Source organism: Ictidomys tridecemlineatus, chromosome 6, assembly GCF_052094955.1.
Source record: "Ictidomys tridecemlineatus isolate mIctTri1 chromosome 6, mIctTri1.hap1, whole genome shotgun sequence".
NCBI lineage: Eukaryota > Metazoa > Chordata > Mammalia > Rodentia > Sciuridae > Ictidomys > Ictidomys tridecemlineatus.
The window spans coordinates 152592110-152664198 of record NC_135482.1 but is presented as its reverse complement, the minus strand read 5'-3'; positions in this window follow the sequence as shown (position 1 = coordinate 152664198).

Genomic DNA, 72089 nt, shown 5'->3' with positions numbered 1-72089 from the left:
TTTGATGTTTACCAAAATGGATCATAGGTTAAAATAAAGTTGAGATGTGCTCATTTGAACATACATTGGAACTTTAATTATAGCATGATTATAAAAACTTCAATGCACTAATATCTTTCTCAGCTACTTTATTCAGATGCACATTTAACTAAGCAATTGATCTGATTAGTTGATGACCTTGAATGGACATCAATGAGAAAAAGGTGAGGGAAACTGAGATCCTATCTTAAAACTCATCCTCTCTTTGTTTTATCTCATCTACTTCTCTTTCCAGAAAGAGAAATTGAGTTTTATATCTTTTTTCAAATGAATGATGAAAACACAAAATTAATATTGTAGGTCATTTTTCAAAGTTACTGAATTTTATGAGAATTCTGAAATAGTGCTTGACTGATAAAGTAAGATTTCATCACATTTGTGGAAGTTTGCATTATAAACTAAATAGAACACATGTATTTATATTTTTAAATCTAAGAATCATGCCTCAAAAATCAAAACAATGAGCTGTGTTCATGTTGGAAAGAATGAGCCAAAATGAGACACAAACATGACTCAGTTTGAACAGCTTTCGTTTATTTATTCTTCTCAACAAGGCAAGTGGCAACTGTGAGTAATCAACAGGGAAAGCAGGGTAGTAATTTCTCTCTTCCTTCACTCCAGCAGATGCATGGAGCACTTATGTGTTCCATCATTTTCCCAAAGTCTCCCAACTTACATAAAGTTGGAGCTGCCTATGTTTTATGTGTGACACTTTCAAAAATAACTTAATGCATAAGAGGAGATTCAGAGGATTGATCAATCGCTGGGAGCATCACATTTTCTCACAAGCATGTCAATCACAGGGGGAATAGCATATGCTTATCATTACAAGGTAAATATGCCAATAACTTTAAACAACTTTGGAAAGACATGCTTTTTAACCATTTCAAAATGTGCTTTTTAAATATTTTTAAAAACAAGTTCATGAACAAACTAATGTGTGGTTGACAGTTTGTTTGCCATTATCACACACAGTGAACCACCATTAGTCTCTTGCAGGATGGAGAACACAGAGTTATAGCATAGGAAACAATAAGGAAACATTTTTTTTTCAACGATTCCTTTTCTTAATCTCTCAATAACCTTTATAAAAATGAATGTCATTTGTAAATTAGAGATGACTGGAGTGTGGTCTTCAAAAGATAGCAAGTTGAGAAAGTACAAGGTAACATGGGAACACAAAATCCTCCAAATTGTTTAGGGTTTTATGGTACTTAACATAATGAGAACTTTTGGTTTTCTGCCTTTTTTCTTACATGTTAACACCACTGCAGGGCTGACTGATTCTCGGAAAGCCTCCTGTCTTCCACATAGCAATTCATTTGTCTAGGCTGCAATTGATCTTCTTGGAAATACCATCTTCTAACCAAGGTCTTCTCTAGTTACACTGTGCAGGGAGAAAGAGGAGACTGGAAGGTCTTTCACACAAAGTTAATTGATGTGGCCCTGAACTGACACACATAACTTCTACTGATGCCCTTGGGCAGAAATAATCACAGATTCTTGCCTGAAGGTAAAGGGACTGAGAAATTCAGTGTGCCATAAGACTGGAAGGGGAGAAATAGTGGGTATTGATGAATTACTAGTGTCTATCACATCAGAATGATGTTGGTAATCGTGGATTCCTGGTAGTAATTCCAAGGCTTTAGAACAAAAATATATTCCCATAAAATTATTATATATTATTTTATTATAGTACAAGAGAAAGTCTTTTAAAATTTTCCTTGGGCATGGTAAGAAAAAAAATTCAATATTGGTATTTATATACTGATCTCATCCAAATTGGATATTTTAAAGCATATTGAATATATTAGAGCATATCGATGAGCATATCAAATAATTTACCCACACTATGGTTAAGTATGCACACTTCAGTGTATTTTAAATAATTCTTTAAAAATGCATGATTAGAACCATGATTACTAGAATCTGTATTTAAAAAGTCACGATTATGTAGACTTCTCTAGTTATAATCCAAAGTAATATGACACCTATGATTAATGATGACTATTTTTGGTTGATTTTCATGAAAATTGAGAAATATTAGCAACAGATAAAATATATTATACTATACATTAAAGTTATACTTTGTACCTGATTATACATCAGGGATACTTCCACAGATGTTTTAATATTTGGTTGACTTTTCCAAATGATATCAGTTGTGTGTAACTTTCTGTATATCATGCCAGAATTTAAATTTAATTAATTATTTTGATGGAATTGAAATTTTTAGAAAATACAGTAATAAATCAATCTTTTCATGTTCCTTGTCTTATTTTCCTTTGAGGTGTATTTTTGTTACTGAAATAACATCAATAGCATAAATGTGTTCTATATATTTGTGTAAATATATAATGAAATTAATTTCAGCCTAAACATCACAAATTTTACAATGAGAATAAACTGCAGATAATAAAATGACCTCTATCAAAATTCTAGAAACTTTCTTAAATAGTCACAACCAAAATGGTTTTATTTGTTCTGGCTCATCATATACTCAGATGACCTTTGTGAAAGGTTAAAGTTTATTGTTTAGATCTCTTTAATGAACAGTTAATTATTTGACTGTTTATGTATGTCAAGTATATGCTATGTATAATAATACAGTGGGTGATTTGTATCTATTTTTATCCCACAATGCTTTTATCCTATCAGTCATATTTAGTTTATTCTAATTAGTTTTTCAATTAGCAACCTTTAATATGAACTAAGATCAAGATAGGTAGAGGTTACAAGATATGAATAAATATGAGTTTGAGTATTGATATTACCTGGTTAACAAAAGTGTTCTAAAACTAAGCTTAATAAGAAAGAGGAATGACATGATTTCTACTGTTCATTCAGATAACACTGAAGCTAATATTTAATTCTTTTCTTTATAAATTGAACTAAGTGTAAAAAATCTCTGAAATTTCACATCTAAAATATTATGGCAAAATAAATCATGGGACAGTTTTTCAAGTTTTGCTAATACTTTCAATTGAGAATACACTATTTACCTGTATATTTAATTCATTACTTACCATCATTTTGTCAAAAAACTCTTTATTTATTTAGTTTGAAATGGTACACCTTACATAAGGAAACAAAAAAAATCTGTTCTGGAGAAATTTCAATTTAAAATGAAGTTATTTTTTCTTAACTCCACTTAACAACACCATCATAAAATATCATCATGTGATTGCCTTTCTTGTCTTCTTTAATATACAGGTTTGAATCGTATATTTTGGCAAGATACAATCACAGCAAAACTTACAGAATATAGTAGAGCATTCAAAGAAAAATTTATTTGTGCTTTTTCAATAAGGAAAGGCCAGAACTAAGTTCAAAAGTTCTACTGAAAGTTAGGGTAGCAAAGTTTTTAAAAATTGGAATGGCAGTATGACAGACTATCTCTGACTACTAATTTGGAGTTCAATTAAAGATTGCAGTTACTGTCTCTTGATAACATGTGCTAACATTAATGATAAAAGAACTGTATATTAAGTTTTATTTCCAGAAATATTTCGGTTATTTTGTTATGTTATCTTTTTCATCATGTGACCCAAATACCTGAGAAGAACAATGTGGAGAAGGGAAGGTTTATTTTGGCTCACAGTTTCAGAGTTTTCAATTTATGGTTATCCAACTCTATGACCCTAGGCCTGAAGTGAATCAGCAAGCACATCATAGAGGAAGGATGTGATGAAGGAAAGGTACTCAGCTTATGACAATGGAGAAGTCAAGAATCAGAAGAGAGAGAAAGAAAGAGAAAGAGAGAAATGACCAGGGACAGGTAGAATTCCCAAGGCTAGGTCCCAGTTATGTGTTTTCTTCAGTCATGCCCTACCTGCTTACAGTTACCATCAAGTAGTTCATTCAAATTTTTAATCTATTAAATGAATTAATCCACTGAAGAGGTTGGCAGGTCTCATGAAGCATTAATTTCACTTTGGAACATGGCTGAATTGTCTAATACTGTGAGCTTTTGTGGGGACTTTACAGATCCAAATTATAATATCCATATAGCTTTAATTTATATTTTTTAATGAATCCCAAACATAAAATCAATAATAACTTGAAATTGCTGGTGAACTTAAGTTCAGTAATGCAGGTATTAAAAAAAAAGCATGATTCATATGCTGAGTCACATAACTCTTGAGTGTTGACCTTTCTTAATGGAAAACTTTCAAAAATGTTTGTGCTTGGCGTTATCTTTAGTACATGGTCAAACTGTGCTTTGTATATGTTCAAAGAGATCTCCTCAGTGTGTATCAGACATTTCACGTACATACAAATATACTTGTTTTCTCCTAAGCACAAGTGCAATGCAAGAGGCAAAAGTATATGTAATTTACATTTGGATTTAATCTACAAAAAAATGTCTATTTTTCTTGTTTATTCTTAACCAGAAATGAATCATATCAAAGTTTATAATTGCTGATTGTTCGTAGCCTTATTCAGCCAATGTGGAGTGGAGATGAGATATTGATAAAAAGACAACTTAGAAAAGAATTCTCAAAATTAATTGTAAAGGAGGTAAACATAAAAGTAAAGACAAACACTTTAATAAAGACAAAAAGTGCATGAGAATTGTTTTAAACATATGGGCAAATATAAAACATGTAAGGAAAACAATCTAAATATAACAATAGAATAGCAAAATATAAATCAAATAAATTAATAAGTAAAATAGCTGGTAGTTAAATTTCATTTCTTAAATTTTAGTAATAAGATAAATAAAAGATAATAACAAAATCATAAAAAGTATAAAAAATGAAAATAACTAATGGAAGAAATATGTCAGATATGTTTTAACTGGAAAAGCCAAGCCACAAACAAAACTAATCCAGATAGACTGCAAAGAAAAATAAATTTGAGATAAATAGCAGTATTATGTAGAGTATATATTGATTACTACATGGTAATTATTTTAAAAGAGATGTGTAGCACCGATTTCAATCACTCTCTCTCTTCCTTTCCCTATAGCTATTCATAAATAATAAATAATTAATACATCAAATAAAAAATAATAAGAATTGATGGTTTGAATCACACAATGTGATTCAAACAAAATGTGATTTAGTAGTCATTCATACAATGGTCATTCATAGAATACTATATGCAATTTTAAAAAATGTAACTCTTTAGATCACATCTAGAATACTTGTGAATTAAATAAATATTCTTAAAAAGGATATGTTATCTTTAATTATATCTGAAATACTTATGAAAAAATAAATCATCTTAGCTCAAACACTAAGGCCTTTCAAAATTTCAAAAACCAATTTATACAGCCGAACTGTTCTGAGCACAAAAACATAAAACATAATTCCTAGAAAATAATTCAAACTCTCCTAAAATGTAGAAATTTTAATAAATAATGATCTTGACAAAAAGAGGCTATAATGAAAATTAAAACTCATTGGCATTAACAATAATAAAACCCTATATAAATTTTAGAAACAGTTTATGTACTGTAGAAATGTGGATGTAAATACAAAAAAGAGAAAAACCTAACTTTTAAACATACTACAGAGTCCAGCTAGAAGAGTAAAGAAAGATTAAATAAACAGTAAAATAATAATAATAATAATTGGGAGAAATTGTCGAAAGAAATCATAAACCCATGATAAAAAGATAAAAGAATTACTTATTCTTTAAAAAAATAAATATTTTGGAATTTTAATGGAGAAAGAAAAGGAATGAAATGACAACAAGTGACAGTAGTATAGTAGTATTCACTTATTGGATAAAATAAAAGTAATAGTTATACTAAGAAAGTCATATATTCAATTATGTTGAAAATTTCAATATTTAAACAAAATATTTTATAAAATATAAAACTTAAAAAACTCAAAAAGAAGTAAAATTCATATTTTCCTTGAATATTAATGAAACTAAAACAGTAAAAACTATGCACATTAACCCATGTCTTATAAAATCAAATCAAATATATCATCAGATCTAAATAAATTTTAAGAAAAAAAAGTAATTGAGATGTATACATTGTTAAAACTTGATGAAATTTCCCTTTTATCATAATGAAATATCCATTTTTACTTATGATATACTTTGACTGGAAGCCAGTTTTATGTGATATTAATAAAATTTTTTGCTTAAATTTTTAACTATGCATTTTCCTCATATTTACTTTCAACCCTTCAAATCATTATATTTAAAGGATACTTCTCTCAGGCAGCAAACTCTGATATAAAAATGGATTTTTAAAATAGGATGATTATGCACATAAATCTGAAGCTGAGAGGAGAATTTCAAACTAAAAAAAATCAATCTGGGACTCATATTTTTACAAATGATAAGTAAAAGTAAAATAGAATAACTGAAAGAGAAGAAATAAAATAAAATAAAAGGTCAGGAACTGAGGGTTCGGGGAAATTAAAGTGGGAGTGTTTTTGTGTAACTCAGAGAATAAAGAGAGAAAATGACTGGCAATGTGGAGTGGTACTCCTTTGTTGCATAGGTCAGAAACATTACTTCCCATTTAAACAATATGAAATTAACTAATGACCATGTGATCAGCAGGTGCAGTGAAATGAACAGCGGAAATAGTGATTAGAAAGAAATAAAGTATGGCCAATATGTGTAAAAGTCACAAAATAAGTTGGCACATTAAAACAAAATGGAGGAAAAGACAAGTAGGATCTAAAAAACATTAAACATCTCCAGGTTATGGCTTCAATTTCCTTGCCCATTTCTTATTTCTTAGTACTCTCTTGGCGACACTAAACTTCTCTACTTGCTTTGTGGCTTTCCTCGATCTGAATATTTCTAGATAAACATATACAGCTATATTGACTTGGCTAACTTTTAATTCTTAATCACTAGGCCCAAATGGACACTTAATGTCACTGGAAATTGCTGATAGTCTCCTATTCCATTTACTCACCCATGTTTCAAATAGAAATATATATATTATCTTTGCCAACTGATTTTTTGTGGTGCTATTCATTCTCCCATGCTGCCTCTCATTCTGTGTGTGAGAGCTCTAGCTGCTTTGGGCTCTCCTGAAAAACAGCTCTATTCATCACCTCACCGCTCTCTGACTCTGCACTGCAGCCTGGAAATTCAAGGCTTATCTCATTTGTTCCCCTTCTTTAAGGAAGTATTGTCTTCCATTCCCTCTTGTCCAATGTCTTGCACTTCATTGTTTTATGTATTTTCTCTGTTTTCCAGTTACTTCAAGTGGGAAATAAATCTAGTTTCTGTTTTTCCATCTTGTTCCAAAATGAAAGTGAAGGGAGCATGAATTTCTTGGCAAAGAATATTAATGCCTCTAAAACCCATGTGGCTATGATGACTAATCTATTATTTAGAATTAGAGAATAACCCCCTGTACTACATGGTACCCTGTACTACCTAATGAAGTTTAAAAAAAAAAAAAAAGAATGCCTGTTACCTAGTCCTATTTCAAACACTCTGGAATCCCAGGAAGATTTTTGGTTAATAGAGATCAATGAAAGTGGACAGGATCATTACCAGCACCACACAGCAATGCAGAAATTGACTTTCTCTTATGAAAATGCTCTACTGTATTTTTAAAGAGTTTCCCAAATCAAAGAAAAAAATTGCTCTGCACCGTTGTTTATAAATTATTATTTCTCGTCATTATATTTAGTATAAGGTTTTGTTTATTAATTTAATTTTATATTTTTTGCTGGAGATTGAATATAAGGTAGCTTTACCATTGAGCTACATCCCAGACCTTCTGATTTATTTTGTATTTTATTTTAATTTTGAGATGGGGTATTGTTTAGTGGGATTACTGGGCTGAGCCACCATGCCCAGCCTAAAGTTTTCAAATGGATAAAATGTTGAAGCTGTATCAGAAAACTGAATGCATGAAGTTGAATTCAGCCATTAGTCAACTTCAGCATTCCCTTCTACTTTTTTTTTTTACTTTCTTTCCCACTTATTTTTATTTCTTTCCTGAATTTCTTCACTAATACTACTAGAAAAAAGTTTTACCTAGTAAAACAGAGCATGGTCAATTAGAATTTAATTTCAACAGTTGTGGAAAGAAAAGAAGCCTGCATTGTAGAATATTAAATTGACAAAATCTCCAGAAAACTCTGTTCTGGCCTCACCTAGGTTATATAGTAATTACTATTCTAGAATGACCATATGTGTAGAATTAATTTGTTTCAGTGTATGATCACAATGGAATGGTCAAGATAAATACCATTTACTAACTAATATCTATTAAATTCTATTAAACATACATATTACTTAGAATATATTAATGTTATTATATACTATCATGTTGTTTTGTTGTTATTTTTTTTACTACAATGGAATATGAAAAATGTTCATCGCAAAGAGTTTTCTTTTATATAGCAATTTTCAAAGGTTTGGGAACTATTCAAAATTTTCCCTTTTTTAAAAAAAAAAATTTGTATTGGGATTCAAACACAGGATCTCATCCCTGGTAGCTAAAATGTTCCTTTTAAAATATATATACTATATAGCAAAACTATACCCCATATGAATATCTTTGAGGCTTAAAAAATGAATGCTACAATGTATGTAAGATCCCACAGAAATTTTCTTCTCTTGGACACACTATGTATGAACTTTTTCCATAGTTACTCCAAACTAAATTTTTATTGACATCTCACCACTAACTATTGTATTTAGCTAATTTTAATATATTTTAAAATTAAATAATTTGTATGAAAATGTTTTTAAAAAAGAAAAAGTAACCAGAATGTTTAAGTACCCACACCAAAAATAAATTTTAAATAGTATCTCAAATGTGCTCATGGATATTTGAATGCATATATATGAACCATAAATAAATGATAAGAATATCAGTTGTATAAGAATCATAAATCTAGTTTCTTGGTTGTATTATAATAGAAAAATACCGTATATAAAATAATTTCAATGTAATGTACTTTAAAATGACAATTCTTTGTGTGTATGTATATCAACAGATTTAAAATTTTATCATTTTTAATTTTTAAAATGGTAAAATTATATATATATATCATTGCATATTAGTAAAATATGAACAAAGTGAATATGTTTTTTTTAATATAACAGTCAATTCACAAGCATATATTTTAGCAACCACTATTTTTTCATATAAAATAGGATTCAAGTCCATTGAGCCAAGGTGTGTTGAGATATGGATGAATGTGTGATTGAATGTTGAGAAAGAGCCACATCCTGTAATGTAGCTCTGTCAGGCTGTGATAGGCTGATGGCAGGACAGGAGAAGTGAGGCAAAGGTGCTGTTTCTCTCATTAACTATAAATGTTCACCTCATCCTCTATGTCAAGCAATAGTATCATCAAAAATAAGTATGACATAATGACATTTCAGACAGATTAAAGAATTCATTGTTGATAAATTTGAATGCCTTCAAGAGGTGTTCAAAAATAATTCTTGGAATGAAGCAAAACTATCCAGAGAGAAAACCATGGGAATCAGAAAAATCAGAAAGGGTGTTATATGAGTAAATATAAAGGTCTTTATAAGATTGAGATGTCACAGCTCTATAAAGGAGTATTGATTTATAAGATAAAAATAATAATGCATTGTAGTTTCTATTTCAATCAATATATGAAAGTAAAATAGTGGAAAACAGAGGCTAATGAACGTTAGAGATAACTGAAAGTGTATCTATAAAGTTCTTATATTATGTGTAAGGTGGTAGAACGTTTCTGAAGGTAGCACCACATATTGTGGTGCTGGGGATTTAACTCATGGGCAGCATTTGCCAATCACTCACTAAGCCCTGGGTTCAATCTTTGGTCCTGGGTGAGGGGAGCGAATGGGGAAGATGCATACTGTGATATTGAGAAATAATAAACAAAAATACAGATTTAGGCATAACTAAGTGAAAAGAGAAAAATGGATAAATTAAACAAATGATTATTTCATCAAAAAGAAGAAAGGGCATGAAAAGAAAGAAAGAAAGAGCATATGAGAATATTAAACTAAAAGTAACGTAAAGTTAAGCCCATGTGCTTCTATGCAGACATTAAATGCAATTCTATTCTACACACCAACTGAAAAGCATATAAGTTAAAACTAGCTATATGATCTTGAATAGAAACCACTTTTGTACCTACAGGCAAACACAATGAGTGCAAATATGACAACAAAATGTATACAATGTAAAAGTGAATGATCTGAGATAAAGAGATAAAGATAAAGATAAAGAGATAAAGGCCATATTATGACATGAAAATGCTCCATATATTATAATCTTAAATGTGCAACCAATAACAAGACTTTCAAAGTTTAGACTCAGTATATTTCAGTTGTCTATATTACCAGTAAGAAAAGTACATAAAGATGAAAAAATCTCATATTTTTCTCATTCACTAAAATTAAAATTTATTATCCACTCTGTTCTGGACTTAATGCCACCTAATCTTTTAGAGAAATAGACACTCAACTCTATAAAAATACATTATTCCCAATAGTGTACATGTAACATTTTCATTCCAGTTAATGGTATTTTTACAATTTTTCCAAGAAAACTTAATTTGAGGTATGTTTGGGAATCTATTAAATCTATTTTGAACATTTTACTATAAGAAAAAAATTTAAAATAATATCTATTAATGAAGTCTTCATCATTAGACTCAGAAAACGTAATTAATTTATACCAAAGTCATCAGCCTCTTCTAGCTTTTACTTTATTCATTTTCATAATCTTTAAGATCTAATCAAAGGAAAAAAGTGTATTGTTATATATTTTCTTCTTACTTATCAATTTTTATATGTAATCTCTACCATATTTCCCATACTTGAGTATCATAATCTGATAATTTTGTTAATAGTCTGAGCTTCACCCCCCATATTCAGATTTATCTGATTTCTGATGGAATTTAAAACTGGTGTTCTTAAGAGTTTCCCTTGGAATTTGGTGCAAGTTAGCAAAAGCCATATTTTGAGAAATACTCTTCTAGTCTGTCTTTTCTAGACTAGAAATACTATATTACTCTACTGTTTCCCATATTCTCCAGAATTAAATATCACTCTTCACCTTTCATTATCACCTCAGCGGCTAGAGGCTCTGTATCTTTAAATAATAATTGCCTTTATTTTTCACTGGAAGAAGTTTTTATCCTATGTCTCAAGTGTGACCCTTGTAGTAGTTCAGAAGAGAATTCTAGAAAGTTCTAGAAAGGAAAAATATGATCAGATAACCATATCAATATACAGATTGTGTAAAGATAATCATTACAGTTAGGCCATGCTTAAGAGTATTTGAATGCTATGTTAGAAGTAGCGAGAGATACTGAATTATGTGGAAGGAATCTATGAGAGATGTGTATATAGAGCATGAAAAGGAGAAGATGAGACTTGTAGATGAGACTTCTTGAGGAAACACTGGGGTTAAAAATAGTATAGTTTATTTTCGTGATAATTTTATAAATGTTTATCCTAACTAAAAACTGATGTGACTTGCTATTCTCATTAGTTATCTTGCTTTTGTGAACATCAGGGTCAAATTTTTCTAAATGAGTAAAAGAGTCAGGACGGGGCACAAAATATTCAATCATTCAGTGTTTAATGGGCTATGAATCTTAACTCTACTGTAGACTGGCTCAGAGGATCTGAATTTTAAAGTTGTATACTGTTCCTTAAACAAACTTCTAAATATTCATTTATTCTAGCTGATTTATAACCAATTAAGAAAACTTAGTTATATTAGACAGATTATTACCTTGAGTTTGTAACAGTACCATCAATATTTACTCTACACTCTATTTTCACATTTACAAGAATGGAACTCTATAAAAAATTGAATACCAGGCCAGGAAAGCAATGTGGTATTATTTATTATCCACTCTGCTCTGGACTTAATGCCACCTAATCTTAAAGTGTTTTAAAACAGTTTTGCTAACGGTGGAAACATCAACTACACTCAAGGAAACACCCAGGATTGCAGCAGATGCAGTCCTTTTAATTCAAGGAGAATGGTCTCTATACCTTAATTATTTTGTAAGAAAAATTCATTAATTTTGATTAACTAATTCCATTTTGTCTTATATTATTTTTTCTTTCAATGTGTTTCTGTTAGTGTCCACATTCTTCTATCCTATAGGAAGCTAGCCAGACACTTGCCTTTGCTTGAGCACTATTCATGAAATTTTGAAGTTTTTCCAAGAAGTCATATCATAAAATAGATATATGCAAAAAGGGAAATGCTATTTTAAATTGACTGATAAAATAATTATTGAAGTACATTCTCTCAAAATGAAACTTTAAAGAGTATATTTGAATGCATTAAGAAACAAATGAGTAGGTAAGTTCAAGAAGGTAAAACAAAATTTTAGAAGGGATAATCTCAGAAGACCTACTATATACCACATGGTGACTATAGCATATATTAATGTATTGCATGCTTGAAAATTGTGTATAAAGTAGTTTTTAAATATCCTCATCTCTCATCTCTCTCTCTCTCTCTCTCTCTCTCTCTCTCTCTCTTCTCTCACACACACACACACACACACACACATACACACACACAAACACACGACAATTATGCGCTATGTTCCCACCAAAACTTAAATGTGAAACTTGGTGTTGAAAGGTACAGCTGCCTTTAAGAAGATAAACTGTGTAAGAAAGATTAATGCTTTTCTAGTGGTGGTGAGGTTTCTTCTGTTGGGAATGGCTTGGTTACCATAAAAATTGATTGTTATAAATAAGCCAGGCTCCCTTAATGAATGATTACTTTCTCTATATGCTTCACTGATGATATGTCCCAGCACCAGGCAATTAACAGAAGCTGAGCAGATGTTGGGCAATGCTCTTGGACAGCCCTGCCTCTAGAAATGTAAGCCAAAATAAACCTCTTTCCTTTTAAATTACTCAGCCTCGGGTATTCAGATACAGCAACATAAAATGGACAAAGACAGTATGTGATGTATTATATCTATTAATTTACTTAATTTAGCCATTACAATATATATATATATAAACATATTATACAGAATAAATACATACAATTTTTATTTGTTAACAAAAATAATTTAAATAAATAAAAAAGTAACAAATGAGCAGTTAGTGAAGAAAAAATAAAATCATCATGAGGCAATAACAAAGTCTAACATTCAGCAGATGCATTTTATTGTTTTATAGATGCACCACTGGTTAGTAAAGAAAGAAAATGAATACTGGTATTAAAATGTAGGTTAACAACTGACATAAAAATATTGATATTTCTTTCAATGTTCCTCAAGGTGATTTTTTGCTCATTCTGAGACTTACAATTATTTTACAAAGCTTTCAGAATTATTTATTAAAAGTATTTTTAATGCTGAAAAGTAATTTTCCCAGCAAAACAAATATTAAAATGATCAAATGCAGTGATGACTTTTCCATTTTACCATTTTATTATTTGAGAAGTAAAACTATATTTACCTATTATGTGCTGTTTACAGAGAAATGGTAATAAATGGAAGCCTGAATCATTTCAGTTATCACAAACTTTTAAACATAAAACATAGAAATTATGAAGTGACACGGGGGACTTGTTAAAAATGCAGCATTCAGGTATTATATATAGTAGGCCCTGTATGCAGTTCATTTGTATTTCTGATGCTAAGATTTTATAAGTAAATAGTAGCTCCCAAATGAAATATGACATATTATGTCTACTTTCATACAAATCATATATTTTCACACATAAAATCATGAAATGGATTAAAACAAAATGGGTCTTTGCATGCAATTACTATAACCAAGTACAATATTTAAAGGAATTGTATAATGATGTATTTAATAATATGCTGCTAAAATTATTTTCATATTTATAGTGGCCTTTTATTGGTACTGTTCCATACAAACATGATTAAATAGCCTTTAAGTGGTTCAGGAAATTATACATTTCTGTGAAAAGGGTCAGAAATGGTCAAGAAAGCTATAGATATGACAATTATATTATGGTAACAAAACATTACCTGGGTATTTTGTGTGTAAATAGTTACGTTTTCCATTGTTGAGGATTTACTGTCAATTCATACAATGTTTTTCCTACCATTAGAAAGACAGAGATTATTAGAAATAGAACCACTGCACTTACTAGCATGTTCACTGATGAGACTGGAAACAGACTTCTCTTTGGAAGTACAGATGCAGAAGAGATGAACAAAATTGTTACATGGACTCTGTAATAAAAAATCATTTGTACCAGTTCTCATATTAATTATTCTATCTAACACATAAGGGCATATTTTTTTCAGTAACATGTCTCTGTAAATGTTCACATCACAAAAATACAACTTTGAACAATATTTTGTGTTTTTATACTTCATATTAACACAGAGTACCATTGTTCTGCTGTTTTGACCCTTCCAAGATTCCTCAGAAATAATGGAGAGGTTTGAGAACCAGTTAGGTTTTCAGTAAAAGGGTTTAATGAATGTTGCAAGAGGGTAATTTGCATGGAAATGCCTTTTTTTTTTTTTTTGAAGTCTGGAAAATGTAACACAAAGAGAAAAGCAGGCAGCTTGTCTTAGTCCTGCGGACAATGTTTATAATGAGCTGAAAAATAGAAATTTTACTCTGGAATGGAATATCATAATCTTTTTCAATTTCTATGGGAGATTTTCAAGCAGATACATGTATAACAAAAGATACTTGAGATTCTTCTATTAAACTGAGAATTGGTGGGAAATATTTCATATGTTAATGGTATATGTAAGCATTACTAATGACACAAATCTTTTGGTATCATCATATTAAAAAACAATACATTTACTATTAATTGAGACTATTTTCCTCTCATATTCTTACTCTCCATCTATATGTAAATGCACACATGCATGTAAGTATGTATTTTTGCACTGACAGATATGTAGGTAGATGACACAATGCTTCAGTTTAGGAAGAACATGTTTTGGGAAGTATTAGGAAGGCTAATTCATACAAATGAGATGTCTGGGAGAAATGTGAAATATTTCAAGTATTTCCAAAAATTGAAATATTATACAAGCACCTATTTCAAAAATATTATTAAATATTTGCTAGAAACAATAAACTTGTGATGTTCCTTGAATTTTCCAAAATTTAAACTTGTGCTTTATAATTTATCAATTTTTTTAGCCATGATGTATTTTTTTGTATATTTTTAGGTTTGTATATTTTTTATTTATAAATGACAGCAGAATGCATTACAATTCTTATTTCATATATAGAGCACATTTTTTCATATATCTGGTTGTTTACATAGTATATTCACACCAATTCATGTCTTCATACCTGTACTTTGGATAATAATGATCATCACATTCCACCATCATTAATTACCTCATGCCCCCTCCCTTCCCCTCCAACCCCTCTGCCCTAACTAGAATTCATCTATTCCTCCCATGCTCCCTATCCCAGTATGAATCAGCCTCCTTATATCAAAGAAAACATTCAGCTTTTGGTTTTTTTTTTTTGGGGGGGGGGAATTTAGCCATGATGTATTTAATAGGTAAAACAAAGTATATTAATCTGTGCTATATATTAAAAGGTATCAATTGACATGATGGTGTTCTTTCAATAAACTTTAGCTACTGCACACAAAACATACACACACAAAAACATGTTTTGTATACAAACATGAAAAATCATGAATCTTTTTAGCTAACGATTAAACGTAAAAATAGAAGAATTTGTCCAAAACCCTTTGTTTTTAAGGTACTTGCCTGTTTATAACATCTGTTCTGAAATTTTATTATTGAAAATCTTCACATGATTTTACAGGCTAAAAAAAAAAGAAAAGAAAATCAGACTATTTGATATTTTTGTCATCTAGTTAGCAGAGGAACATTTTCAAGGATTAGTCCCTTAGTATGTTGACACTCAGCCTACACTGCTTTTGATGTGACCTGGATGATGTTTTGCCAGCTGTTTGTTTTGTCTGTTAGGGACATGAATTGAAACAAACTGACCAAGTTGTAGTCCAAACAAAGGACCAAAAAAAAAAAAAAAAAGAACTCAGACTGGCAGGAGGGATCATCTGGAGCATGTATAAAGAGCAGTCTTTCTCAGTTATTTTCAGACTCTGTTACTGAAGCCTATAGTCTAAGAATTCTTTGATCCACAGTACTTATCAGTTAACACCAGTGGTTAAAATACAGTTTTACATGACTTATCGTTTTCATGTATATTTTAAAGAAATCCAGAGAGAAAACTCCATGGATATTTTGCTCTGCCAAAAGAAAAGCAACCAGTAATAAGACAGTTAATGACTTAAGAATTTTATACCCTACTATGTTCTGCTATAAGAGTAAATTAAAAACAATGAAATGGTGAGCCCTTTGAATCACATGGTGCAAAGGATTAATTATTGTCTTCATTTCTTGGGCTTCTTTACCTCTCTCCCATAACCATGACCATGTGAAACTGCAAATACAAAGTCATCCCTGTTAGATCCTTTCTCTTATGAACTCCAGGAGCCTTACATTCTCATCTGAATTTAGCTGTAATTATAATTGTGACTTGCCATCAATATCTTAAGCTTAAAACTTAGTTTGGACATGTGAAGGAAAAAAAATAGACAAGCTGATGCTCAAGGATCCTTTGTGGAACATTTTAGGGCAATATTTTATTCATTTCTATTTGCTTTCAAAGAATGTGTCTCTGCATAACTTTTTACAAGTAAACTTCTAAGATTTTAAAATTGAAATGAAGTTGTCTGCAGTTCTCCATATCCCACACTCATGAAAAAGATACAGATTAAATTCCAAATTGTTAGCTTTTTAGGATGGCAAAAGACTAAACTTCAGGCAGACCTTTTTCTGACTTATGGACCCTTAAACTCTTTCTTAGAGCATTTACTTTAGAAAAGTTACATCATATTTATATCTGTCTCTTTGAAATGTACGTAAATCTTTTCTCATCAGCTTTCTAGAGTTTTAATCCAAGAAATGTGTTTCTCACCTACCTGGAAACCATGACTTTGAAGGGTAGCAATCTGGAGATAACACCAATATCTCTCAGTTAATATGGGGACCCCTTGGCAAATACAGATGGATGAATCACAGAGAACATTTACAAAATAAGCAATTACTCAATGCATTTGACACATCTCCTTGATTAACCAATTTCCTCCCTAAATCCTCCACTATTTTTCACTAGCTCACCCTAATGCTTACCCTCCCACCCTTCACTTTTGTTCAACTGAATTGAATTTAATTTCACCTACTGCACTAGCTTCCATGTGAGATGGAAAGTATAAGTTTCTGTATTTAATATTTTGAGTTAAATTTTGTTAGCAGATCTAACTTTCTTCTGACATTAGGAATGTCTGAGGATTTAGCTCTTAGTTGAACTTTCCTGCAACATTCACTCAGGATTCTTTAATTGTATTACATCTAAAATAAATGAGGATTCTGCTGTAGTTAAGCACCAATCCAATGAATTTTGCTTGGTTAGAGATAATGCTTATTAAGGAACAGTAATAATAAATAATCTGTAAGTGATGAGTTTCATATGTAGCTCTGTCTGAGAATGGGAGTTTTATTGCATACCATTTAGGGAGCACATGACTAGCAGGCTAAAAAACTGAAGGAATCCTAGTGCTATGTGTTGCCACCCAAAGTACACTCTTGTGCCTAGTCTCTCATGTGGTTTCCAGTACAGTGTGATGCAGATTTTGGGAGACAGATCTGGGTGGCACAAGGGTTCTACCATGCCTTGCATGCATGTGGTATGACTGTGTGTCCTGTATCCTTGCTCATTAGTAAAACACTGTTTTGGCAGGACCTTTTAATCTCAGGAGTTTGTGAATTCAAATCCAGAGACCCTGCTGTTAAGGCAGTGTGAACATTGCTGGATAGGAACTTTCATCTAGTCCTCTCATTTATGGTATGATAATGCACTGTCACCCTCCATCTTGAACTCTGTGACATTATTCCAATGTTCCTTTCTTTTTCCTTCTTAAGAAAACAAAGCCATAGCTTCATTCAGGGTTGCTGTGAAATAGTCACAGGTTCCATGGAGCAGCAGAAGAGAGAAGCTGGCTCAACCTCTTCTTAAATGCTAACATTTTTTTTTTCTGTTTAATTGCATATTCACTCCACTTTTAGGAGCCAGCAACATGATCAATTCCTGAAACTGTGCGGAGAATTTGCTACACAAATTTAGGTTTTTTTCTTTGCTTTTTATTCTGCTGGTTCAGCATTTGGCTTGCTAAAGTCTTCTGTATTTGTCCACTGGCTTTCTAGTTTCCAAGATTCTGTTCTGGATATATTTTTACTATTCTCACTTTTTTTGTGAGTTTCAAATTATGTTGGAAGAAAACCTTTACTATTTTGAGTCATTAATCCTCATGCATTTATTTGTTCTGTAAGACTCAATGATAGGCTAGTTAAACCTAGGGACTTTTTTTTTTTTTTTTTTTTTTTGGTAGGGCTACAGATTGAATCAAGGGCATTGTGCATGCAAAGCAGGCACTCTATGAACTGAGCCATATCCACAGCTCAAACTATGGACTTTTTAAAATAATGTTTTAACTTATGAACTAAAACAGAGGATTAAGACAGAAAGCCACTGCATTAAACAGTTATAAAAATACTTAAAATAGTATTTTATATAAGAATAAATGTGTGTCTCCACTCATGCATTGAATAAAAACATTGACTGGAAGATCTAATATCATAATTTCAATGTTGTGATCAATATAACATGAATTTATGTATATATATATGTGTGTGTGTATATATATCCACATATAGAATAAAATGTTATATGAAGCTACGTATGAATTTTCATACAATATAAGCCAATATTTCTAATATGAGTAGAGTTTCTTTCCTGTGTATATAATTGAAGGAAAGATAATTTTGATTTAGAGCTTCTAGGAAAACATATACATAAATGTGAGTTAAAATCTCTTTGAGGTCAGGTTCCCTGGTTATAAACTTCCAATTTAGAGGGTCACAGGTATAGGAATGAAATTGTGTTTCAGTGTTCCACCTTAAACTGGAAATATCCTAATTCTTCTTAAATCCGTGAAAATAAAGAAAACATTTTCCCACAATATTTGTTGAATATACTCTCAAAACACTGAAAATAATTTGTAGTCACTGCATGAAATGTTTCCCCAGTATTATAAAGAAAAAAAGCTGCAGAATATAAATATATTTAATGGGTAATATGAATTATTTTGAATGTGTTCATGTAGGCAGAAGGCTACCAGAATAAAGATGCAGTGCTGATATTTAAACTGAATTGAAATATATTCTTGTTATTAAAAAAGGTCATGCTCCAGTTATTGAGGTAAGTGGGATGAGAAAAGATAACATGTTTTGAGGTTGTCATTACTCACATTGTGGAACTTCTAATGTAATACATTAGAAGACATGGAGCATGATTTGCTGGTGGATGGGATTTTCCAAATGTGTGGGAAGAGAGGCTTCTCTGAAAATTCTCTTACATTTATTTATTTTTTCTTTCAAACAGAATCATCCTGAACAGATATGCTGCAGTACTGTATTTATCATTGTCTGTCCCACATTTATATTATTCAAAAGAATATGCATATGTGTTTTAACAAAATATATTTTATTTATACATTTTAATTAAACATATATAGCTAAATATATTTGATTAAAATAAATGTTTCAAATAATTTATTAAAACCTATAGGAATTTATTAAGAAGAATAAAAATGCATAAGGACTTTGATACAGTCAAAATTATTTTCCCTTTCTTCCTCTATGCCACGTTAATCTAAACCTAGAAAATAATAGAAGAAATGAATGGATAAATTTCAGGCTAGGGTGAGGAAGTCAACTTGGTTTAGCAACATAAAACAGGAAAATGCTCAGTAGGGCCACTTACACCTCTAAGTACTTGGTCAGTGTTCTTGCAGACAACAGCCCAGAAAGCAAAGGCCATCTGGATAAGGTCATTTATCTTCTGGACCAAATGGGAGTTTTCCTAGCAATAGGTTAAGTGTGACACAACTGGCCTTACGAAATATATAAAGCTAGGTAAAATGCTTTTCTTGTCTTCTAGTTCTCAAACCACCTTACCTGACTAAAAAAGAAGGCAGTAGCCAGCTGACAGTGGCAAGACTGCTACTCCATAATAATTGGTCCTTGCTTCCATGGATCTGAAGATCCATACACAATCCAGGGCATCCAGGATGGGCAAGAAGCATTGCTGGAGAGGATAACAACACAACCAGCTCCCACCAAGAAAGTGCTTCTCATCCCTTTATAATGACAGGGACTGGATGTGAAAATAAGTGTGGGAGATTGTACCACAGCAAATACCTAGCATGGGAGGTCACTTTAATACTGAAATTTCTCTCCTCCATCTAGTTTTATATTGCTGCTATAACACAGAGCTATGCATTTTGTTGCTTAATACATGCAAAATTTTTCTGGAAGTCAGATTTTTTAAGGTGTTGCCTGAACTTCTGTGTTAGTTGACTTTTTTTTTTTTAATGGCTATGACCAAATATCTGACAAGAACAATTTAGAAGAAGGAAAATATATTTTAACTTAACATTTAAGTTTTTCAGTTCCTGGTTGGTTGACTACATTGTTCGGGGCCCAAGTGAGGCAGAACAACATGGCAGAAGGGTGTGATTCAAGAACAGTGTTCCACATGTGGTGGAAAAGAAGCAGGGAGTTAGTTAGAGTGAGAGAGAAAGAGGAAAGGACCACAGAATAGAGGAACACTTCCAGAATATACTCCCAATGACCTACCTCCTGTAGCCATGACCCACCTGCCTACAGTCACCACCCATTTAACACATTCAAAATAGGATGGACTAATTAGGTTATATGTCTTGTAATCTAATAAATCTCACTCTGAATAGTCCTGTATTGACATGGGATATTTTAGGGGACATCTCATCTCCAAATCATAACAATTACTTTCCTTTGGAAGGTTGTAGAAGAGAAACCTTCACTTAACTTTTCAAGCTTCTTTAGGCTTCCTGAATTTTGTTTACTGTGTTCTCTTCCTTCAACTTCAAATTTCAAACTCTTTCAGTTAGCACATATCCTTTCCTGACATTTCATTGTCTTATAAAGTACCTATATTTATGGTAAATCCACCCAAATAATCCAGGATAATTCATTCATCTCATAATCCTTAATTTATCACATCAACTAAGTCCCTTTTGCTGAGTAATGTATTCACAGATTCCTGGGATTAATACTTGGACACTTTTGGGAGTTTATTGTGCATACCCAGTTTTACTCTCAATTCTGAACCACATATAAACATTTATGTCCATTTCACACGTAGGAAAACATTAACCACATATAAACATCACCAAAAGTCTTGACTCCAATCCCCAAATCTTAACAGAAAGTTCATCATCCAGAAAATCCTAAATATCATCATCTAATTCAGGTGTAGTGGAAAGTCTGACTGCAGCCCTTTCTCAGGCATGATTTTTCCATATCTATGAACCCACAGAATAGAAGAAACAAGTGAAATGTTCTTAAGATATAACAAAAACTACAATGGTAACCCAAGAACAAAATAACAGTTGAAGGCATTTTCATTCACAAAATATAAAATGTCCATGTCTTTCAAAATATAGGTCTCATTTTGCATTCCTATCAGTAATAAAAAACAGTTGCTCTTGCTCTAATTTCTTGCAAGATTTTGCCATTTACAGGTCTTTTAATAGGTATATAGTCACATCTTGTGGTTATAATGTACAGTTCCATAACAACACATGATATAGAGCATCTTTTTATATACTTCTTGACCATCTCCAGGTCTTTTTCTGAGAAGTACCTGGTCAGATGTTTTACATATTTTTAAATTGATTTGATTATTTTTAATTTATTTCTGAGTTAGAACAATATATTGTATTAATTTGTATTATTATTTATATATACAAGATAACTTATTTTCAGAAATCTGGTAATATGTATTTGCAATTCTATAGATGAAATACTTCTGTGTATGGCAGGCTTCAAGATCAAACACACACACACACACACACACACACACACACAAATTAAGAAAACAAATTTTTCCTTCAAGGCTGTGACCATTCAGATTTTAAAAAATTCTTACATAATTATTTTTCACACATTATGACTTTGATTTTCTATCTAAAATCATATCACCAAACAAATACTATAAATCTTCTAGAAGAAGACATAACTAGAAGTAGATACAACATTTTGTTATTGAAATACTTGCTATATTTTTCATCTTTAATGTCTCCCAAAGAAGCTCATGCATCACACAATGTAGCTAAATGTTGTGGATTCTGAGAATCGTGGATTAATCCATTTGACAGATTAATGATTGGAATGGACTACAAGATGGTAACTATAGACAGATGGGGCATGACTGGTGGAAGGAGGTCACCTGGGACCTGCGCTTGGGAACTATAATTTGTCTCTGAATTTCTGAATTCTCTCTCTCTCTCTCTCTCTCTCTCTCTCTCTCTCTCTCTCTCTCTCTCTCTCTCTGTGTGTGTGTGTATGTGTGTGCTTCTTGCTTCCAATAAGCTATGCCCTTCCACCATGATGTTCTACCTCATCTAAGGCCTATATCATTAGAAGCAGCCAGCCATGGAATAAGACTTCCAAAATTGTGGACCCAAAATAAACTCTTCATGCTATGAAGTTTTCCTGTCAGGTATTTTGATCACATTGATGGAAAGCTGACTAACACAATGATAAATTTGCAATTAATTCTCATGAAAGGTATAAGCTATATCATTTCTCTCTGGGTTGATTTTTTTTGACATATGATGTCTAATTTTCTGTCTGATTTGTTGGAAAAACTGTCATTTTTGCATCCAAGTATCTGCCTATTTTTTTGGCCAAAGATCAGTTTACTATATTTGTGTAATTCTACTTATGAACTTGGTATTTTGCTCCATTAAGCTGTGTTTCTATTCTTTCATTAATACCATGAAAGCTTAGTAATAGTAAATTTATATAGTTAACCTAGTATTCAGGTAATTTCAGTCCTTCAGTGTTACCTTCTTCTTGCTTTTCCATACAAACCTTTGAATCAGTGTGTTAGTATCCATAAAACAGTTTGTTTAGATTTTCATAGGAATTATCTTAAATCTATAAAGTAATTTTGGAATAACATTCATCCTATGAATATTGAATTCTTATTCTTCTATCTATAAACACAGAATAAATGACAAGTTTTATTTATTTAGATTTTCTTTGCTTTATTTCATCAGAATTAATACTGTATTCACATATAGATCTTGCAAATATTCTGTTAGAGATATACTTATGTAGTTTTTGATACCATTATAATTTACTGTGCTAATACTAATTAAAATGTTCTGGAGTAACTATTGATTTCAGACAAAAGACTTCAGAACAAAGAAAATTAGTAGGGATGTAGAGATACATTACAGATGTAGCAGAGTTAAGTCTCCAAAAAGATGCAATTACTTACCTTGAATTTTTTTTGTAGTCTGGCTTTCCAATTATAAACTATCATAGATTTTATTCTAGAGTAATAATATGGTATATGAAGGATTACCAAATGATTGCTGTATTGAGAATTTAATCTAATTTAAATTATTATTTTTATCATGTTATTAATTAAATCACCAGTATGTGTTAGTAAACGATATTGTGTGGTTCAAAGCTAATTTTAATAGATCTTCAGAACAATAAATAGAAGATCTTGGATAGAATTTTTAAATTGGCTTGTAACTTAACACGTTGTCCATTGAATAAGTAAAATTTATATAAAATGAGTTGATTTTAAATGTTGTACATATAAGTTAGACATGGTAATTTTAAAGTAATATGTTGTACAGTAACTAAGTCAATTATGTTTAAACAAGCTTTAAGGAGTTTAAACAAGATTTTAGTCATGGCTTTTATTACAGTAGATATTACAAATAAAATGTAATGCTTAAAGATGGCAATTAGAGATACAAGATGACTTTTTTCAGAAATATGGTAATATATATTTGCAATTCTATATTTGCAATACTTTTGTGTGTGGCAGGCTTCAAGATCAAACACACACACACACACACACACACACACACATACACAAATTAAGAAAACAAGATCCATGAGAATGACAAGCATACTATCATCATTTATATCAAGCCAAACATATTATTTCCCCAAAATTCCAACTGAAACTTTTCACAACTTAATTTGAAACATGGAAACTCAGAACTTTGAGTTAAATTTTTACTCTCATCTAGATTTGCAAATACATATATAATTCAAATTTCAGACTTTAAGAATTCAAAATTAACCAGGCCCGGTGGCATGCTCCTGTAATTCCATTGGGTCTGGAGGCAGAGCTAGGAGAATGGAGAATTCAAAGCCAGCCTCAGCAATTTAGTGAGGCACTAAGTAACTCAGCAAGACCCTGTCTCTAAGAAAATACAAAATAGGGCTTGGGATGTAGCTCAGTGATTCAGTGCCCCTGAGTTCAATCCCTGGTACATTCCGCCCTCCAAAAAAATAAGTCAAAATAGACAATGATGCTTCCATAATAAATTTAAAAATTCATGTGCAATCCTCTGTAATTTACAGTTAAAGTTCACATCTGTTATTGGAGGAATCCTTCAGATATGTGGACAAATGTTTTATTTAACATTATTGTTTCTCTAATCAAAGTGAGGATAATCCTCAAAAATATTTTGAAGATTCAATTGCATGATATGTGTCAAATTTGTTATTTTAAATAGACCCAACTTAAAATAGATAGCAACTTTAAACAAAATTGAAAAGGAAGATAAAGAGAATTTAATAGTAATTTCAAAGATAGAAATTAGTGAAAAAAAGACTAAAAAGAGAGCTGCAGGTTAGCAGAAATGTGACAGTAATAAACAATCTTCTTTCAGAACTAAAAAAAAATCACTCTGGAAAATGCTGCATACTTTGAAGATTCTGTGGCCATTTGGTTGTAGGTAGGAGCAAGTGGGCGGCTCTCCAGGTTTCTCTACACTGAAGTTGTAAAGGTGGTATATTTTTGGAATATGCAAGAAAATTCTCTTCTTAGCTGTACTGTTCATACTGTTAATCTTCTAAAGAAATCCAACTGTTACTTTTCTTACTGCCAACATACTTGATTATTATTGCATAGAGCAAAACAATGATAAGATCTTAACAAAACAGATGGCTCAGTATTGCCAGAAGAACTTATGTTTTTACCATGAAATTTTATGGTACAGAAAACAATTTTGTTGAAAATGTCCAAAATAAACCAGCAAACTATTATAATGCCTATATGCATTGTTGTGGCTAAAGTACTTTAACATCTTTTAGTACATTAATATCTTTTCATATTTCATATCTTTTCATATTTCATAAATATCTTATTTTTATGTTTAGGCAACTATAACAGATTAAATGGACCTTGTAGTTAGCTCTTAATAAAAATCATTTAAAGGATATACAAATCATTTCTAAACGATGACATAATTAAGAATACTTGCTTAGTAATGGGTGTAGGCAACTTAATTGCATATATTTTCTTTACATGATTGCATGCTGTATTTGAAAGTCAACCTGTAAGCTGGAATTTCTATTCAATTAGTTTGGACTAGTTTGCAGGATTATTTGGGTTTATTGTCTCTATTTGTCATGCCAATTTCTGACATTTGATTAACAATTCAAAGAGAAATGATAATGTTACTCAAGATCATCTTTAGGCATGATGTTAGCATTAGCAATATTCAGATTGATAAGGCCTTGTTTTTTCAGATTATTACCACCTAATGGGGGAGATTGATGTATTAGTTGAAAATGGAAATTTAATAACATGAGAATGAAGTCAAACATAAAATTTAAGAAGCTCAAAAATAGGGACTTGAAAGTCTAAATAATGGGAATAGAAAGATTTTCACCTATGTACAGTGACAAGTTAATATTTTAGAGAGAAAACTAAGTGTTATCAAAGCAGAGATAAGTGGAAAAGGAATTCCAGTCTGTGAGTCTTGCATAAGCAAAAGCAAGAATACATTACAATGTGTGGCGAAGCCAGTCAGACACAAACATGCAGTACTTAAGGAGCAGAATGTTGGGAGATAAAACAGAAGAAGTATGTTGTATTGAGTCACATTAGAACCTTGTTTGACATATAAACTGTTAAATGTTATTATCAGTGAGAGAGGTTAATGGTTGTTTATGGAAGAGTGAAATAAATTCCTTTTCTATAACATAAAACAAGATTTTAAGGGAGATATCATTGGAATCATAATGAGTCCATGTTTGTCCATAGTGATATATGCCTGCTTCCACGATCAGTTAATGAAAGAATAATACCATATTAGGCATATGTATGATAAAGAGTTGTTGATAATCTTCATCTTAATTCTTCAAATTATAAATTATTGTCATTATCTTTTTTAAATGTAATTGAAAATGAAGCAAACATATTCAGACTTAAAATAAGAAATCTAAAATAAAAGTGTGGGTTATATATTCATGTTTTAATTCTTATTCATGTTATCATATTAGAAATTGCATTCAATTTGTGCTTTATTTTACTCCACACAGTTTTCTAAGATCAATCATATTGCCAAGAGTCTTATTCAGGACCTATGTGTATGTCACATTTTGCCATCACAGGTGCCCAACTCATTGCTATGAATTTGCTTCAGAGTGAATGGCGGAGGTGTCATGATTTCCCTGGTCATAATTAAGGTCATAATGAAGACCAAGTATATATCCATATGGGAACTTGTGTAAAGTTTTGCTAAAGTAGATACTAAATGGAAGAACTGATTTTTTTATAGGTAAGAAACATTGTAAAATTGTCTAAGTATTGCCAGTTTGATCTCCAGATTGGCTGTACAAGCTTGATGAGGCCATAGCCAACTGTTTATTTACAAACTTTGATATTATTTTACTTTTATGTTTAGGCAACTATAACAGATTAAATTGATCTTTTAGTTAGTTAGAATTATATTTCCCTTAATGCTACTGAGGCTAAGTGACAAAATTAATATTTGTGTTTGTGTGTGTGTTGTATGTATTTAATGTGTGTAGGCTTAGACACATATGTGCATTAGTCAATGTAAATTTTTCTTATTAGTTGCTCAAAACATTAAAATGATCTTGACATATCATATAATTGATTCAAATGGGGTTTAAATTCTTATTTTTCCATGTGTACCAATTGCAGGATCACATTGGTTATACAGCCACGTTTATACATAGGGCCATAATCGTGTCTGTTGTATTCTGCTGCCCTTCCTATCCCCCCTCCCCTCCCCTCCCCTCCCATCACATCTCTCTACCCCATCTATTGTAACACATTTCTCTCTCTCTTTTCCCCCTTCACACCATCTTATATGTAATTTTGTATAACAATGAGGGTCTCCTACATATTCCATGCAATTCCCCTTCTCTCTCCCATTCCCTCTCACCTCTGGTCCCTGTTTAATGGTAATCTTCTTCTCATGCTCTTCCTCCCAGCTCTGTTTTGAGTCACCCCCCTTATATGAAAGAAGACATTCAGCATTTGTTTTTAGGGATTGGCTAACTTCACTTAGCATAATCTGCTCTAATGAAATCCATTTCCCTGTAAATGCCATGATTTTGTAATTTTTTAGTGCTGAGTAATATTCCATTGTGTATAAATGCCACATGTTTTTTATCCATTCATCTATTTTTAAAAAGTCAACCAGATTTTGTTTTTGGCATTATTTTTCTGTACTTCTCTTAGTAATGTGTAAAATTACATATGATGTTATGTGGATTTCAGGTTACATGTATATCTTTTCTATAATCTATGTTGTTTGTTTGTTAACTCCATCTATATTATTTTATGTTGAGCAGTTATGGTAGCTTTGAATGAGTTCAAACCCATAGAATTTTAATTTATGGTTTGGGCTTTAAGTTCTTTTCTAATATGATTCTCCTTAAGATGACAGAAAGAGTTTTCTATTACATTTTAACTTTGTCTTTCCTATTTAGATATCATATTCACCTGAAGGACATGTTTTTAGATGACATAAAAACATTTATTTAATTCTATATAGTAGACCAGTTTTAAAGCAATAAAGTGACCTCTGACTTGTAATGTTTCATTGATCTCGTATTTGGTTGTCGTAAGTGACTATATTGTTTGCTGAACACTTAACTGTATTCTTTTTTAAAATTTTTTTTTTCAGATTTATTTTCATTTATTTAAAGCAAATTGTTTGTTCTTTTAGTTATACATGACAATAGAATGTATTTTGACATCTTATACTTACATGGAGTATAACATCCCATTCTTTTTTATTAGTTGCTCAAGACAATACATTGATCTTGACATATCATACTTTTGATTCAAATGGGGTATGAATTCTCATTTTTCCACATGTACAGATTGCAGGATCACATTGGTTATACAGCCACAGCCACTAGTGTCTGTATATTTTGCTGTCCTCCTCATCCCCTCTCCCCTGTATTCTAATATTCATTTATCTCTTCATTTCCTAGTATCACCTGTTTGTCAATGTGCTTATTCATGTATATCTATTATGTATGCATCTGTCTATATGTGTGTGTTCATTTATTTTCATTACTATTGTTTTTTATCTATTTTATCCTATATATGGCAAACTTTCTTTCCTCATTTTTAAAAAGTATAAATTGACACAAACTGAAAACTTTTTTCTTGAATTCTAAGTGTGAATTTATTTAACTAAAATTAATGGACTGAAAATTGTAATCGCATTTCTAGATTACTGAGAAGAGTTGCAGCTTTAATATGTTTATTCATTATAAAAAATGAGAATATTAGATGTATATATGTATACTACATTTACTTTTTAACCACATTTTAAATGTATCTTCAAAAAGATAAATTTACCTTTAAAAAGACACTCATATTTGAACAATTACATATTCAGAAGATTACCTTTAAGTGAAAAGGATAACACATTGAAATTCTCTATTTCTGTCTCCCCATATCAATAAAAGTAAGTTCAAGTCATAAATTATGTTATTGAAATACTCTATATCATGACATAATTTGTGTATGTTGTGGTGTGGAAATAAAGTATCTCCTGAACAGTTCATGTATTGATAAAATGAACCCTAATGTAGCAATGTTTAGAGGTGAAAATATTAGATTATGAGAGTTATATACTCACCAACAGAGGAATTCATTAGATGGATTAGTAATGTGAATGAAGTACTGATGATAACCGTAGCAGGTAGAGCATAAATGGAGAAGGTGGGTCACTGAAGACATGGAATTGCACTATATCTTGTTCCTTGCTCCTTCTTGTCTCTCTAATTCCTGACATCCATGAGCTGAAGAGGTTTCCTCTATCACACCCTTCTGTTACAATGTTTCTGCCTTGGAGCCAGCCAATCATGCACTGAACCTCTCTGGAAACTTAGCCCCCAAATAGAAATTTCCTTTTCTAAACTGTTCTTTACAACTATTTTTGGCATACTGATGAAAAACTAACTAAAACATAATTTGACATCCAGAGGTGGAATTGTTGCTGTAATATATCTGACCATGGGATTCAGAAGTCTTTGGAACTGGTCTGAAGGAGCAGTTTGGGAATTTTAGAGATGAAAGCTGGGGAATCCTTGTATACTGTAAGCAGGGTTAATATTTGATTCTGGTGGGAACTCAGAACACCAGAATGAGGACAATTATGTAGGCAGTAAAGACTGTGCTCCTGAGATTTCAGAGCATGAATGACAACTCCATTAGGAATTGGATTTGAGGCCATTCATGTTATATTGAAGCAAAGAACATGTTAATGTTTATTTTTTCATTTTCCTGAGAATTTGTGTAAGGCTGAAATTAAAATTTAAAATTCTGAATTTAAAATTCTTCATCAATTGATCTGGTGAAGAAAAGGTAAAGGTGGTGTGGAATTCAGGAGATTTCATGGTAGCTTTTTTTTTTTTTCTTTTTTTTAATTGGTTGTTCAAAACATTACAAAGCTCTTGACATATCATATTTCATACATTTGATAGCTTTTAATTAGGCCTATTGTGAGAACTGAGAGTAGAAGACACAGAGGAAAACTTTGAAATACTTGCAGTTTCACCAAAAAAAAAAAAAAGTATAAAATCTAGGCCCAAGAAATTCTGATTGTTAAAGATATTAGAGTCGCCAAGAAGAAACTAAGTACTTTGCAAAGGTACAATAGGAAAGACCCATGAAGCTATCTCAGGAATCATCAATAAATCACCCATCCCCATGGCAAGCTCAAGGGTATAAAAGTGAGAGCTAGGGTAGTGGCTGAGAGTAGAGTGTTCACCTACTATGCACAAGGCACTGGGTTAAATCCTCAGCACCACATAAAAATAAATAACTAAATAAATAAAATTAAGGTATTGTATCCAACTACAACTAGGGGTAGGGGGAGAAATTAAAAGTAAAAAACAAAGGTGAAAGTTCCTTCTTGGGCTCATGGGGGACATTCTGCTCACACAGAGATGCCTAGGAAGCTGTTTCTATACGGTGTATTTTACTGTATTCAGCTACATTGATGCTCAGGTGACACTGCAGCAGTGGTTTAAGGGAATCCAACTACTGGTAGAGCTGACAACAGACATTAGCCTGAGGTGCTAGTTCTGCAGCAATACAGAATTTTGGAGTTAGAAGATAACTGAGAATTCCAATAAGATTTTAAAGGGAGGCCTGGGAGGACAGACAATGTGAAGCAGTGTGTGAATTCCTGTGGGCAGCTGTTCAGAGGGAAATGCATAAATTTGTGAAAATGAAGCCTGAGTAGCAATGGAAATCCCAGGAACTAGTAGCTTCCAGGAATGTGGAACATCTTCCAAGAAAAGCTGTAAGCAGTGAGCAGAGTCAGGCTGAGAGAGAGAGGCTGTATGGGCTGAAGCCAGTGAGGTCAAAGAAACTGAGCTGCCCAATTCCTTTGGAGCTCTCATCTCAACACCATGTGCCACAGATGCTGGACAAGAAGTTATAGGACTTAATATTTGCTTGGCTGGATTTCAGACATGCTTTGGTCCTATTTATTCTTTCTATGTTCCTATTCCTCCCTTTTGGAATGCAAAATTTACTTTGTGCCATTGTATATTGGACGTGTAAAATTGCTTTTGATTTTTAAAGTCAAGAGTATGGCTTAAGTCTCCTAGGAGACTTTGGACTTGGAATTTAGGGCAATGCTGAACTCTTGAAAATGGACTGAACACATTTTGAATTATTATATGGGCATAAACTTTTGGGTGCCTGGGGCAAAATCTTATGGTTTGGATATAAAAAGCTCATATGTTGGATAAATAATCCCCAATGTAGCAATGTTAGGAAGTAAAAAGTTTGGATTATGACAGTTAAAACCTCTTTGGTGGATTAATCCATTTGATGAATGGACTACTAAATGGGAATTGTAAGTGGATGGGTCATGGATGGAGGAAGTATGTCTTTACAACCATGGCCTTTTGTTTAGTCAGCTATTTCATCACTATGACCAAAAGACACAGCAAACCATAGAGGACAAAAAGTTTATTTGGGGCTAACGGTTTCAGAGGGCTTAATCCATAGAAGATAAACTGCATAGCTGGGGGTTCAAGATGAGGCAGAAAATCATGGTGTCAGGGCAGGCAGAGGAAAGCAACTCATGACATAGCAACAGAAAAAAGAAGAGAGTCCTCTGTTCACCAGGACCAAAATGTAACCACAAAGTTGTACCCCAAGTGATTTACTTCTTCCAGCCACACACTACCTGCCTCCAGTTACCACCCAATTAACCCATATCAGTGAATTAATCCAGTGATTAGGTTCAGGCTAATAAGGGTTAATAACTCAATCACATCACCTTTGAAAATTCTTACATTGTCTCACATTTAAGTTTTTAGGGGCCGCCTGTAGTCTTTCATTTCTCTTCCATTTTAATATTCTTGTACAGGAATATTAAACTGAAATTTCAACACTGAAATGATTTTATTTTTTAATATAAAAAGAAGTTAGTTTTCCTCTTTAAATACCCCTAGGTCTGTTTAAGTTCTGTTTCAATACTTAATGCCCAATCAAAAATATCTATGAGGCAGTCTAAGAAGATTCATTAAAAATTGGAAAATATGTACAAATGTGGCTGGAGTACTGGTAAAGAAAAATGTAATAACTATCTAAAGTAATTATAGGAATCATCGGTTATCCCCAGAAAATAACAATATGGACTTTCTTAAATACCTATGCTTTCGAAGCTGCTGAAACACTCAAGGTTATCAATGTATTTATAATTAAGCTTCCTGAGTCAACAATAAACCAGAAGCCTGACAAAGGAGACTGGAAAATGTAGTTTGCTAACTTCTAACCCCAGAAATATACTAAAGGATATAAAAGGACAAGTGTGACAATAAGATAAAATAATTCACTATTTTTTTCAGGTATAGTATTCAAGAATATTTTCTTTCAAAAGATGATCTTTGTATGGTATTTACATTATGAAGATTTGAATGCTTAAGAATTATTTTTTTTTATTTTGTTGGGCATAAAATCATGGTATACAGGTCTTTTATCAATGTTTTGGAAATATTAATTAGTTTTTTCAGATTTTTAATATTGCTTAATAAATTTGAGATCATTAATTTTTTTTTACTGCTTTGTAGATAGAGACTAAGGAAACTATACAAATTATTTTTAATTATAATGTAATTTAAGTTCTCTATGTGCTTAAATCCCCTGTCCCCAGTACGTTTTGGTTGCTTGATGTTTGCTTTTAACTAGAGATCTTACATTTTTATTTTTGAAAATTTAAAGCTTTACACCTGCAAGTTCTTCTGTAATTCTACTTTATTGTCTCCCCTGACTCTATTAATTTATTTGATTTGAGCATGTTTACACTACATTGCCAACCTGCTAACTTATTTCCTTGTTATTTTATTTTTATTTTACTTTGTGGGGCAGAGTCTCACTGCATTGCCCAGGGTGATCTTGATCTTCTGGGATCAAGGTATTCCCTCTTCTTAGTCTCTCAATTAGCAGGGACTATAGCTCTGTGCTGCCGTGCTCCGTGCACCAGCTTATTTTAAAAAATTAAATCCTTCTTTAGCTCAGCAATTTATTCTTTAGGAGAATTCACTTCCCTACTGAACACAGATCGGTGATTTGTTGTTCCTGTTATAGATACTGTTACTAAACTATTTAAGTATTATATTTTGTATTTTCTTTTTTCCTTTAATTTGTATATTCCATCTTTACATTCCCTTTTTCCCCTGTAATATTATTGATTGTGTGTATTGAAATTATTGTTCTATACCATTTACTTCTCTCTCTATTTTTATCATGCTGGTATTCTATGCTTGCATTATTTTGTAACACTTAGACTCATGTTTTACTGATTCTCTTCATTATTTTCCACTGGGGTCATCAGTTAATTTGATTCAATGCTATTTGTCAAAGGTGCAATATCCCAGTTCATAATCTGTGCATTCCTTGATTAGGAGGGAGAGAGAAAGAGCAAGACACATGTGTGTTTGTGTGTGTGTGTGTGTGTGTGTGTGTGTGTGTGTGATTTAGGAATAGATATATTCAAAGTAAAGAGTCACTAAATGTTAAAGTTAGCACTTCACTAGTTTTTACTTTTCAAAGCCCTAAATCCATCCCTCCAGCATTTGGAAATTCTCTCTACCACTACTCTAACAATTGTTTGTTTTCCCCCCAAAGTGATGGTCCTAAGCAAGGTTGGAAAGGGAGACATTACAAATGGATAGGACTCCATCAGTTGGTGGCCTTTGTTTCAACTCCCACCAAGCTGCACAATATTGTGGTGTCACTATCTCTTAAAACATGTTTTATTGTAATAAAAACAGTGTCTCTGGTTTAATTCCTAGGTCCTTGATCCACTTTGAGTTGAGTTTTATGAATGGAGAGAGATAAGAGTTTAATTTCATTTTGTTGCATATGGATTTCAAGTTTTCCCAGCACCATTTGTTGAAGAAGCTATCTGTTCACCAGTGTACATTTTTGGCACCTTTGTCTAATATGAGTTAACTGTAATTATGTGGTTAGTCTCTGAGTCTTCTGTTCTGTACCATTGGCCTAAAAATCTATTTTAGTGCCAATATCATGCAGTTTGGGTTACTATTGTTCTGTAGTATAGTTTAAGGTCTAGTATAGTGATGTCATCTGCTTCACTCTTTTTGCTAAGGATTTCTTTAGCTAATCAGGGTCTCTTATTTTTTCCAGATGAATTTCATGACTGCTTTTTCTATTTCTATGAGAAATGCCATTGGAATTTTAATTGGAATTGCATTCAATCTGTATAGTGCTTTTGGTAGTATGGTCATTTTGACAATATTAATTCTGCCTATCTAAGAACAAAGGAGATCTTTCCCTCTTATAAGGTCTACTTTATTTCTTTAATGTTCTGTAGTTTTCATTGTAGAGGTCTTTCACCTCTTTCATTAATTTATTCCCAAGTATTTTATTTTATTTTATTGAGGCTATTGTAAATGAGGATTTTTCCTCATTTCCCTTTCAGAGGATTTGTCTCTGATATATAGAAATGCCTTTGATTTATGGGTGTTGATTTTATATTCTGCTACTTTGCTGAATTCATTTACTAGTTCTAGAAGTTTTCTGGTGGAATTTTTGGGTCTTCTAGATATATAATAATATTGGCAGTGAATAGTACTACTTTGAGTTCTTCTTTACCTATCCATATCCCTTTAATTCCTTTTGTCTGTCTAATTGCTCTGTCCCACATGGATACAAAGTATACAATGTCTTTCTTTTATTTTCTATTTTATTAGAATAGGATTATATTTTCACCACTTGAAATATCTTTGTTACAAATGCTTCAATCTACTGGTAAAAGTGAAATACAGGAGGATAAAATTAAAAAAAAAACAATTAGCAAGAAAGCAAACTAAGAACAAAGGGAAATTTTTAGTGAGATCCTAGTTAATGTCCAGTGATGTGAATAAATTCTTGAACTTTTTTTTAGCTTTTTTAAATTTCTATTTTGTTACTCCGTATCTCAAGATTCCTAAACAATTGATTTATTTAAATTATTGTGAAATCAACCTTCAAATTGGATGACTTAATAGAATTTATCCAGGGAAAGTCTTTTGAAAACAGATCAAAAGCAGTTTTTTTTCAACATGAGAGAATTCTATATTTTTCTAGATACAAATTGCATTCTTGTTAATTCTAAATTGTTAAAGATAATTTTTATTTTGCTTTTCTCTGCACTTTTTCTTTAGGAAATCTTCATTAAGTATAAAGAAACTGGTGTTGTATATTTAAAAAAATACATGCAAACACTTTAGCTTGCTAATGGTATGTGTGAGTAGATAAGAGAATAACTGCTGTGAGATAAACTTGAACAGTAATACAAAAACAAGAAGGAGAAGAAAGGGTCGACTACAAAAACTGATTCTTTTCTTCCTTTCCTAGAGGGAGATCACACATAAAGAAACTTTTCTTTCGCTCTAACTAGTGGGGTTCCTCAGTGTGATGGATGTCTCCAATTCCAGACAATATTATAGCTAGTAGCTCAGCACCGCTCTGCTCAGCAGTGAAGGCAATGCAATGTGTTTTCAACTGGCACTGTAGGAAAGCTGAGATTTTTCTTTTTATATATCATTTATAAATTGATGCTGTAACTCCATCAAACAGTAGTCTTTTAAAACTTAATGAGGATGAAAAATTGTGTGTATGTTCACATGTATGTGTCTGTGAGAGAGCGTAAGCATATGCTTAACAATTTATGTTTCTGGGAAGTTGACAGGAGCAATAATTCAAGCACTTGCATGTATTATATTTTGATGCTGTATTTCTTGTTTCTTTGCAAATATATTTATTTTAAAGTCTAGATTTATGATGAAATATTCACAAAAATATTTTAAAATCTTTATTTTAAATTATGAAATGCTATTACATCACAAGTATTTGAAATTTCAAGTAATCTGGCTATTGTCTTGGATTGCCAGATTTAGCATGTAGAAATGTACATCATTAGTTCTTTTTTTAATTTCAGATAAACAATGAATAAGCTTGAGTATATGCCTGTCCCAACAATTGCATTGGACAACTTATGCTTAACAAATATATTTTTGTATATTTCAAATTCAAATTTAGCTATTGAATGCTATATTTTATCTGGCACTGCTAATATTATATAACCTGGATTTTATTTTCATAAAACATCATTTTGAGGAAAATATGAATTGGTTTAACATTTATGTATGAATGCTGAACAAATACTTAGGTAGATTCAATAGGTTCTTGAGAATGCCAAAGCTGATGTTTTTTTTCCTGTCTTTTTATTTCAGTAGAGCCAAGCAGTGCACAATGTTCCTAAAGGTCAATTGGCAACTCTACCATCTGCTCTGGGTCCCTAGAATAATCTCTTGCTGAGATGCCAATACACACGAGCACATGTTGTTTTCACAAAGACCCAAATCTTATATTGTATTCTTATTTGATCCCCATTGTGAATGCCAGTAGAAAAGTGTCAGTAATGGGGCTTGTGAATGAATTCTGGGTGGTCATTATGCTGAGTGCTGCCAATTTCAGAAATAAAGATTCTTCTATATTAAAATAAGATGAGATGAAATACCAGAATCCATGTGAAATGGAAAAATAGGCAATGCATCCACCTGTTTTCCCAAGCTCCAGGTTCTGAATGTGTTAGCTGCTAAGGTCTCCCAGATGCAACCTTCTCAGGAGAATATACCTGGGAAGGCAGACATGCCTAGAAGGATTGTGTTTCCTATCCTCTTAAGTTATTCACTGTCAATTACTGAACGATAGTAGGGTGCAAACTATCAAAGTGGGACAACTTTATATTATAATTAATATGTTTAAGCTAATAATTTTAACTTCAGGACAAACAGTAAATGCATGTGGCCTTTTCTCCTTATCTGTTCTCACAGGTTTTGCCAAAGTTCACTATCTCTACAAATAACTTGCTCATAGTTCTTCACCTCAAATTTTGGATTTGATAGATCTCAAGCATTTACAGATCTCAAGCCACTATACTATTATTATTAAAAAAATCATTTATCTAGATAAAATGAAATGAGAGAGCCAAAGGAATATCTGTTGAGTGTAAAATTATATGAAAACTTATATCAGTAATAAATATACCTACAAGCTCTTCATGGCATAACATAGAAGAATAACCCAGAATATCTATCACTGTGATAAACCTGAAAACCTAAGAGAAGCTAAGAGTGAACAACTAGTCATCTTTGCTGTCTAAGCCAATACCTTTTCCATAGTATCTTACTTAACAAAACACTCTAAACTTCCAAATACATTGGTTTCTATGTTGCCAGAATTCTTGGAAGTGAAATAATTGTAATAGCATGCTTTGTTTTTCAGTCCAAGGATAGGATAAGTTAGTGTCATAAGTTAAATATATTTCAGGAGATACATGTGAAAAAAGGTACTATATCAAGAAAAATCCTTCAGTCCTTAACAGAAAATACAGCAAGGAACCAATTACAAAAGACAAAATCACACTATCACTAAGATAAAACACACTTTTTATCATTCTTTTTAAAATATATATAATAATAGAATATATTCTGACATTATACATACATGTAGTATAGCTTATTTTAATTAGGATCCCATTCTTGTGGTTGTATATGATGTGGAGTTTTACTGGTGGTATATTAATATATGACATAGGAAAGTTATGTCCAATTCATTCTATTGTTTTTCCTGTTCCAATTCATCTCCCTTCTGTTCAATAATACATGCCTTTTTAGTTATAGATAATTGAATTCTGAATTGTAATCTAGTGCACAGTGTAATATGATGTATATTTATCTATTTGGTGTTTCTTTAGTATCTAGTCTCAGGCAGAACTGGTGAACCTCTGGAAATTGGCAACCTAGCAAGGCCATTAACTAGAGCCATTGCAACCGAGCACAACATAATACCAATACCCTCTTCAGACAATTCCTGATTGCCAAACCCACTCTTAACAGCTAATCTCACAAACCTGGTCTGCAGCTAAACATGGAGTCTAGCAGGGTCAAAGAATCCAAAGCATCAGCCTTTTCAGATTCACAAGGAGAACTGGACTATCTTTTTTAAATTTTTTTTTTAATTTTTTAAATTAGTTATATATGACAATAGAATGCACTTATATACTTTGATATATCATACATAGATGGGATTATAATTTCTCATTTTTCTGAGTATACATATTATAGAATCACATTGGTCATACAGTCACATACATACATAAAGTGATAATGTCTGTTTCATTCTACTATCTTTCTTGTCCCCACATCCCCTGCCTTCCCCTTGGACTGTCTTATGTAGTTGTTTGATTCAGCCCAGATACTTGTTAGCCATCAGCATCCCTTCCCCCGACAAACACATTCCTATCAGCAGAAATATTCTACATTGTTTAGGGGAGGGATGCTGTACATTGTGTTGAGTGTGCATGTTTTTTGTTTTTTGTTTTAGTCCTGAAATACTAAATAGCACTTAGGGGCTATAAACACCAACTCTTCCAGAGAGATTGTTCTAAGAAGCCTATGGTCTTTTAGTGCCAACTAACATCTTTGGACACTTATCCAGCATCTTTTATGAAGATCCAGTGCCTTTTGGTGAGCACCAAATGTCTAGCCTATTTTAAAAGGTCAGTTTTCCACTTAGTGTTTCTTGGCATCAGCATTTTATTTTAAAGTTTCGAGCCTTACATTATGTTAACTATGATATTAGAAATTAATACTTTTGAATTATTTCATAAATATGAGAGGATCCTGATTTTCTTAAAGTTGTTCTTTGGGAAAAACATTGTATGTATTCAAACACATTTGTGTCAACAATTCTCACAATAGAAAATGTAAACTGCGTATCCAAACATTACTCTATTGTCAAAGGGACACAAATTCTAAATCTTCTAGTTGGTTCAGACTACAATATCACTCTCCCTCCAAATAAGATTTATGACTCCACTTGGGACTTGCATTACTGGGCAGTCAGGAAACTTTCCTTAGAAAGGGGAACATGTATCTAAGTCACGACAGAGTTCTGACAGATTTTCTTCTAGAAAGGATGGGAAGATTGAGAGTAACCTTAAATCCCCTTAAGACTCTTTTGATGGGAACCAGTGAAGCAAGTTTAAGGTAATGTCATTTTCTGCTGCTTTATCAGTACTATCTAAGACAAATTTCACCTTCTAAGCTGCAATATATCAGCATTTTTAGTGACAGTGCAACAAATCGTCCCAAATAGAAAGTTGTTCAAATTGCTTTACCAAAACGAATTGTTTTTGTGTGGTAGTATAAGAGACAGATAGGCTGTAACCATTCATTGTGATTTAAATACGATTTTAATAGAAAAAGAAAACATTAAGAAGTCACAGATTGCTGAAATTTTAGCACATATATTCAGCTATAGCTATATATCCTGTAGGTGAAAGATTAGCCTGTTTAAATATTCAGTGTACCATATCCTTCATATTAGAATCAGAAAAACCTTATTCCGTGTACTCTTTCTGATTTCCTCCTGAGTATGATTCATGTTAATTACTAGCTTTAATATAGGTTAGGAGGGAATGTATAAGACATTAAATCGAACGTAAGACACAGTACTTTTACCCTTTTCTACACTCATTTTCTTTTTTTATCTATTTTTACACTTTTGTTCTTTTGTGTTTTTAACTGGCTATGTCAATGGTTCGGAATGTTAAAAAGGCATATCCTGGTTCAATGTCAGATAATTATAACCTTCTCTGCTAGTGATCAACATACAATCTTAATATTAACCATTTTCATATTTTCTTTTTGACTTTGCTAGAGGTAATAAGATATCAATGTAAAAGTCTTGTTTAATATTAATGAACAGAGTTATATGAATATGCAAAGCCCTTCATGATCCTAGTGCAGAACAACAAATAATATAAAGAAATTCTTACCTGGTATTATCTTTTCTGCAGTTAAAGGGTATTTCAAAATACAGTATTCTCCTGTGCATGAAATATCTAACACAACTCCAAAATCTTTTACAATGGCTAAATGCAGTTGAATAAGTAATATATAATGCATTAACCTTCACAGTGAATGTTTTTGATTTTGAGTTTTGTCAAATGGGCTTTTTCAAGTAGGGAATATCTCTGCTTTAAAAAGCTTTTTATTCATAGTCATTGAAATATATATTCTAGGTTCCTCTTTTGTTTAAACAGAAGAATGACCATCATAAAATGTTTTCGAATCCCTCTCCCTTTCTGTTTGTGTTCTGTAATTTTAAAAATAATGATGTAATGGAGTTTAAAGTATTCCCACCAAATGATTCAAGCACTATGTTTCTTATCAGTAATTATTTCTTCAAGGTAAGAAATTACTCCCCTATTTTGCCAATAAACCCAATCTTGACATTTTGTGAAATGTAGGTATCAGATAATAGGATTATATCACAACCAATAATGCAAAATTTAAATTAAAATATTAGATTAAATCATTCTATTTTTCCCCAAACATACTCAAAAATACATTTTTGTAACAAGCTCTTCCATCTCTCTCTTAAATCTTTTAAAACCCAGTCTTTCCAAATAATTGGTAACATTCTTTTTGTCCTTTGAATTTGCTTCTCCTGCAAATTTTCAGTAAAATCTGTACTGTTCCATATTCATAGTCAGGATACTGCTGGTATCAGTGAACACAATTCTTCTCCAGATAGGTAAAACAAAATGGAACTTAATTAGCTCATATCTTTGAAATCCTGAAATAGAGCTATGTGCAGGCACATATAGACCTTGCTATTCAAAACTTGTCTTGTCTTCAAAATTTCTGCAATCTGATTTCTCTGGTCTGGAGATTTCCAATAATGAAGAGAATTATTCCTCTTGTCAGGAAATACTATATATATATATATATATACACACACACACACACACACACACACACACACATATATATATATATGTATTACACACACATTATGCTATATATAAATCTTATATTTGGGATAGTAAATTAGTTACAAACAATGACCATATAAAATATTATTATAATTTTATATGAAGTAATTACTTTGATTTTATGAAAGAGCTCCATGCTTTGTTTCATATGCCTTGAAGAAAAATCAGTTTAACATATTTTGAGAAGAGTTTTTCTTGGTCATAAGGAAAATGATCCTTGATCCTTCTATTTCTTTCTTTTTCTCAGTATGAGTATTTACCAATTTTATGATTCTATATAATGATTATTTTATTAAATGCTCCCTTATATGTGCATAAGCACTAGAAGTAGTATGCTTGGTGCAGACTACATAATTGTGTTCTCTGAATGAACATATTATAATATCTATATTTTCTCTAAACATTTATGAGTGAAACTATCAATTTTGCTTCATTTTATTTTGAATTCCTTTCTCCTTTCTTCATTTTCTTTATCCCCTCATTCTTTCCTTCCTATTTCTTTTTAGATGAACATCAGGAGAATACAGTCCATCCTTTTTAAACCCAGATGTACTTGAAGATTCCAAGAAAATAATGATAAAAATATAAAGGGATTAAAGAAAGTAATGCCTATGACTATTTCAGAGTTATTTCAGATATTTTATCTGAAACAGTGTCTTTTCACTATTATCTTTTATAACTGATACAGAAATAGACCAATATTTGCAATCTACTCTATCATATATATCTTGAAATCATGGTCGGAGGCAGAACACAGGTCTCTGTACAACCATGCATCTTCACAGCAGCTTAAAATAGACATTTCCTAGGTACTTTCCATTTCTAGAAAAACATTTCAGCAAATGTGTGCTAAATATTTATTATACATCAGATACTGTTTGCAAAGTCAAATATTCTTGAAAATTTTGAAGTATATCCTTGGCAATCACACAGAGTGAACACAGGAAACATATGTATATATATATATATATATATATATATATATATATATATATATATATATATATATATATTTACATATACCAAGGTCTATCAGAAAGGTATGGAGTAGATAGGATTATAGATGGAAATACAGAGAATGCCTTCATTGGAAACAGGATATTTGGAAAACTAGAAAGATACATAGTGGTTTACCATGATTCAAAAGTAAATCATTATTTTTAAATTTTTCATAATAAAAGTAGTAAAATAAATTTCCAAGTTTCCAATTAGTAGCATATAATTTTTATAACATTCTATACTGATGTAATCTTAATCATGTTGAGATGTAATATCTGGAGCTAAGTTATTCTCTAACAAGGTATTTCTGGGTAATAAAAATAAAATAAAAAGAGACTTGACATGTGTATAAAACAATCCTGTGTACATCAGTATTTAAAACTAAAAACATCTTTATTTTCTCGATTTCTATCACAAAGAAGTAGCTTTAGCATACAAAGAAGTAAAAAAAAAATGGGAACTCTATTATATTCACTTAATCAAGGGATTTAATGAAGCAAATAAAATTTTCATATAGAGTTAAAATTGATAAATTTTACAAAAACCTAGGAAGTTAAAACCATTCCAAAACCTAGCTTTTCTTCTCTTGCCTATCTTTGGATTAGACAAATGGGAATGAAGAGAATGGGAGGGGAAAGGGAGTAGGAAATATAGGAGAGATAATTGAAAGTTACTAACTTATGTGCATATGATTACAAAACCAATGTAATTCTACATCATGTACAACCAGAAGAATGAGAAGTTATACTCCATATATGTATAATACGTCAGAGTACATTCTACTATCATGTATAACTAATTAGAATAAATTAAAAAATAAAGTTCACAATTTTAAAAAAGCATAATTCAGAATGAAGGGATTACAAATGCTTTCTTACCTTAGTATGTAACATTTAGCTTTCCTAAATCTTATTACTGCAGATCACAGATATAATAAATGCAAATCTATTTGAGGGGGGTACCAGGGACAGAAGTCAGGGGCACTGCATCTCTGCACCACATTCACAGCCCTATTTTGCATTTTATTTAGAGACAGGGTCTCACTGAGTTTCTTAGTGCCTAGACATTGTTGAGACTGGATTTGAACTCTCAATTCTCCTGTCTTAGCCTCCAGAGCGGCTGGGATTGCAGGTGTGCATCACCTCACTCAGCTATAACTACAATCTTGAATATGAGTAAATAATGAGAACTGAAAAAAAAAAGTTAAAGTAAGATTTGATCCTCAGAAAAACTTGCATTCTATTACTTTCATTTTTGATATAGTATTTATATTACTTTATCTTCAAATACTATATTTTACCTAAAATAATCTGCTATTTATTTATATAATTTTCTCTGATAAACAGGGCTTTGTAATTTTATTATTAATGAGTTGAAATTTGTTATTAATGAGTTGCAAAATAATATAGTTATGCTAAATATTTATATCAAAATTCAGATATATTTTGGGAGAATGACAGTTTTAAATTCATTTAATGATTATCTAGAGGTATAAACAGAGTGTTACTAATTTTGGCTTTATACTATTAACCCATAAATTTTTAAATAAAATCTCAACTAAGTTAATCATGCTTACTTACTTTAATAATAATTGTCACGCTTCATTCATCATTAAACAAAAGTGGCAAGCCTTCTTTATGGATTCCCTCTCTTCTTTATCAACCAGAGGGCATTATGGCAATCTTACCCTACTAAGGCTCAGAGTGCTAAAGCAATGAATATTTAAAATTAAAATATAGCTTGTCAAATAGAATGAGCACCTGATGCCATTTCTGAGGAACAGGTGGATGTTTATTCAGGCATGTTTGATGTACCAGCAGGAATTACTTCAATTAAATATCAATGTCATTGCCATTAGAGTAGAATGAAACAAGAGCAAAACACAGACACACACACTCACACACACACACATACACACACACACACTTAAATACTCATATAATACGTAAATGCATGCAATGACGACAGAAATCTAAAGTATCTCAACTGAGCCAGATTTGCAGAACTGGCTTAATTTGTCTGGACAACCAAAGGAAACAGAAAGTAACTTTTAAATAGAACAAAAGAGTCTGATCTATGAGCTTGCTATGAAATCTGTTATTTTGAAGGTGCCATTTGCCATTACTCTTTGCCATTTCTCTGGGTCAATGGAAGATAACATACGGTCTTAAGGGACTTGGTGAATAAAAATCAATGGGAATGTCTTTACTGTATGGTATCTGGAATTAAAGAGTTAAAACAAATTTCAAAGGGAAAATATACAACATAAATATTTGAGTGTAATCACAAGTGCAGATACATCTAATTAGAAAGGAAAGAGAGAGAGAGATTAAAAAAAGAGAGAGAAGAAGAATATGATTGACCCATTTAAATTTTATTTTGAAATATTCCAAACCTGTAAATATATGTGTGTATGTACACACACACGCGCGCGTGCACACACACACACACACAATGATGGCAACTTAATGTAGGCGAAATTAAGCGATTTTAATAGAAAATAGCATTCAACACACAGTAAATCAACAACGGTTCACACTGAATGATGTAGATAATTAATCTAATTTTCCCTCTGCTTCATTTTGTGTTCTATTAGCTTTCTTATTCAAACTTTCAAGTCACAAATCTAATTTAAAACCTCTTAACTGGTCTAACACATAATGTGTTCTATCTGCGTTCAGTGTCTAGCAGTGAGCAGCAATGCCGGAATACTAATTTGCTTCAGAGTATGCAAAACATTCAATAATCAAATAATAAAATACTGGATCCAGCATTTCTTAATGATATGACCAAATGAGTCCAGTGGTTTCAAATAGGTTACAAAATAGAAGAAAGAAAGTATAATAATGTAAGTGGGAAAAAATCATTCTAACAAGAAAATCATTGACTATCATAGATGTCTCTTTAATATGTGCCCTATTCAGAATATGCAACTTTTAAATTAGCAAGACACATTTCAATTAACAACTTTATTTAGTAATGTTTCAACTTCACTATTTCCTGCTTTCATCTTCTGTCTTTCTTTTTCTGGCTCACATGCGTGCATACACACACACATACACACACACACACACACATACACACTTACTATTTATATTTAATATTATGTAAAATTTTCTCACAAACTCTCCATTAAAGTCTATCTCAAGTTTTTTTTTAGATAGGCGGGACATTTTTATTTCATTTCTTGTCATGTTCACACCCCCTTTGGTAAAATAATGCTTATTTCCATGGAGTCATTCAACTTGCTTGAATTTGAAGTAAATTTTAAAAATCATAAAATGAAGAAAAAGGGTATGTCAGAAAAATTAACCATGTACTGAGTGATTAAACTATTTTGTGTAGAAATGTCATTTCTATTTTGTTTAAATGTAATGCAATTTACCAGACCATAAAGAACTCCTTAGATGAAATGGCTGTTTTCCAGGCAATGCTACTCTGCTGCTCATTGCAATATATTCTGACATCTATGACAGTTTTATAATTCTTCTCTTCTGTTCTCCGAAGTGTCCCTACTTTGCTGAAGGCTTTCTCTCGGGAAAGGACACTAAAGTTTTGTGGACTGAAAGGACCATAAAGAGCTTGATGGGAAAACAGTATCATCATGTGATAGGATCTTGTTGCAAATTTGTTTTATGGTAAGAAGGAGAATGTTTCAAAACACCTTTACATCAGGATTTAGAGGAGATTCTGTTACATATATAACTGCTTCAAGTAAAATATATGGGAAAAATCATGACAAAATAAATATTGACTCACAATATATTTGCTAGGCTCTTCTGTGCTTGGCCATTTAAATAAAAGCAGTAATATAAAAAAATAAGTTCTTATTTAAAAATCATTGTTTTAAATACCTTAAAGGAAACATGAGAAATGAGTGAAACTGGCCTACAGTATCTATAGGATTAGAATCACAGGAGGTGAGTTTGTAAGTTATCAAAAAGGAAAAAAAAATATGCACTCATGCACATATATGTTGTGTATGTATCCATTCAATAGAGATATAAGCTACTAAAACTATGAGCATATTGCAAATAAACAAATTGGAATTGAAAATTGAAAATTGGTACAATCTCTTTGGAAAGCAGTATGGAGATTCCTCAGGAAACCTGGAATGAAACCACCATTTGACCCAGTTATCCCACTCCTCTGTTTATACACAAAGGACTTAAAATCAGCATACTACAGTGACACAGCCACAGCAAAGTTTAAGAACATGAAACATTAGATTGATGTCTTTTACATTGAAGGAGTGTGAATTAATCACAGAAACAATTTTTAAAACTAAGAGACTCAAACCATTACTTTGAATCAGGATTTCTTTTTTGTAGAAAATAAAGAGCATATATGCAACTCAGTGTAAGAGAAAGAATTACCATAATTGTTAATTTGTTTAATGATCTACAAATTTCAAATTTTGTATCTATTATTACACCTCTATTACATAAAATACCATGTAAATGAATTTGCTTTTAGTTTAGTGATAGACATTTTTGTGGGCAAAGCAAATACATTGAATAGGAGCTAACAACTTACAGGGAAGTTATAAATATGTAAATATTATAACTAGATATGGTTCTTTATTTGCATTTATCAAATTATAGCTTTTTTCTTATTTATTTAAATTATATTTTAAAAGAGCAAGAAACTAACTGTAGCCATATACACAGAATTGACTAGTTTTCAGATTTGGTGATGTGAAATCCTTTTAGAGCTATAAGATAGGAGTTGCACTATAAATTTTATAGAGTAAAAATTATTTTTGCTATTTCCATAAATCAGTCATGTGTATTATTTCTGGATCTGTTTTAATTTGCTATTTATTTTAGTTTTTGTTTTACTAGTTATGAGCCATATCCTCTTAATTTTTTAAATATACCAAGTTTTGATTACATATTGGACACAAGTTTTACATACCATATGACCCTCTGCATGCATTTCTAAAAGAAGCAAAATTTATTTAATGTAATAAAAAACAGATTATAGGTATCTAGAGCTGCTAGTTGGGAAACTGGTAAATGACAAAAGAAAAATTTGAAGTAATTGATTCTTTTAGTTTTTCCTATATTTATGAATATTATTAATTGTAAAAATAATGGGATTTTATGTGATAATTCAATACATGTGTACGTGCATTATTAAGCTTTACTCCTGACCATCCAAACTCTCAGTTCCCCTTCTTCCCTCAAGTGAAATATGTCATATAATCTCAAAAGATTAGAAGAATAAGAAGTGATTTTGAATGTTATCAAAGAGTCAAAAAGATAGACAAAAAGTCAAAAGAGAAAAGATAGACTCTTCAATAAATAGTGCTGGGAAAAATGGAAATCCATATGTACAAGAATAAAATTTAGCCTCTTTCTCTCACCCTGCACAAAACTCAAAGTGGATCAGGACCTACACATTAGACTAGACACCTGGGTCTACTAAAAGAATATGTAGGCCTAAATCTCCATCATGTTGTCTCAGGAACTGACTTCTTCAACATGACTCATAAAGTGCAAGAAGTAAAATCAAGAATCAATAAATGGGTTGGTATCAAACTAAAAATCTTTTTCACAGGAAATGAAACAATCAAGAATGTGAAAGAAGAGCCTATAGAATGGGAGAAAAAATCTTTGTTCCTCAAATAGAGCATTAATCTCTAGGATATACAAAAAAAAAAAACTTCAAAAACAACACCAAAAAAACCCCAAATAACCCAATCAATAAATGGGCACAGGAACTGAACAGGTACTCCACCGAAACAGAAGTACAAATATTTGAAACCCATATATGAAAACATGTTCAACATCTCTAGCAATTAAAGAAATGCTAATTAAAATTACACTGTGATTTCTTCTCACTCTTGTCAGAATGGGAATTATCAACAATACAAGGAACAATAAATACTGGTGAGTCTGTGGAACTGACTCCATACATTACTAGTGGAACTGAAAATTGATACAATCACTTTGGAAAGCAGTATGGAGATTCCTTAGGAAACCTGGAATGAAACCACCATTTGACCCAGTTATCCCACTCCTCTATTTATTAAAAAAAGGACTTAAAATCAGCATACTACAGTGACATAGCCACATCAATGTTTATAGCATCTGAATTCAGAATAACTAAACTATAGGAACAACTTAGGTGCCATTTGACAGATAAATGGATAAAGGAAATGTGGTATATCTGCACAATGGAATATTAGTCAGCCATAATAAAGAATGAAATATGTTATTTGCCAGTAAATGAATGGAACTACAGACACTCATGATAAGTGAAATAAGCCAATCCCCCAAAATAAAAGGCTGGTGGAGTGAGTATGTGGATATTAACATAGAATAAGTGAATGTCTTGGAGAAGAAAGAAGTTAATTGGATTAGGAAAAAGAGAATGAAGGGAACAGATGAGGATGTAGATAGGAAACACAGTAGAATGAATAGGATATTCTTTTCTATTGTTCATTGAAACTCCAAATATGTATAATATGTCAAAATACATTCCACTGTCATGTATGTAAAAAGTACAAAAATTCCATTTTATTATTTGATGGTCAGTTAAAAATGTTCTCCATTGAAAACATCAATATAAATGCATCTATATATTCTTATAAAATGAAATCTTGGTTCACTTACTCAGGGGTATATATTTGTTTTATCTTAGTTATTGTCATCAATACCTTTGGAACATATCAATAATGAACTGTTCTTTAGTTCTTCACTTTAAAATCTGTGTAGACCTGAACAGTAAATGTTGATGTGGATATTGCTGTGTCACATTTAATAAGTTATTGTATACCATATTTTAAATGTTTTAGCAAACATTTTCTAAGTAATTTTCATGATACAGTATAACACAATATAAATTCTGAAGTTGCGTGTATTGTGGTTTTTAACAAACATAAATGTTATTAAAAATTCAGAATGCATAAAAATGTTTCTATTTGTGTAATCACTACAGAAGTAAATTATCAGGGCTGGGGATGTGGCTCAAGCGGTAGCGCGCTCGCCTGGCATGCGTGTGGCCCGGGTTCGATCCTCAGCACCACATACCAACAAAGATGTTGTGTCCGCCGAGAACTAAAAAATAAAACATTAAAAAAAATTCTCTCTCTCTTTCTCCTCTCTCACTCTCTCTTTAAAAAAAAAATAAATTATCAAACACATTGACACATGCAAATCCATGATATTTACTTACAGACTAATGAAAAGAATATCAGTCATGTCAAATAAACTTTTAAGTCATATTATTTAACAGACATTTAATTTTTGTATTAAGATAATTATGCAGCAAAATTGAAAAACATAAAATATGAATTGATAATTATTTATTAAAGGAGAATTAATATCAGAAATCATTTTAAGTGAGTAACAAAACCAATCAATTCTTGAATCAGAAATTATTTTCTACATAAATATTTTTTACATATAGTTAGCTTAGTGATAAACATATTTTTTGGGGGGGCAGGAATGCTTCCCTGTTTTTTATAGTCCCTCTTAGCTTCTGTCTTTGCTTTTCCTCACCTTTTCTGACTGCTCTTCTGTTTCACACATTTAGAGGATTGATGCACTGGTTTCCTTAAATCACTGAGAATATGGAAATCATTTCATGCTAGTAATTAAATGAGTACATCCATTTTTTCAAACTAAAAAGAAGATAAAGTCATTCATGAAGGGTACATTTTATTTTATGCAATGTATGTATCAATAAAGTGAGTCTAGAAATGAAAAAAATGTAGACAAATTTGACCTTGAGTCAACAAACTTGGGAAGGCCTGCAGCATACTAAAAGAGGCAAGGCCTTGAAGTCATATATTCACGGGGCTCCAGACTTTCCTTATTTGACAGTTAATCTTATCTCTGAGTCTTTATTATCTCACCACCAAAATAAGCAATGATGGTTATACCTCAGATTGACTGTGAATAACAATTTCATGTAGAATATGTTTCATATACACTGTTCTTAGGAATGAGTCTCGTTATCCTTCTGTGATATACATTTTGATTCTATATGATGATTGGCATGATGTTGATTTTCTACTGATGACATTGGGAATTTTTCTCAATCAAAATAATGTTTCTCCATTAAGTATAAATTATGCTTTAATTAGTATATTTTAATATTTACCCATGCTAAAACTATAGTACCAAAATGGTCCAACCTTTGAATTATGTATTTGCTGTTTTGTTTTCAAGTAGGTTGGATGAATCTTGACTCTCAAGAGATTACTTGATATCCAGCATTCTGTACATTGGTTCATGGCAGAGATTTTGTTGGCTAATGATAACTAGCTTCTACTTACTCATTCATTACTTTAAACAAGTTCATGTTTATGTCTTAGAATTGTATATCAAGGTGTCTCTCAAAGAGTTATACCATTCAACACATGAATATTGATGGAAGCAGAAAATACAGGCAAATATGCATGAATGCACACATGTGAGAGAATATTCGGGAATCTTACAATAAAGTATTCATTAAAGTTGGAAATTGCTGCAGTCTTTAACATTTGAACAAAGTTTAATAAGACATTTAAGTATTCCATATAAATTGCATAGATTTTCATTTTCTTAGGCTATCCCATTTTCCAATAAAAATCACCACTGTGACCCATCTTGCATCATTAACTGACATCTAAAATTCATCTGCTGGTGCGATAATAAATAGCCTAGGGGAAGGCTATATGAGAGTGCATAGCACATTAAATAAGCTTCTGAACACAGAGAACTGATAATTTTATACTTTCTTAGAGAACAAATTGTTTTAAAGAAATAAACAAGTATAAAGGTAGGTAATGAAAACTATATCTGGGAAAGAATGATACTCTGGAATACATTTTAGTGATTTTTTTTGAAATATTACCTTATCCCTGACTATGTTTTTCTAAATTATTTCTTAGTACACTTTTTCCAAAGATACAAAATAAAAGAACCAAAAATGTTAAACAAAATAAGTACATTTTAAATTAGTATCTTATGAATATGCAAAGGTAACTTACAAATAGGATCCTTTTTTATGTTATTCCTTTTTTTTTAACAAAGAGGGCTTTTAAATAACTGTTGGACTAGGAGCCATGTGAATAGAATTTTTTTTGAAAGATGATAAAAAAAAGTATGTTATTTTCAGTTCATGTGTGTTAATCAGAGAGTGAACACATTTTGGAAGTAAGAAGGTAAAGATAGAAAATAAAATATTTCTATCACTAAACTCTTAAAATTACATAAGCACGTTATTCTTGAGATGCCTAACATCTTGTATGCAATATTTTATTTCCTTAAACTCTTAGACTGTCCACAGCCTACTTGTGCTAGGGCACTTGGATAGATTCCATGAGACCAAAATGTACCTAAAGACAGCACAACAATAGACAAGGTTTACTAAAAAACGCTATGTAAAAGGCCTAGCAGTGACAGTCTGGACAGAGAACACCTCCGTGCACCACAGTGCTTCACCAAGTTAAAACCTCTGTTCCTTACAATATTACTCCAGAAAATGGCTTTTCCATCCTTCATGATACTGGTTCAGTGGCAACCAACTGGATGGGAGGTGATTATCACCTTCACAGTGCCCTTAATTCTGTACCAACTACCACAGGATATGGCTTTTATAAACTGGGCTACAGATGCAGTGATGTCACTAGCTTAGCTTGCTTTGTCCTACTCTATGACCAGAATCCCAAGGAACTTAAAATACAAACAAAAAAATAAAGCTTTCTACAGATAGTACAAACTTGGCCCAATACCTGGCATACATAAGAGTAAGCCTTGTCCCCTGAGCTATTATTTATCTGGGCATTCTGGTCCAGACATACTCTCATTGTTCCCCTAATATGGTGAGGTTCTTGTGAATGGAGTGGGGCATTTTAGGGAGAGAGTGTTTTGCTTTACTCCTTTTTTATTTTTCAAAGATGTTAGTTAGTTACTAATATTTCATTGTATAGACAATTTGCAGAAGGCCTTGAAGGTGTAAGTGGTAGAGCTGTAAATAAAATCCAGAAACATATCACCAGAGTTTATACTATTAAACCTAGGAATTATCATATAATATTAATAATTGAAAGGGATGAAAATAAAATAAATTGAATAATTTGGCTGAAAAAATCCAACCTGATATTTCTGTATAAGGATTTGTGAAAAAAGAAATTTTTGATTTTATGTTTATAAAATGTTTATAATGTTATTCATCATATATAGAGTATAAGAACATAAGTATAGAATATAAGCAGAGGACAGCAAGTTAAATCAATTTTTTCTATGCCATACAGCGTTTGTATAAAAATTTAGAAATCTTACTATCCATCAAAATTCTTTTGTATCTGTATTTGTATGCTTCTTGTTTGAAACACTGAAATTGATTGGAATGTAATGTTGATGGAGAATAGGAAAGAAAGACAGAATATTGATTGAAAAACTTCATAGTATATCCTCACATGACTTTACTGATGAATGATAAATTCTTTTGTAAGTATTTAAATCAATCACATTGTCCAGTTATACATCATATCCCATGGCAATCTATTCTACGTACTATAAAATATTCTCTAGGAAAATAGTGGATATCATTTCAAAATGGATTATCTACTTTTAATTAAAATTAAAAAGACGTTTAATTAATTTAATTGGGAGTGATGCAATATTCACTATTCTCTAATTTGGAAAAAAATAAAACTTTCAAATGAACTATTTGCTTAAAATTTATATTTGTTCATGTAGTAGAAATTTTGAATGCAAAATATGAAACAGGATCCAAAGAAGATATATTTATTTAAGAAAGTACTATATTAGAGTTTTTTACTTTTTAACATTCTTGAAAGTAAATATATAAAATATCTTACTAGAGTTTGCATTAGTTTGAGAACATTTGGGCAATCATATATATAACCAAGTAATACTTATTTACTTATTTTAAGAATTATTCATTGTTTATTATTATTATTAAGAAATTGGCTTGTACAAAAGAGGGCACTGGGTGGCTAAACAAGTCCCAAGTATACAGGGCAGGACTTGTGTAAGACATGATTATGAGCAGTTGGCAACCACACAGGAATAAGAGAAATCTAATGTGTTCTAGGAAAACCCAAATCCTCTTATAAAGATTTTCAACTGATTTAGCAATGTTTGCCAAAAATAATCTCCCAAATGATTCAGTTGAACACTCCCAGGATAATGCCCTTACTCAAAGTTAACTAATTAGAGAATTTAATTACATCAAAATCATTCTCCTTTGGTCATACAACCACATCACAGAAGTAAATTCTATCATATCATACCCACGTTCAAACAGAGGGAAGTAATAAAGAGCACATTCAAGGGGAACAGGAATCTAAAGTGTCATTTGAATATCCCATCTACACAGGATGCCAAGATTGTTCAGTGTTAGAGAACTTATCATGGTAATCAACTCTACTTTTAACCCAAAGAAGGAAAAAAATCATAAAATTTGTTCTTTAATTTTTAAGAATTTGAAACTTTTTGTTTCCTTGATTGAACCCAGAGATATTTTACCACTGAAGGCACATCTCCAGTCCTGTTTATTTTCATTTTGAGAAAAGTTCTGAATAAGTTGCTTAGTCTTGCTAAATTGCTGAGGCTGGACTTGAATTTTCTATTGTCCACATCAAGAGTTGTTGAAAACGAAGGGGTATGCCCCTAAACCTGGCAGTATTTGATAAATTTTAATAAAAGAAAATTTTAATCATTTGCAAAATAAATAATTTCAGTTGTTACCTGAAATATAAATAGTCCTGGTTGTGTTGTACTATAATTAAGCAATTCCAGCCAGCAAACTGGAAGACCTCAGACAATGGAAACAAAAGGAAATTTATAAAACTAGAAATCCCACTTCTTCATATATATTTTAGATAAATCCTCACAAATATCTTTCATATAAGCAATGATGTTTACTTTGTTTATGGTAGCAGGACTTTAACAACTATATGTTTTTACCCATCACAGAGGAAATAGGTGGATAAATTGTTTATGAATACAAGAGTTAGAAGAAATAAAACAAAGCAAGGAAATATGTTAAATTTTCTCAAGAATAAAAGGAAAAACAAATTTTTATCAAATTATAATTTATAAAATTAATACACTTATTCAAAATAATGCACATTTTATAGTAATTCATATAGATATGAAAAAATATTACACACTGTCATTAAAAAAAGACACTAAAAAGATAGATTCACTAAATGTATCTTATCCCCAAAGAGATTCTGGAACTTAAAAAGGATAGTAGGTAAAATCTAAGGAAATCTGAATAAGGTCTGAAATTTATTTAAAATAATTCATTAATATAATTTCATCAACTATGAGCAAATGTACCATACTTATTTAAGATAGTAGTAGCAGGAAAACAGGATAAGGGGGGCATACAGAACATATTTGCAATTTTTTTATGTATCTACTTTGATATAAAATGTTATTAAAAGTTTAAAGATAAGCCTTATTTCTATCTTTTTCAAAAGATTATCAAAATAAATTATACTTCATAATATTAAAATAACAGTGCAGCAATACTGAATTACTATAGTGCTATTTTTGTCTTAATAATGAATTACTATTTTGAATATCTACTTATAATGATATTAAAATATATATTTCCTTAAAATAATCAATGTGCTTATGCATTTATTCCTATTATATAAACAAGTATAGGAAATCTTAGATATTAAGTGATTCTCATAAAATAAATAAAATTCCCCAAATAAGATAATGTGAATAGATGACAGGTGGGCCTAGAGTTCTTCATCTTCATGCACTGGGACATCTGGGCTGAATCTAGAGTAGCAATAGTCAGTCTTGGCAGAATACTATAGCATGCCATAACATTACTTTTATTTACTATATATCCCATTATATAAAAAAGATTAAAAGGAATTACATTATTCCTATGCATATAACATATGAAAAATTAAAATCAAAGACAAAACAATCAAAATCATTCTTCCAGTCAAGTGTTTATATTCATAATGTCACTGCTTGCAAAAATAACTATGGACATAAAAAAGAAAAACTTTTAAATGGCTTAGGACTAATATCCTTTTGTCTGGATCATGTGTGAATTGTCTCTCTTTGTATTCCCCCAAATTTAAAGCAAAAATCGAACTTCATCCCACATAGTGAATATTGATTACCAAGGCTCCCTTGCAGCTATACCAATGAAATGAGACTTAGATAACTCAGAAACGTCTGAAGGGGAACTGGAGACTTCTGACAATCAGAAAGGAGGGGTGCAAAGATGTAGCAACCACATATATTTTCCATAGTCAAGACTTGTATTTGCATTGTCTGGTGTCCTGTCTCAGTAGGGTCAATGGGGACACAGAATTATCACCTAAAAAAGAAAGCAGTCTTGCTTTTATGAAGAAATTTGTTGTAAGCTATAAAACTAGTGATTTGGCCATTAGTTTCCTTTTTTTGTTTCCTTTTTTACTGAAGCCTGAGGAGAAAGATAGCAGACACAATTGGAAACAGAAGATATAATGCAATGAAGATTTCTCCCTTAGTACAGTAGAAGTTACAGAGTCAGCAAATATCAGTTTCTGCCTTTCTGATTGCCTAATGGTTTCTGCCTCTCACATATTACCTTTGAAGCCTAAAGGGGCAGAGCAATTAGAAACATCACATGCAATATTTTGCCATATCATTTTATTCTTCTATTATAAAAAATGTTGTCTTTTCTTTTATGTGTATCAGAATGAATTTTCTAATGATGAAAGCCTGTTTTAATAATCAAATCTTTCAAGCCAGTGATGATTCAACTGCTGACTATTTGATCTTGTCAGTTTGCCAGAATGTTTTAAAAAATGAACAGCACATTTTCAGATCATTATAGAGGAGATTTTAGGTTGATGGCATGATATTTTATCTTCAAATGGAGAAAATGCCCAAGAGTAAGCAATTTTCAAAATGTATAGCCCAACAAAGATAGGAACATATGAAAGGATTGTTACACTGAAGTATGATGAATAGTTTCTAGCTTTTCTGATTAATGGACTGTTCAGAAAGATGTGCATCTGGGAGCACTGAGTTTAAAATTAAATTCAAGGAATTCCTGAGTTCTAATTTCATATCTTCAAACAGTAGGACTCTGTAATTTATGCAAACTCTGATGGATTTTTTTAAAGCTGCATTTAAGATGAGCAGTGTCAATTTCACAAAAGAATAATAGTGAAATTTCCATGCACTCATTACTTCATAGAAGCAACTGAAAAGGGAAAATGAAGTCATCTACTCATTTCCCATTCCAAAAATACAGCATTTTAAAATTTTGAGTTATATTTGTACATCCTAAGATCTTTCCATATATAAGAAGTATTTTAAAGCCATATTGTAACATTGCCAAAATTTTTCAAAATTTTACATAAGTAATTACACTTTATGATTTATTAATTGAATGTGATATTACTTAAATATCACATTTCTAATAATAGAGATTCACTAGGACATGATTAAAACATGCTTATGATGCTAACTACTCTGGAGTCTCAGGTGGGAGAATTACCTGAGCCCAGGAGTTGAGAGACCAGCCTGAGCAATACAGCAAAACTGCATATCAAAAAGTAAAGACATAGAAATAAAGGTTCATATAATCTTGGTTCTATTTGTATTCTGTATATATCAATTTAGACATAGCAATGTAAAACAAAAATAAAAATTGTCAAAAATTTTTCTCTTAAAATTAATGTATTAGGAATCCTATGAAGACATAAAAATTTAGGAAGAATGAACATAAATACATGCAAAAATTTAAAGAGTTTGGAGGAGATGAAAATATTATGTAATGTATTTATTTTATGGGGCAAAAGAAGGAATTAAACAATAGAAAGAAATAACATCAACAAAAAGTCTGTCATGATGCATTATAAATTCAAGATTCATTCCTTCAGAAAATATAAGACAACTTCTTGACTAAGTTTTGATTGAGGAAAATTGTCATACATTATTATTCCAAAAGAGTAATTATGAAATATGAGTGAAATCTAAAATAAGAAAGTGAATATTTTTATCTATTTTAGTTTATTATTTACTGAAAAGTAAGTCATAGACTATTCATTAAACTCAATAGATTTGTAAATAAGAAAAAATATAGTGGGAAATTATATAGTCTTTTATTGCCAAGCACAAATATTAAACCAATAAGATTTTAATACATATATACAAACATATGAAGATAAATTAAAATGATCATATTGTATAATACATTTTTATGGAAAAAATCATTACACTTATTAGACAGTAGAAATGATTTAGTTAATAACAGAAAAACAGTCACAGTAATAATTGTTTTAGAAAAAAGAAAACTATGTAGTTTTTGGAAAGTTGGTGAGTTTGGTGGAGAGTTCATACCTTGGTGGAGAGTTCAGATCAAAAATGTAGCAGCAGACATCTAAAGTGACTTCCCAAAAGAGTGTGATGGAAACACATAGATAGAAATCATACATGTATGTTACCTAGAACTGCACAAAAAGCAGAGGAAAATAAAAGTGCCTCACAGACTAGAAAGGAGGGAATCATGAATGTTTTTTTTTTTTTCTCTTGGAGCTGCATCTGAGAGCCAAGTGTGCAGAAGGGACACATGATACTGAATCACTGTAGTGCCTATGATCTCTTGAACCCAAGATGCTAGAGCTCTACTAACACACAGGAACTGAAAGTAAGAAGAAAGTGTTGGGCAGAAACATGAATATGAGAGAGAGTATAGAAGCAATACCCTGCAATGGAGGCAGAAAATATGAAAAAACAAAGCTGATTGATTATAGAATGTTATATGGGGAAAACAAGACAGAAAAGAACACTACAAAATTCAAAAGGTGTTTTGAAAATTTTTCAAACTAAACACTCAAGAAAATTAATATCATATGGAAAATGAACAACAAAAATATTGAGATAAAATATTTTGTAAAAACAATATGCAGGTACAGGCATGGTGGCAGGAGAGACTAAGGCAGGAGGATCATGAGTTCAAACCTAGCCTCAGCAACTTAATGAGGCACTCAGCAACTCATGGAAGCTCTGTCTCAAAACAAGATATAAAAAGGGCTGGTAATGTGGTTCAGTGGTTAAGCACTCTTGGATTTAATCACAGGTACCAAAAATAAAATAAAAAAATTAAAAAGCAGGAATAGAATTATTTCCCTTCAGAACATGAAAGCCTACTATAAAAAGACCTCACAAAACAGATACAAGAGCTGTTACAATGGGTGAGGTGGCACATGCTTGTAATCCCAGCCTCCACTAAGTGAGGTGCTAAAAAACTCAGTGAGACCTCGTCTCTCAATAAAATACAAACTAAGGGCTGGGGATGTGGCTCAGTGGTCGAGTGTCCCTGAGTTCAATACCTAGTACCAAAAACAAAACAAAACAACATTGGTTTGATCATTAATGATTAAAAATGTTAATAAAATGATAAAAGTCATGAAGAAACACAAAAATGAAAAAAAGAATGTTGTAACAGATTTCATAAAAGAATCAAATCAAATATATCGATATTTGTAAAAAGTCATGAGCAAAATTTAATTTTAATCATTATTGATTTGTGTAATGTATTTTATATTGGTTTCAAAAATGGTATGTTCATATCATACCTATTTTCTGGTCAATTGATTATTGAGGTGACTAATGGTGCCACAAACTGTTCAGAATTTATGGACTAGTCTGATATTTATTTTTCACCGGTATAAACATCTCTGATACTATTTTCTTTACACTACCTCTCAGTGTTATTAAGTAGAAATGAAAAATAGCATATGCACATATTAAACTTTGTATAATATACATTATAATTCAGCAGCATGCCATTCTGCCAGAGTGTTCCAAGAATCCTTCTCCTCAACTGGACTGAAGTCATCATGAGCTGGGTCTATCTAATTCTGTGCATATTTTTGGTGTGATACTCAAATCACATGCATTTTTAGAAACTGAATATAAAAGATGCTTTCACTGAAATTTATGTTTAAAACTTAATTCTTAACTCTTATATTTTGTGTTTATTTGGACAGTTTGATCTTATGACTTATTTTTATAGACAGGGCTAAAACATATAATAAAGAATAGATTTTTATAGTTCTGTGTAGTAAATTCTGAGATGTAGTGTATAAAATTACACAGGAAAGATATATTTTATCTATTGCGACCACATGAATTGACAGAAGAGGGTACACTGTCTACACTGTCTTTGAATTTATAACTAACTGATTGTGGTCAAAAAGATGATATTGATTTTAAAATATTAGCAAGTCAGAAACATAAAATTTTCCTTCTAATTTGGACAATTGTCAAGATATGATTCCAAGTAGAATCTGAACAGAAATTATCTTATCTTTCACAAGTATAATTCAGCTATTTCATGCCATTAATATTGGAATTTATATTATGTGCATTCTTTAGAAATAAGTGTATACTCAAGAAGTTCAATTGTATAGAACTGCTGCTAAGTATTTTAGTACAATATAGGAAGTTGTGACCTGTTTGTTGCATGTTTCTTTTGATAACAATATTTTCTTTCAAAATCAATTATTTGTGAATCTATTATAGTAAAAAAAAGTGGGAGTTACACTGTACAGAAAATGTGGTTAGTTTTTAATACTTTAAATGTATTGGTATGATTACATTTTGTCTTTTCATATAAGGGCAAAGTACACTTGTTTTGTATTGAATCTGTTGCCTGTGTGAAATTTATAGAGACAAGAAAACATAGCAATATTCAAGCAACTCTTTTCACAGTAAACAAATATTAGTTGCTACAGCTACCATTCACTTTTAAAGTTTCTTCCACTGAAGCTAAGCAGACATACATTATGAAATGAAACCATATATTTACATATTTAATTCTATTTTGCAAAGTTCAAAATGTCATTAGATTAAAAGTAACAAATACTATACTTGTTGACTATGGAGAGTTTTAGTATTTTAATTAGACAAAAGAAAAAGTTGGAAATATAACTATTGTTCTTTGAAAAATAAAAACTTAGATGATAAAACATTATGCATTTTTCAACCAAAATTATAATAAAGCTAAATAAAAGGAAATGTATAGCATCTCTAGTAAATTCTGAAAGCACTATTATTTAGAATTATATAGGAAAGAATGACTATAGAACTAACATTTTAGTTTGTATTTTGCTAAATTTATGCCCATTATAATATTCAAATAGAGGCAGAAAGATTAAATCTTTCCTATATTTTCATATACTTTAAGAATTTAGTTCCCATTTTGAGAAACTTCAGATAACACACTCTAAAAGAAGACATTTATTATTTATTGCACTTTATTTAAATACTGAAGATTTTATAAATTAGGATTTATAGGGACATTTGGTGAACCTATCTTTCAATCTGGGATATTTGTAATAAAAGAGAAAACATTGGGCTAAATCCTGTTATCTACTGAAGAAGACACTTTGATTAGCTCTCTCATCCTTTTCTACCTGGGGAGTTTAAAAAGCTAAAACTATTTTTTTTTTCAAAATCCCTTGTCCCTGAGTGAAGTTGTACCAATTAGAGATACTAATACAAGATTTGGATAACAGAAATTAAATAGAGAATTTTCCTTGTTCATGGCAGCTGATTCACAAATCCCCAAAATGAAAGTGTTTGCAGCAGTTAGATAATACATTTCTCTGTGCAGTCTTGTGGATTGCAGGTGTAGGGCAGTTCTGGCAGTGGCTGCAGTGGGAGTAGTAACAGGGGAGGTCCCCTGACATTTAGATCAAAGCTCATAAATCAGATATTGAAAGCAAATATTCAGTGTCTACCTTCTTAATTCTGATCTGGCCCTTCAAAAGGTTTTATAGTCATTGTATTTAATTCCTATACCTTAAAACAGAGGATTTTTCCTTATATTAAACCTTTCTCTAGGAGTGGGAATGTTAGATAAAATGATAATATACATTTAGTTTTTGAAGATCCTCCAAACTATCTTCCACAATAGTTGTACTAATTTACAACATCACCAATTTGTAAGAGTTTTCCTTTCTCGACATCCTCTCCAGAACTTACTTTTTTGGTTATATTTTTTGTTTTTGTTTTATTTTTAATAATAGGCATTCTAAATGGATTGAGGATGTAGTTGTATATGATTTCCCTTATGATTAGTGAGTGCTATTGAGCAGTTTTTCAAATATTTGTTAGTAATTGCATTTTATTTTGGGAAATGTTCATAGTTTTAGCCCAAGTTTTAACTAGGTTATCATAATTATTGTATTTTCTATTAAATGCTTGAGTTCCTTAGGTATTCTGAATATTAATTCCTTGTCAGGTATATAATCTGCATTTTTTACTCATTCTGGGTTTTGAACAATGTTAAAAAGATACCTGAACAACTGTGTTTATTGAAGCACTATTCACAAAAGCCAGTGTTGTGATGGGTGACTGAATTATGGTCCTTGAGCTGTCTAGTGACACATGTGATGCATCTTCTGGGAACTTTCAGAGTGAGGGTGCTGATTGATTGCCCAGTTGCTATGACATTTCCCTGTTCAAAAGGAGGATCTATGCTAGCCACAAAATTATCAGTTCTTGACCTAAATTTCAAATACCAGTTATCCAGGGATAGAGAATTATGGGAACAAGCTGAGAATTATAATTGGGCTGCTAGTATCCAAACCTGTTTCTGTTTGCTTTGGAGAAACTTTCTCACAATAAGTCCTTTCATGTTGAAACCTATATAATAAAGGCTACCAATCAAGAAAAAGTCCAGTACTGGATGGATATACAGCTGAGTTCTATAAGACCTTTAAAGAAGAACTAATACCAATACTCATAAATTTAATTCAGGAAATAGAAAAAAAAGGAAGCACTTCCAAACTCATTCTATGAGGCCAATATCATCCTGATTACAAAACCAGACAGAGACACATCAAATAAACAAAACTTCATACCAATATCTCTAATGAACATAACTGCAAAAATTCTCAATAAAATTCTGGCTAATCGAATACAGAAACTTATCAAAAACATAGTGCACCATGTTCAAGTGAGATCACCCCAGGGATGCAAAGTTGGTTACACATATGGAAATCAATAACTGTAAATTTATCAAATCAAGAGACTTAAAGATAATAAGCATATGATCATCTCAATAGATGCAGAAAAAATATTCCACAAAATACAGCACCCCTTTATGTTTAAAAGACTAAAAGAAGCTAAAGATAACAGGAACCTATTTCAACATCCTAAAAGCTATCTATGCTAGCCCAAGGCCAACATCATTTTAAATAGAGAAAAATTGAAGGCATTCCCTCTAAATACTGGAAAAAGGCAAGGATGCCCTCTTTCACCACTTCTATTTTACATAGTTCTTGAAACATGGGACAGAGCAATTAGATGGATGAAAGAAATTAAAGGGATACAAATAGGTAAAGAAAAACTCAAATTAGCACTATTTTCTGTTGATATGATTCTATACCTAAAGACCCAAAAATTTCACCAGAAAGCATTTAGAACTAGTAAATGAATACAGCAAAGTAGCAGGATATAAAATCAACACCCGTAAATCAAAGGCATTTCTGTATATTGGTGACAAGTGCTCTGAAACAGAAATGAGGAAAAATACCGCATTTACATAGCCTCAAAAAAAATACAATATTTGAAATTCAACCTAATGAAGGAGGTGAAAATGAAAACTACGTAACACTAAAGAAAGAAATTAAATAAGACCTTAGAAGATGGAAAGATCTCCCTTGTTCTTGGATAGGCAGAATTAATATTGTCAAAATGACAATACTACCAAAAGAAATATATAGATTTAATGTGCAATTCCAATCAAAATCCCAATGGAATTCTTCATAGATATAGAAAAACCAGTCATGAAATTCATCTGGAAAAAATAAGAGACCCCTGTTAGCTAAAGCAATCCTCAGCAAGAAGAGTGAAGCAGGTGACATCACTATACCAGACCTTAAACTATACAATAGAGCAATAGTAACACAAACAGCATGGTATTGGCACCAAAGTAGACTTGTAGACCAATGGTACAGAATAGAGGACACAGAGATTAACACACATAATTACAGTTATCTTATATTTAACAAAGTTAACAAAATCATACATTGGAGAAAAGATAGCTTCTTCAATAAATGATGATGGGAAAACTGGAAATCCATATACAACAAAATGAAATTAAACCCTTACATTTCACCATGCACAAGACTCAGCTCAAAGTGCATCAAAAACCTAGGAATTAAACCAGAGACACTGACTCTATGAGAAAAAACAGTAGGCCCAAATTTCCATTATGTCAAATTAGGCCCCAAATTCTTTAATATGACATCTATAGTGTAAGAATTAATATCAAGTATCAATAAATGGGATAGATTCAAACTCAAAAGCTTCTTCTCAAAAAAAGAGACAATCAGAGGGGTGAAAAGGGAGCCTACATATTGGAATAAAGTTTTACCACAAGCACATCAGAGAGAGCACTAATCTGTAAGATATATAAAGAACTCAAATATCTTAACACCAAAAAAATAAATAACCCAGTCAATAAATGGATCAAGGAACTGAATTCTCAGAAGATAATATACAATCAATCAACAAATACATGAAAAATGTTCATCATCACTAGCAATTAGAGAAATGCAAATTGAAACTAAGATTTCATCTCACTTCAGTCAGAATAACAGCTATTATTAATACAAACAACAATAAGTGTTGGAGAGTATGTGGGGTAAAAGGCACACTCATACATTGCTGTTGGGTCTGCAAATTACTGTAGCCAATATGGAAAGCGGTGTGGAGATTCTTAGAAAATTTGGAATGGAATCACCATTTGATCCAGCTATCCCACTCCTTGAATATACCCAAAGGACTTAAAAACAGAATACTACAGGGACACAGCCACATCAATGTTTATTCAGCACAATTCACAATAACTAAACTGGAAACAACCTACATGCCCTTCAGTAGATGAATGGATAAAAAAATGTAGTACATGTACAATGGCATATTACTCAGCAATAAAATAGAATAAAATCATGGCATTTGCAGGTAAATGGATGGAGTTGGAGAATATTATGCTAAGTGAAGTTAGCTAATCCCCAAAACACAAATGCAGACTTTTTCTATGATTTAAGGATGCTGTTTCATAATGTGGTTGGAATGGGTGGCATGGGAAGATTAGATGAACTCTAGACAGGGCAAGGGGAGAGAGAGGAAGGGAGGGGATATATGGGGATAGGAAACATGGTGGAATGAGATGGACACCATTACCCTAAGTACATGTATGAAGACATGAATGGTGTGGCTCTCTTTGTGTACAATCAAAGATATGAAAAATTGTGCTCTGTATGTGTCATATATTACAAATTAAAATATAAAAAAAAGAAAGATGAAAATGATTTTTTTAAAAAAACTATATATTAAGCATGCTGGGCTGATTCAGGTCACTATCTCCCTACCAAGGTGTAATAGACCTCTGAGCCCCAGATTTTCTCTATTTGTGCATCTGTTTGTCTTTTATTCATTCCCTAATTTACCCATAAGGTTTCCTGAATTAATGGCTATGCAGGTTGTGGCAAGCCAGGATATGTAATAAACCTAAATGTCTATCAACAAGAAACATGGATAAAGGGAATATGGTATATAAGGACAATGTAATCTATTCAGGAATTTGTAATTCTATTTAGGAATTTGAAATTACAGGATTATTGACAAAGATTGGCTAGCATATTAAAGAATGAAACAGTATACTCAGTTATGGCACAATCTAGAATTCAACAACTTCCTTGCTGGAAAGCTGGAAAGCAAAACGTGGTACAAAAAAAAAAAAAAGTGTACAAAAAAGACCTTGATCACTTAAGATTGTATACAGCATGTTAATGAACTGGAAAACAATATCACTAAAATGTTAAATCTCTACAATATTTTGTATTTGTTTATTTATAATCACATTGGAAAAATTATAACTGACATGCTGAATATAATATTTATATGCAAATACAAATAAACTAAAATAATCAAAGTAATCTTATAAAAGAACAAAGTTGAAAGAGTACAATACTTGACATCAAGACTAACAATAATGCTGTAGTAATTAAGACAATGTAATTCTATGATAAGAATTGACAAATTGATCAGTGCAACAGAAAAGAGATTATAGAAGCAAATAACTGTTACTATGGTCATTTAATTTTTTTGGCAAAGATAGCAAATCAGCTAATTTAGAAGGTAAAGTATTTGCAACAGTGAAACAGAAATTACAGGATGTTAATATTGTTAAAATATGAAAATAAACCTCTACCATGCACCATATAAAAATAATTTGAGATATTTATTTACCTCAAAATGAAATCTAAATCTGTAAAACCTTTGTTGACAAACATAGGACAAATTCTTTGCCTCAAAATGGGTAAATACATCTTAGGAGGGAGAAAGAATCATACATAAATAAAAAAATTGACAAATAGCCTAAATAGAATTAAAAATGTTTGTTGTCAAAATTCTCCACTAAGTGAGTGAACAAACAAGCAACAAGCTGAGGAAGTTATTTCTGGATCATATATCTTACAAATTTGATTTTCAGATTGTAGAAAGAATATTCATGACTCATGGGAAAAAGACAAAACAGAAAAAGAATGCAATGCCATAAAAATAAATAAAAACTTGAGCAGAAATACGTAATGAAGACACAAATTTCCAATAAGTATGTGAGCTTTTCAAAATCACTTGCCATTAGGAAAATGAAAAGTAAATCATAAAGAGATATCACTACACACCTGCAAGAAAAACTAAATGCCAAATGTTTTCTTTGATATAAGAAGGCTGATTCATAGTGGGATAGGGAGAGGGAGCATGGGAGGAATAGAGAACTCAAGAAAGGGCAGAGGGATTGGAGGGGAAGGGAGGGGACATAGGGTAATTAATGGTGGTGAAATGTGATGATCCTTATTATCCAAAGTATAGGTATGAAGACATGGATTGGTGTGAATATAATATGTATACAACCAGAGATATGAAAAATTATGCTCTATGTATGTAATAAGAATTGTAATCCATTCCACTGTCATTTATAAATAATAATAAAAAGAATGTCTAGCATTTAAAATATTTGCAAAACCAAATGCTGTTAAACATATAACATAGCTGAAATTTGGAAAAGACTTCTAGTCATCTTTCATGTCTATTAAGTTGCTTTTCTTGCATGTTTTGAAAATATTTATAATAATGTGTATAAGATAAAGTAGAAAAGAAAAAACAATAATCATAAAATTAATTGGAAGTTGTGATTCTGGAATTGGGAAATAACTTCAATAATAGTGTTTTAAGCCTAATAAAAATTAGATAATTTTTCCTTTTATAATATGGAGAATTGACAAATAATATTCTGACAGAGTAGCAAAAACTTTAGGGAAAATGAAGACAGGAAGGTGCTGAAAATGCATAACCAAAATTTAATAAAATGGATCACAGAGCAGCCCAAACAGAAAATAAGGAAGAATCTGAGGTCAGACCAGAAAAAACTATTGAAACTGGAAGAATAAAGTACAGAAAATACAGAGTCCTGGTTAATTAAAAGGTATATGAGATACAGTGCAAGGGTTTAATGTACAAGTAAAATGAGAAGAAAGAGAATATAATAAAACACAGAATTTCATATACTCTACTTTCTTCCACAAAATATAAACACTAAATAACTTTTATCATTTTTAAAGATAAAACATGTCAAATGATAGTAAACATCAAATAAAAAACCAGTGTTTTTTTATAATAATGATAATAATAATAATAATGAACATAGTTGGAAAAAAAACAGTGTTTTCAAGAGTGTGTATTATTAACAATGGCAAATTTTTCAGAAATAACTGATTATTATGACTTGAATATTATTTGCTGTTATTTATATGTTTCAATATTTTGAATTCACATTGTATCATTTTACTCTCTCTACATATTTTATGACCCTTACAGGCCATAGTTGTATATCTTTAAATACCTAAAGTTTCGCATATATTTTATACCATGCAGACTCTGAATAAATATCAGTGGAAATATTTAGCATAATATATGAAAGATGAACATGTATGTTCTGTACATGAATGATTTCAAACCCAGATAAACACACAAAGAATATGCAGAAGGGTTTTTTGCAGGCCTATTCCTAGTAGTAGAAAACTGAAAAAATGAATTTAAATGTCCCCTTGTAGAAATGGAAAATAAATAAATGAAATGATACATAAAATCCTTTATATTAAAATTCACATGGTAAAGAATAATGAGAATCCCCTACAGCTATAGTGAAGAAAATGACTTAATAACCAAACAAAATATTTAGAATAGAAGCTGGGTAAAATGCAATATGATTTAATTTCTGTAAAATTTAAAAATAGACCTAATTCATCACTGTGACGTCCAGATTCAAGGCTACAGTAGAGCTGAGGGTAGGGAGATGGGAATATGGCAGAATGACTGAATATTGTGACTCAGCTAATATTTTGTTGTTTTTGAAAAGCCATTCTGTCAGTTAGCCTTTGGCTAATTCCCAGATTTCAAAAAAAAATTGATTTTGAAAATTTCTGGCAGTGTTGTCGTGTTTCTATGGAGAAGCATATGTTCTGAGGTCCTTACCCCACCATTCCAAAGCAGTTTAAAGCACCAAGCTTGGGGCATGTTTGTTTAGAAGAAATAGAGAAACCAGAAAACAATTAGATGGTGGAGAGTAAGCAGAAAAATAAGGCACACTGCATTTTAAAACCCACCTTAGAATGACTTAGAAACTTTTGAAATCTAGTATTCCTTTCTGTATTCTAACAGAGCATTGGTTTCATATTTTATTCTGGCAGATTTTATTAGCCAAGTTTCTACACTATGTAATTAACGAGCCATTTACATCAAAAATTGCTTCTGTGATTATTATGAAATGAAAAGATACTCCCTTGTTGATTAAATTTGTTGTCTTGTTTTAATTCTGTTTTCCCCCTTAGGCCACTATCAGTGTCAAATTTGTTTTATCCAAAAAGCATGACTACAGTGTTTCATCATGAAATATACATGATCATAAATAATAAAAAAAAGATATCAGAAGTTCATGTAAAATGTATATATATACTTATATTTAAGGCACAGCTCTATAACAAGTTCAGTATTATCTTCACAGATTTAGTAATTTGCTTGATTGATATAACACTCCAAAAATAACTAAAGATAGAAAGAGAAAATACATCCTTCAAATATTTCACAAATGCATTAAATAACTTAGTTTTTGAAGGATATGTTATTACAGAATATCTAGCCTATCTGTCACTTGTTTTCATATGGTAATAGAGAAGTACACTTTTTGGACTCATTACTCTTCTTTTTAAGACAGAATATAAATGTTAGGAAGTAAATCAGTTGCTATTGAAATATTCAGCTCATCACCATTTTATTTTAAGGAGAAGTATATATGAGTATACACATTTATTTATATAAGCATATACATACATATTTAAGAAAGATAATATGATATATATGTGTATCTATATAAACATGGTTTGCTGACTGTGTGTGTATGTATATATATATATATATATATATATATATATATATATATATATATATATAATGAGTAGGACTAAAAATCAAATTTCTACTTGTTGTTTGTACCTCAATCATTTTTCTTATATTCTTAGCAGGAGACATATTTTAAAGGATAAGCATTTCCTAGAGTATAATCATTGTCTTCACTTATATTATATCTAAATTTCCAGATATTAAAAGGTAAAATTATACAAATTTTGTTTTAGCAATTCTAGGAATATAGACAAGAAAATTAACTTATTCATCCAAACTGTATCCCATGGGTTCAAAACTACTACTTTCTTAACCATTACTATTTTTGCTGCAGATTTGTTCTGCAGATCAATAAATATGCTTTCTTTGTAATTCATAAATTCTAGATGCAGTTTTTCTCGCTGAAATGGTAAGCCACCCGCTTGTAATGATGTCAGTAGCATTAGTAGATACCAAGTTGAGGTGATATCAGGTCATCTCTAATAGGTTTAAACTGAAAGAACAAACTAGGTATTTCAGGTTTCACTAGATTTCTAAATAATTATAAATATAGTCTAAAGATTTTATAAGTGTTATATTCATTTTTGTTTTTATATCTTATGAAGTAAAATTTTCTAATCAAATTTTTCACTTATGACTGCTATATTCTTTTTTTTTTATTTGAACTATTTATCATGTAGTTTGGTAATTTCCCACTCACCACCACCCAAAAAACAGAAACAAAATATCAAAACCAAATGAAATACACACACACACACACACACACACACACAAATAAATAAATAAATAAACTGTACTTTTTTCATTTTCATGTTTGTCTTTTTATTAGGTGTTTAAACATACCATTTAATCTCTTTACAGTAATTAAAATATTTGAAATATGTCAATAATATATCTGTGATAATAAAAATTTCCCAAACCTCCCTAGAGGTTCTTGATATCTTACAGTTTAGTATTAAAAGATATCAGTTTTTTTATTATTATTGACAAAATTAGGAGAGAATGGGAAATTCTACAACTTTATATTATGTTTGATAGAATGAAAATACAATATAACACAGATTTCTAGGATTGGAAATAAAAATGATGGCTGGCAATTTCAACACTAAAAACCTCTCTCTACAGACTACTGTTCCAATTATGGGGTCTGCAATTTGTCTTTTTATTTTACAAAATATATGTCCTTAGATCTTACTTTCTGTCTGCTTAATCTAAAAATTAAAAAAAAATGAAGAACAGAGAATGGACTGAAGTTCTTCTTTTATTAATGGGTAGAATTTTTACTTTCCAAAGGTTCTTAATGAATTATAGCTTAAATTTTTTGTGAATCATACTAAATTATTTTGAATTTTCTGATCTGAGTTTCAAAAGCTTCAATTAAATTCTTTAGCTAAAGTTTAAATCATTTTTCTATCTGAATTAATAATATATTGGAGTGTTGATCCTATACTTTCTTCTAACACTTGCAGTGTTTCTGGTACAATTACTACATCTTTTATCTACTTTGAACTGATTTTTTTTTCCTTGGTGAAAAGTGTCTAGTTTCACTCTTCTATACATGGACATCCTGTTTTCAAGGAACATTTGTTTGAAAGGCTATCTCCTCAAAGGTATGTTTTTGATGTCTCTGTCATAGATCAGATGACTGTATTTATGTGGATTTCTATGTGTTTTCTTGTTTATTCCATTAGTCTTTATATTTTATTTTAAAGCCAATACCATGCTGTTTTAGATAGTATAGCTCTTTAGCATAATTTGAGTTCAAACATTGTGATGCCTTGAGTATTGTTCTTATTTCTCAGTATGGTTTTGGCTATCCTGGGTCTTTTATATTTTATTTTAAAGCCAATACCATGCTGTTTTAGATAGTACAGCTCTTTAGCATAATTTGAGTTCAAACATTGTGATGCCTTGAGTATTGTTCTTATTTCTCAGTATGGCTTTGGCTATCCTGGGTCTTTTATCCTTCCATATGAACTTCAGAACTCTTTTGTTTAGTTCCAAAAAGAATGCCATTAATATTTTGATTCCTTAATATATCTCCTAAAACTCAAGAAATTCAATAAGTGGGATGTCTCTGCACAGCATTGAAAAGCTCTGCATGGCAAAGAAAATAGTAAAAAGTGTAAAGGGGGAACCTACAGAATAGGGTAAAATCTATGCCAACTACTCTTCTAACAGGGGATTGATATGTAAAATTCATACATAACTCAACAAACCACCAAAAAAATCAATAAATGGGCAAATGAAGTAAACAGACATTTGTCAAAGAAAGAAATACAAATAGCTAATAAATATAAGAATAAAAGCTCAACCTCCATAGTAATCAGGGAAAGGCAAATCAAAATTTCTCTGATACTTCATCTCACTCCAGTTACAATATTAATCATCAAGAACAAACAAGAAATTACAAATGCAGTAGAATGAACAAACACAATTTTCCTATGATCATATATGAATACATCACCAGTGAAACTCCACATCATGTACAACCACAAGAATTGGACCCTAATTAGAATAAGTTATATTTTATGTGTGTTTAATATGTAAAAAGACACTCTACTCTCATGTATATCTAAAAAGAACAAATAAAAATAAAAAAGAATTAAAAATATAAAATTTATTTGGAAAAGAAAGAGACCCTTGCTAATCAAAGCAAATAAATAAATAAATAAAACAATAAGGCATGTTAGGGAAATACTGGCAAGGATAGGGAACAGGTATACTCATACATTGCTGGTAGGACTGCAAATTATTAGAACCACTTTGGAAAGCAATATGGAGAATAAAATATTAGGAGAACAAAATATTAGGAAAGAAACCACTATATGATAGTTATCCTACTAAACTCAACATTCTGATGAGAAACATGCATACCAATGTTTACAGAATCACAATTTACAATAGCCAAGTTATCAAACTAGCCTACATGCCCATCAACAGAAAAATAGATAAAGAAAATTTGGTATATGGACACAATTGAGTTTTGCTCAATCCCAAATAAGAATGAAATTATCACTCTCTGGTAAATGTATGGAATTGGATAACATAATGCAAAGTAAAATAAGAGTCAGAAAGTTAAGGGTAGAATGTTTTCTCTCATATGTGACAGAAAGAAATGAATTTAAAAAGAAAGGATCTCATCAAAACCAAAGGAAGAACAGTGAAGTAGAGATAGGGGATTGAGTTTGAGAGAGGAAGAATGGGAAACAGGAATTACAGAATAAAATTAATCAAATTATTCTGTGTGCATGTATGTATATATCAAAATGGATTTTATGTAATATGTAACTATACTATATCAGTTAAAAATAAAGATGAATAAACATAGAGAGATGGATAGAGAAAGGAAGCAGGGGAATTGAAATAGAGCAAATTACTTCACATTAATTTATAAACTATGTCAAAATGAACTCCACTATTATGTATAAGTATAATGTACTAATAAAACATTATAAATATACAAATAAACAGATAACATAACATTCAATGGTTCCAAATAATGATGACCAAGTGCCAATCCATTCTAAACAAATAGTTCTCTAAGGATACAATTGTATGAAATTGTATTTTAAGCATTTCTTATTATAGTCTTAATGAGATAATTACATCAAAAGAATAGACTCATTTGTTTGAGGTGGGGAGGAGATTTTAACATTGAAATCCTTTCATAGTAATCCAGATTGAGTGTCTCTTATTAGAAGTACTTGGGACAAGAAGTATTTGGGATTTTAGATTTTGCAATATTTTCATGTGAATTATGAGGTATCTTAGAAAGGGGACTCAAGTCTGAGTAAGAAATTATT